A 72,089-nucleotide genomic window follows, 5' to 3' on the forward strand; every position below is an offset into this window, starting at 1 on the left:
CTTGCTACTGAAACAGCGTGTATTACTAGAAACAATGTTCGTATTATTGGACTCTGTTGCGGTTTACTCAGTTTATAATGACTATCCACATACTGCACTATACACCAACGCTAACAATTAATGCTACTTAAACACGGCATATACAATAGCAAATCACCATTATTGAGGGCGGGAATTGCGGCGAGATTGTTTGAAGTCGCGACAACAGGTGTGATTAACAGACCGGATAATTTACTGTACTTCCGAGATAAATAGGACTGTGACCTTGAAGACTCTTTGACCCCCGCGGGCATTCAAAGATTACCGTATCAGGAGCTTTTAAAATCATTCAAAAGGGGAATATGGCCGGTACTGATGACCGACCTCGACTTAAGCGGGGTATTCGAAATGAGTCATGTTCGGGATTCTGATATTCACCTGTAAATAATAATTACCTAGTAGAAGGAGCTGTGTTTGCGGTAATTGTGTCACATAAAATTGATATAACAATGCTTTGGACATAACTTTGTGGACGACTCCTTTTTTTCTCCCGAGAAGAACATTGGCATTTCAATGACATCTACAAGGTGTCCGTTCCGAGTCGCTTCCCCTGATGGGAGTTTATGATTACGCGGAATGGTAAATGTACAATAACATTTTTTTCTTTAAATACATGTATATGTCGGACAGTAAAACAGTTTTGGCCCTGATCTAGCTGTCCATCTTGAGGACCGTAAACATGACTTACTTTTAGGTGATGGATAACATGCAGGAAAAATAAATAGACCCATATATAATAGTATAATTTACAGCGCATTCTCACTTTTAAAACAACTAAAAGTTTCTTTTACCGGAGAACTAGAACGCGATATATGAATAAAATTTGTTGTTTTTGTCAATCTATTATACTTTTTGTCAAAGGCGATTAACTAAACTTCAGAAACATACGGTGACTGATTTAGGACAAGTGGATGAATTTTTTTTTTTGAGATTCGTTCCCACGAAATAAAATTCGTTCCCAAAAAATAAAATTTGTTCCCACGAAATAAAATTCGTTCCCAAGAAATAAAATTTGTTCCCACGAAATAAAATTCGTTCCCAAGAAATAAAATTTGTTCCCATGAAATAAAATTCGTTCCCACGAACTAAAATTCGTTCCCAAGAAATAAAAATTTTAATTTGTTCCCATGAAATAAAATTCGTTCCCAAGAAATAAAATCTGTTCCCATGAAATAAAATTCGTTCCCACGAACTAAAATTCGTTCCCAAGGAATAAAATTTGTTCCCATGAAATAAAATTCGTTCCCACGAACTAAAATTCGTTTCCACGAAATTCATTTCGAAACATGACCGTATTTAGTTTGAAATAAATAACAAGATTACTGTTAGAATACTTTTTTTGTATTCTGAGTGGTGAGTCCTATAGGGTAGAACTAACATATCATTTTAATTAATTCTAATCATGCAATACAACATCCGTAAAAAAAAAAAAAGGGGGGGTGCTGCTTTAGTCATACAGAATGTAGTTTTCTTATTCATAGTAACATAAGACACATGTCTGACTTGATAATGGGGTAATTTAGAAATTTTAAAGGAAGACCCCGTATTCCTATGATGAAAATACTACGGATGATATCTTTAAATATGAATTTAATAAATATATTATGCTGGTTGTCCAAACAGTTATTTTGGTTTATGTATAGAGGTCCTTGAGATTAACTTGATATTTCCCTAGATATCATTCATTTTGCTAAAAAAAAAAAAAAAAAAAAAAATATATATATATAATCAGGACTAGGATGCGCATTGCTATGCGTTAGAATATTACGATGTATTCCTTACGAACACATTTCATCAAGGAATAATACATGTACGAGTTAATCCTCATTGCAAAAGAGGACATCGATCCTTAGGTGGCAGGGGACAGTTTCATTGGTTTTGAAACATGTGGATAGGGGGTGTACACCAAAGTCAGATTATGACAGACTAATGAAAAATCATATTTCCCTTTTATGTCAATATTTGTATTTCATATTAGTGTAGTTAATAAATTATGACCCTAAATTACATGTAATCTATAAATACTGGTGCTGGTGCACAAAACATGCTCTGAGCAGGTTCCCCTTTTTTGCTTTGATTTTCCCTCATTTGGGCTAATCCGCACCACCCCCACACCATCACAGTACCAAACATGGGGATTTAGACACTGTGCACAATCAAGAACCCTATCTGCCCTTCTCAAAAATCTACCTCGCATATGGGGCCATCCACCTTCCCTCACAGCTACAGACCTATTGCTAGACCCTGCATGTTTTCACCGGAATTTCTTCAGCAACTGACCACGTGTCTGAGTTTCATATTTGCACCCATCTATATGCTAGGAATCATGGTGACACCTACATGTTGTATATCAACGTTTTTATGAAGCACTCAGCTACATTTGACATGCATCCTAAAATTATTGTATACATTTTTACACATGTAATATCACTTCAAATATGGGGTATTTCCATTTTTTGAAAAAGTTGACCGGGCCTATAGTGCGAAACTGTCCCCTGCTACCTTATCGAATACTAAATAGTCCTCGTTCTAGACGCTTTAAAATGAGTTAAAAGGACTGAGTGTGATTACACCCAATTCCGTCCCTTAAATAATTCACGATCGTTGATTTCTCTGAAATTAAGTATATTCTGGATTCATTTCTCAAATATTCGAAATTGTGCGTACAATACATGCAATGTTAGCGGGGTTCTCTAAATTCTAACATTATCAAATTAATATACAGCTGTACTATACAGGTCCAGCGTAATCATTCGGTGAAATACTAAACTCTCGGTATTGGACCCAAACTTACAGCAGAGAGAAAGGTTTTCCGAAAGATCCCCTCTGTCTTCTGGGAAAATAAAAGAACAAAATAATAGATCTATAGAAATCTTGTAATATTTATGTCGATTATATACTCTAAATATGATACTTAGAAAAATCATTTGAAAGTGTATTGGACATTATTTGTGGGAAATGGACATTATTTGTGGGAAATGTTTAATATATACAGCTGGTAAACTGAAATCAGAGACCACAACATAAAGAGGTTCATCCTCAACATATCAATAAACATGTCCTTTATATTTGAGACACATGCTCTATTTTGTGCTTTAAAATTGTTATTATAACTTATTGATGTCTTTTTCACTTATGAAAGGTGAAGATAACGAACAGTGATCCATCTCATAACTCCTATAAGCAATATGAAATAGAGAGTTGGGCAAACACGGACTCCTATGTTCAGTTATATATACAGAGATCTGGTCGTTTTTAGTTGATGGAATTTTCAAAGCAGTTACTTTGTTTCCCAAAATTACACATAACACTTGTGTTTGTATTTGAGTACATTTGTAATAATTTATACATTGACGGGTTTTCATAAAAATATGATATAATTATGTTCCCCAAACAAAGTTTGGGAACATATTGTTTTTACTCTGTTTCTTATTATTATGTTCCCCAAACAAAGTTTGGGAACATATTGTTTTTACTCTGTTTCTTATTATTATTATTATTATTATTATTATTATTATTCTTTTTCTCCGGTACTTTTTTGTCCGGTAGTGTTCTCAGAAACTACAAAAGGGATCGATATGAAACTTTCCAGGATGATAGTATAGCGTTTGTAGATGTGCATAGTGATAGTCATTTTGTTTGCACGTGCATGCACGCGCGCGCACGTGCATTGCAATTTTGGTACAAAAAATGGAAAATCAGAATATTGAAGGAAGCGATATAAAACCTAAATAGGATGATAGTATATCATTTGTACATATGAAAAATAATAGTTATTTTGTCCGCACGCGCACGCATGCGCGTGCACGCGCATTACAAAATTTGTACGCTAACTTTGGAATCAGTCTAACTTTTTTGTTGTTCATTGAAATGGCTTGAAATTCATATCATAAGTAGATATTGAGACCCTTAACTGATTTACATAGTCAAAATTACCAATTTGCACGCGCATGCACGTGCGCTTCATTTTGATTGGATAATGCTAAAACGTTTGTAACTATCTTATTTATGAAGCGAATGAGATGATATTCACAGCATATGTAGACAATATGTGTATCTATATGTTGGTGGAACAAAAAATGCCAACGCACACGCGCATGCGCGTGCAACGTTTTTTAAATGTTCAATTTTTAAAGGACGATAACGTTTTTGTTTTTCATCAAATTCTATTCATATTAGGGGTTTAGATGTATCTTGGTACTCCTTACAAATTGCTGTGGTTAGAATTACTGCTCATCACGTGCATGCACGTGTGCTGATTTCTGATTGGACGATTTTAAAATCGCTATAACTTCCTTATATTTGGTGGAAACGTTATGAAATTCATACTGTGGGTATATGATACAAATGCCTGTTGAACGACATCAACAAAAATTCGGAATCATACACGCGTGTGCGTGTATGCACGTGCAACGCTTTCTTTCATTTCTTGGTACTGAAATGACCATATTGAACGTACTACATGTAATTAAAGGCTAAAATAAAATGATTTTTTGCTATATATTCACAAGAACATCACTTTTTAATTGGGGGAGGTTTGGGGAACATCTGTAACGGTCCCCGTTACAATTAGAACTAGTTATTATTATTATTATTATTATTATTCTTTTTCTCCGGTACTTTTTTGTCCGGTAGTGTTCGCAGAAACTACAAAAGGGATCGATATGAAACTTTCCAGGATGATAGTATAGCGTTTGTAGATGTGCATAGTGATAGTCATTTTGTTTGCACATGCATGCACGCGCGCGCACGTGCATTGCAATTTTGGTACAAAAAATGGAAAATCAGAATATTGAAGGAAGCGATATAAAACCTAAATAGGATGATAGTATATCATTTGTACATATGAAAAATAATAGTTATTTTGCCAGCACGCGCACGCATGCGCGTGCACGAGCATTACAAAATTTGTACGCTAACTTTGGAATCAGTCTAACTTTTTTGTTGTTCATTGAAATGGCTTGAAATTCATATCATAGGTAGATATTGAGACCCTTAACTGATTTACATGGTCAAAATTACCAATTTGCACGCGCATGCACGTGCGCTTCATTTTGATTGGATAATGCTAAAACGTTTGTAACTATCTTATTTATGAAGCGAATGAGATGATATTCACAGCATATGTAGACAATATGTGTATCTATATGTTGGTGTAACAAAAAATGCCAACGCACACGCGCATGCGCGTGTAACGTTTTTTAAATGTTCAATTTTTAAAGGACGATAACGTTTTTGTTTTTCATCAAATTCTATTCATATTAGGGGTTTAGATGTATCTTGGTACTCCTTACAAATTGCTGTGGTTAGAATTACTGCTCAGCACGTGCATGCACGTGTGCTGATTTCTGATTGGACGATTTTAAAATCGCTATAACTTCCTTATATTTGGTGGAAACGTTATGAAATTCATACTGTGGGTATATGATACAAATGCCTGTTGAACGACATCAACAAAAAATCGGAATCATACACGCGTGCGCGTGTATGCACGTGCAACGCTTTCTTTCATTTCTTGGTACTGAAATGACCATGTTGAACGTACTACATGTAATTAAAGGCTAAAATAAAATGATTTTTTCCTATAGATTCACAAGGACATCACTTTTTAATTGGGGGAGGTTTGGGGAACATCTGTAACGGTCCCCGTTACAATTAGAACTAGTTTTCTTAGTTTTTCATATAAAGGACAAATAAATATAAAGTGATATTCGTCTTCAATATCTCTATTGGTACATAATTTACATGTTCTGTTATACTCTGGTATATCAAAATATCTCCCTCTTTCGATTTCCAGCTTATGAGAGGACAATCTAAATTTACTTATACAAGCATATATTGAACTGGAATCGGGGTGTTTTCTTTTAAGTAAGGTTGCAGATCCGACCAATGGTGAAAATACCTATACCTACGTCCCTTCGATGAATTATTGAAAAAACTAATCATATTTTGCATAAATATATCCTTCAACCTTTGCCTTAATTGTAATAATACCAGATTTTCATGAACAGTGTGTTCGTACCAAACAGAAAACAGTATATCCCTTACAGTAGATAAGCAACACTTGGTATTTGGTTCCAAAACATTTCAGAATATATATTACTTAAAATACAGTTATCACATTTTCTTAGTATGAAAAAAAAATTTACCATTCTAAATTTTCTCTCATTCTAATGGAAATCTACCTAATTCTGAATAAATCATCATCGATGCTGTGGTTTTTTAACATCTAGGACTACAAAAATTCAATGTACACTTTCTAATTCTTTTGCAGAGATATAACCCCACACTTCACAACTATAATTCATATTACTACTCACGTATGTGTCAAATAATTTTAACTTTTTAAAGACATTTAAGTGCAAGGACTTCGTTTCAAATAACAGAACATTTATACTATTTTTACATTGCATAGCTAAAATATTTTGTGCTTTATTGAATTTACCGTTGAAGTTAAACGTGACTCGGGGCCTCCGTGACCGAGTGGTTAGAGCATCGCGCTCAAAATCACACGGTATCTCACCTCTGGTCGGCGCGTAAGTGAGAAAGTTTCCCAGTTTACTTTCGGAAGGTCGGTGGTCTCTTCCCAGGTACATTGTATCTGGGTTCTCTCTTCCACAAATAAAAAACTGGGCGCCACCAGATCACTGAAAAATTGTTGAGTGTGGCGGAAAACATCAATCAATCAATCAGTCAATAAACGTGACTCCTAAGTAGTTAAAATTATCTACCACATATAGAGGTACGTACATATAGAGGGTTTTTTTCAGTTTACCATATTTTCTAAAAACAAAATACATGTATTCTGTAAACATTCTACTGTATCTGAAAAAAGTACAGTATCGTCAGCATACATTATAAGAAATAAAGCATTATACCTTACCTCTTTTGGGACACATAAGGTTTTAATAAACTCCATTTCAAAATCATTTACATATAGAGAAAATAAGATTGGTGACAATGATTCTCCTTGCATTAATCCATGATTAAAGGAGAAATATTCTGACAATTGAGATTTATATTTTACACATGGCTTCACAGTTGCATACAACGAACGAATGATATTCATCATTTTACAGTCTATACCACATTGAGACAGTTTATAAAACAACATGCTTAACGAATTATTTACTTTTGGCAGTCTACGAAGCAACAAAACAATTTCTTACCTTTCAATATATTTCTGTTTATTAGAGACTGTAATACAAATATTGCATCTGTGGTACTATAACCCTTTATAAAACCAAACTGAGCATCTGATATGATATCATAGTTTTCGGACCAATGTGAATCACATCACCAGATGATTAAATTCGTCGAACTCGGGTTACTTTAAACCTGATGAATTTTCAAATCGATCTTGAAACTACATGCGTCAACTATATAAACAAAGAACCATCACACTAATTCCGATACTGGTAATAATGTTACAAACCAATATACGAAAGAGATTGCTTGGTTCAAGAACGTTTCAAATATCCTTAACAATTGTGGACTTTCAAACATTTGGCAAAATAACGCATGTAATCCAAACTGGCTAAAGTCACAAGTAAAACTTATTTTACTCGATCAATTCAAGCAAAAGTGAAATTCTGACATTAAAACGCTATCAAAAACTATAAACTTTAGAATGTACAAAGATGAATTAAAATTAAAAAAAAATATTTGGATATCCTACCGAGAAAAGATGCTATAACCTTTTGTAAATTTCGAACCTGTAATCATCACTTACCTTTTGAAAGTGGACGCTGGCGAAACGATTGAAATAAGAAAAACAATGTTTATCACTGAAACAAATACGTCTCAAAAATATCATCACATTTAAAAATATAATGAATTCAAACAAGCAATCTTTTCTAAGAAAATCTAGTTCTTTTATAAGAAATATTAATAAATTATGTTCCCCGACCCAATGACTACTTGAATCTAAAACTGCATATGTTGCCAATCTCCATACTCACGCATGCCTTAAAACATTTAGTGGTATATTTCTATCACTTTTATATTATATACATGTACTAAATCTCCGCATACAATTGTGTAATTGTGATGAGAAATAAATTCAGTTCAGTTCAGGTAAACATGGTGACTTGGAACCAATTTATTAAGTCACAGTTCAAGGTCCAAAACATTAAATGTACATTATCTCGAATTTTATCCGTCAATTAATGAGGCGCCGGTGGGAGACTTGTATTGCTTGTGCAATACTCTCAGAATGCATGTTCTATAAGAAGTAGTTATTACAAATGTATTCATGAATATATTACTTACCAAATGAATACTTTCATTTGGTTCCTTATATAGATTATAATTACATTTTTTTTTATTTTTTTTTTTTTTTTGCGAACAATGCTAGCAAGAATCTTGAAAAATACAGTATGTCTATTTTAACGGCTGGGATTTCAGACAGAAATGAAAGTAAAATGTAAAAATAAAAAAAATAACAAATTCTGGCAGGAAATGTATCACGGTACAAAATGTCACAGCCAAAATGTCCCATACAAAATGTCACGGACAAAAAGACACGGAGAAAATGTCACCGACAAAAAGTCACAGACAAAATGTCACGGACAAAATGTCACAGACAAAACGTCACGGACAAAAAGTCACGGACAAAATGTCACAGGCAAAATGTCACGGACATAACGTCACGGACAAAAAATCACGGACAAAAAGTCACGGACAAAATGTCACAGGCAAAATGTCCCATACAAAATGTCACGGACAAAAAGCCACGGACAAAAAGTCACGGACAAAATGTCACAGACAAAATGTCCCATACAAAATGTCACGGACAAAACGCCACGGAGAAAATGTCACAAACAAAATGTCACGGACAAAAAATCACGGACAAAACGTCACGGACAAAAAGTCACGGAGAAAATGTCACGGATAAAAAGTCACGGACAAAAAGTCACAGACAAAACGACCATGGTCAAAAAGACAATTTTTTTTAATGAAAGTAGGACCAAATGTCACAGTACAAAGAGTCAAATGTAGTTTATGACAAAATAAGGAAATATTGATTTTTATATAGATTTGAAGAAAAAAATCTGTAAAGTTTAAGAAAATCTATATGGAAAATGTTATGTTTTCTATAAAAAAAATTATTTGATAAATTTCGATTTTTTAATTTTGATGATCATGATTTGATAATTCAATCTTTATTCCTTTTATCATATCAATTGTAAAATATGAATTAGATTTTTGAGATTTTTTATTGATATGGAATTAAGATAAACTTTGTGATCATTTGCTTTACAATACTACATTAATGATGATGACATGATGAAGGTTGGCTTCATTTCACTCCTGATTTTTGTCCAAACAAGTTGTAAGTGAATTAAGGGGTTTTTTCCATTATTTGATAATGAACTGAAAATGCTAAATGTGGCATCAACAAAGTGATTTTTGTGACTTTTTGTCCTGTGACTTTTTATCCTATCTGATCAAAAGTTAGATCATTGTGACTTTTTGTCTAGCTGACTTGGTGACTTTTTGTCCTGTGACTATGTATACGATTAAACTCTGGTTAACTCCAGCTCCTATATTAGAATTAAAAGCTGGATTACCGTTGCCCTGTGGTGCAAACCGTGTTGAAACAGTAGCAAACTTGTATCGTTTTCTCACCAGAGGGCGCGTTACGCAAGCTGCTCGTAGCGCATGGAACTCTGGGTAGAGAATGAACTTGCATGTCACCATAATTCTTACCTTACAGCCAGGAGAAAATAACAGTCGTTCACGTTCGAGTCATAGTTCATTACCGTATTATATTTTACTTAATCACCACGTCGTCTGCGTCTACTATTCTACTTGACAACAACGTCATAGATCTGCTATGGCCTCGTGTCGCCTGCTCTCAACAGATCCAACAGACGCTCATGCATGTAGCTAGCGTTTTCCCAATATATGGCACCCCCCCCCCAAGTATTTCTAGACTTTACTTTGATAGGTTGAGGCCCCTGTTCCATTAAACCCATCGAACATCAGCGTGACAGCGAATCATGCTGGACTTCTTGAAAGGTGATATGCAACATTTATGGTTTATGGAAATTGAAGCAGCACGGATCGCAAGAATAACATTACATGTATAGCAGACCACACCAGAGTGCGTGATCAGTTATCTACAATCAGCCATGTCGTCCTGACTGCCGCGACAGGTAACATGTGTCTACCATTGAAGACAAAAGCAGACGACACGCCTGATGTAATCATGCTGCAGCTCGCCTTTAAGGAAACTGGGGGACTTGCGTTAATAACACGAGCATTTACATGTACGGTCACTCACGAATACATTCATGGTGGCACAATGGGGAATAACTGTGGAACAATGAATGTGAAATCACCAGAAACTTTTATTTTACAAGTTTTTATAACGTTTAACAACATACATGTATGTTTACGAGTTGCCCGATTACGAGGAGCCGAGACCTTTAATTTGACATTATAGGAATCTTTCAGCGAATTTCTCATATCTTTCCTTCAGCAGATTCTTTCTCCGAGAATCTGTAAGCGCTATGGTGGTTGATATATAAAGCACCAGCAGGACCAACAACAGGAACAATATACACTGTAGATTGCGAAATGTTTGGGACAGCTTGCCCTTTTGCTCAGGATTCAATAATGAACAAAGCACAACTACCACTATAAAACTATCCTAAATAATGTTAATATCAACAAGAAATGTTTCAGAAACAAGTACCCCCTCCCCCCTCTTCCCGTGGTGCAAAAATTGAAAAGGGTTATAAACACATATCTTATTCAATTGATAGTAGAGTTAAAATAATTCAAGATATTGAGCGGACAATATCTTCCAATCTCCAGAGTGGATTGAAATTTGTTCACGTGACCTCAAAATCACTAAGGAATCATCTACTATTTAAAAATGTACCAGTTTTGTTTCAATCAAACGAATTCTCAAATTATAAAGGAGACAATATATTACTATGTCCCGTTTGATCCTTGACCTTTGACCATGAGAACCTAAAATAAATAGGGGTCGTGTACTCCTTAAGATGTGCAAGTGCTTGTTTAACGTCTCTCTCGAGAATTTTTCACTCTTATGATACCAAGTTTGATATATGTCAAGGAAAGGGTTCTCAAGATATTGAGAGGGTAATATCTCCCTATGTCCAGAGTGGATTGACCTATGATTATGTGACCTCAAAATCAGTAGAGGTCATATAATTCTTAAGATGTACCAGTATACCAATTTTGATGTCTGTCATGCAAAGGGTTCTTAAGATATTGAGTGGACAATACTTTCTTTTTTTTTATTTTAACAACATTTATCCAGGTATATAGTCAGGCTTTTACACAACCCTTACAACCCAACCTGACCAGGGGGTACAGAGTTTTAAGAATTCCAACTCTTTCGCTCACACATTCACACGGACAGACATTCATACTAAACAAAGGCTAGAAGTAAAGAAAGTAGAAAAAATTGACAATGTACTCTGGCTGAGTTCATAAATATCACAATATAGCATACTATAATAATTAACAATCAGATATATGATGTAATACCAAGGTTGTTATAAAACAAAATACTACTTTAAACACACTATTTATTGAATATACATTTACCTCACTTTTTACAATACTTAGTATTGTTTTGCACCCATAAATGCAAAAAAATATACATGTACCCCCTCTTTTTCAAAGGAGTGCATAATAAAAATATATTTTTGTCAATGTCCTATTGAAATGTTTGCTCTATTGCGTATCTTAACTCAAGAACATTTATAGAAGGCCGAGATTACAGAAATTAAAATCGCTGAATATGTAATACAAACATTATACATAGAAGCTTCTAGGAGCGGTGGCGTTCATTTTCTTAGTTGGATGTGCCCTGCGAAAAATGTAAGAAAGTAATGTTCATATCATTCTGGGTAGATAACGCTTGGAAACGACGCCCCGTTAGTCCACTCAATGTCCAACTGCGCGAAAGCTTGTCACGTTCAACTGAAAGTTAACTTACATTTTACATTCTACTGAAAGTTAACTTACATCTAAGTTTTAACAAAAGTTAATTTACATTTTACTGAAAGTTACTTTACATTTTACTGAAAGTTAACTTATATTTAACATTTTACTGAAAGTTAACTTATATTTAACATTTTACTTACGTTTAAAGCTATATATATATCGGTTTATGAGTCTTGATGGTAAGTTTTCTGACAGTTGAATTTAACTCGCTGTCTGGCGGTTTGTGCAAATGGGTCCAAATGTTTAAAAATTCATTCTAGTCCAAGAGAAAATTCACAATTAGCGAGGCGTAAAACTTTCCAACATTTCTGTTTGAGTCTAGTTTATATTACAGAATGACAGATGGAATGTTATTCATGAACAACAAATAAATGCAGAAGGCTTGGAAAAATGACACCAAGACGTTTGTGAATGGTCTTGTGTCAAAACATATTATATTTCAACAACTGTTAAGCATTCTCTGTCCACTTTTATATTCTTTAAGCATATAAAAACGACATTCACCAGGTTTTAAATTTAGATTCGCATGTGTTTTTATTTCTTTGTTTAGGACCCACTTGATGTCTTATTAATGCTCTGATGAATTTTATAGAATGTAACTCCCCTAGAATATGTACATGTAGTCTTAAATCATTTAAAATATTAAAAGTATTAAACTGTCTTACAAAATATTGATTGTATATTGTTAAACGTCCCTTTCGAGAATTTTTCTCTCATATGGAGACGTCACAATTGTCCATGAAGGCAGGGAAGGATCTTTGACGTGCCACAACTGTTGTGACACGAGGCCTCGATTTTTGTGGTCTCATCCGAAGGACGAAGAAATCCGAATAAATTCAGAAAGTACTGGGGTATATAGTGATAAGTCATCATGAGTTAATGGCAGGAAATCGCTATACATACATGATCTCTTTTTCGGGGCCACACAATTTTTTAAAAAAAAAGATAACAGCGGATTGAGAAGCGTTCTCTGATTGATAACTTGTACGGCTAATATTCCTATCATCGTTGTACATATCTGTACAAAGTATCATGTTACATTTTGATCCCTTATTGAAGCCCCATCCTACACTCGGGGGCCTTGGATTGATTTAAATCTATATCGAGAATCTTTCACTCATATAGAGGGTGACGGGCTGCAAAATTTAGGCCTTTGTCCGGCGCTTCTGTATTTGCAGTCTCATCCGAAGGACCGCCCCATTTAGTCGCCTTTGACGACAAGCAAGGGGTACCGAGGACCTATTATAACCCGGATGAATTGAGTGGTTTTAATGACATGGACACAGCAAAATATCAATGGCAGTAAGCATTATCTTGCCTCGCTTGTAGCGGTCTCATCCGAAGGACCGCCCCCATTTAGTCGCTTCTTACGACAGGCAAGGGGTACTCAGGACCTATTCTAACCCAGATCCTGATGGGTCGTCATGATTTGAACTGTATTTTAACTTGAATCCGTACTTGATATGCACGTCTGTTTGATCTATTGAGAGCAGACGACATGAGACCTCGTCAGACCTATGACGTTGTTGTCTAGTAGAATAGTAGTAGTATAGTGATCCGTCAGCAGTCGTAAAAAATCGGAACAAACATATTCTTCTACATGCATTATTGATACAAAAATGTTGTGCGTTGAAGGTCGACTGGAACTTGCTGTCAAATCCATTAGTACTATTCCTCTACCGATTACGTTCTCCTAACTGTAAGGAATACCCTATCAAATTTCAATCGGCATAGTGGGAACTACTGTGGGTTTAATCGCTATAATTTCTCGCCAAAATTTGCATGCCGTCCGTCAGGATTGTACACGAGTGATGGCAGTTGAATAGCTTAATTCATTCACACTCAAAATTTTCAACATTTCATGGTTTTCCATTTATAGAAAGAAAAGCGAAATACCACATGAAGATACATATGTGATCCGAACCGGGTCCATTTCTGAGTATGCATTTTGCGATACATGATGTTTAGGAATAATAAGCACTCGTTTTGAATGCATTTTACGATTAAATAATGACACGAACACAATATTGCTCGCTGCATAAATTAAGGAGGAATAACACATCCGTCATAATGGCTAACTTCCTTTTGAAACAGTAGCTGGGTAGCTCAGTTGATCGTAGGTTCGTGTCTTACAGCGGTTTTAAATTTCTAAAATTACTTAATCTTTTTAACTAAATTAGGTAAATTTGAAGTCTTTCAATTTCAAAATATTATTGTGCATATCCTCTTTTTCCTAACCATATCAGATTTCTCTGGTGTGTTATTCCACCTTAAAGCAATGACAACATCGAAACAAGCTGGCCTGTCCATGTCACTGTGCGGTCACGGAATCGACAACCATTCACCTCAGACCGCAATAGAAAAAACTGCATTTCGACCAATGTTTTCTTGAATGAAAACGGTGTTGATAACGAACAGTGATTTTTCTCATAAATGCTATAGCGAATACAAAATCGAGAACAGGGCAAACACGGACCCCTGGACACACTAGAGGTGTGATCAAGTGCCTAGGAGGATTAAGCATCCCCTGTTGACCGGTCACACCCGCCGTTAGCCCTCTATCTTATTGAGGTGCACAAGTAATCTGTAGTTAAAATCAGTATGTAAAGAACGGCTTAACAATCGGTATGAAACACGTCAGACAACATTCGAACCAATGACAGGAGTATTTGCAAATAATAATTATCATTATGCACTGTTATAACGACCATAGAATTTGCGAAATGCTGACTTTAAATGAGACTGTTGAAACCCTTGTAATATCAACTTAACCTGTCTCGGCTTAGAAATTGGTCATATGCAGAACATGCTCTCGCTTATCGAATTAGTTGGGAGACATTAACACTATATGCAGATGATAATGTAATATCGTTACATAAATATGTGCAGTACGTCACAAGATGGAGATTTTTAAAATGTTTTGTAAAATTATTTGTATCGATCAATTTGTTTACCCCGGTATGTATTTTCGTGACTGAGTGGGGAAAGCATCAGAGTGGTGAACCACAGATCCCGAGTTCAAATCCGCTAATCTTTTTGTGATGTAACCTTATCATTTCTTCTGTTCATTATTTCTCAATTTGAAAAAAGGCATGGCTCAGCCCCCGCCCCCACAAGTCAGGGTTAGATAGAAGGCGACGTTGACAAATGATAACCCGGGCTTAAGACCATAAACTGAGAATATACTTTAGTCTAAATTCTAATTACTTGTATCTTAATATTTTGTCTAGCACAGATGGGTTTTTTTTAAAACTGCAGGTTTATAAAAAGAATTGTTTAAAATGCAAACATATACTGAAAATTATATTTGTTGATGAAAATCATTTCAAAAGTTGATTGGATTTTTTTTTTAACTTGAGTCTATTCTCAGTTGATGGCGACATTGGGAAGAATATTTTTTTTAAAAATTCGTTTATTTAATGAATATCATAATATTAATGAGCGCATATCTATTTCATTAAACTATAACAACTTATTTGACAGCACATATTTGTTTCTTTTTTGTAACTTTTTTAATAGCATGTACCTCTTTATAGCAACAATAACAAATTTCATTGATTATTATCTACAATTCCACGGGTTTGCTTCATTCTATATTTATTCAAAAGCTTCTACATGAGAAGAAAAAATCTCTTGCTGTGGCCTTCAACTCGACATTTAGATGTATCGACGACGTTTTATCTATCAACAATGATCATTTCCACGCATATGTCGATTCAACAAGAGATTCGGGTCGATGAAATCCGGAAACAGGAGGGGGAAATTCTATACCAGGGCGGTTTTTCCGCCCAGGGGGAAACTCTATACTGACTTTGTACACAGGGGGGAATTATATGCTGAGTCGCTTTTCCCTCTAGCGGGGGGGGGGGGGGGGGGGAAGGGGGGTCTATCCCGGGCCCGTTTTTCCGGGGGGCGAAGTCTATGCTACAACACTGGGTCATTTTTCCACGTTAATGTTTGAACCAGATGATTTTTCATTGGTTTGATTATTGTTCAGAGACAAAATCTTAAAACAAGTAAAATTTTAATTAAAATGAGATGGTACAGACATATTTCCTAACTAAAGAAATCTAAAAAGCACTAATTCTCATTAACAAGATCCAACTAAAGTCTGAACATGGTCTTGAGTGCCTCCTCTTCGTAGATTAGTATGTTTTAAGATTGACTTTCATATAATATAAACAATTGGGGTGGGGGTATCATTTTCTTTTGTAATTGTACTTCCATGTTAAATTCATAGTAACACGTGCTTTGCTGCACTGCAGCGGTCCTATGTACTAGTCACCATTAAGTACTGTCTCGTTAGTACTTGTTTATACATATATCATAGTACACTTACTTTAATATCTACGTCCAACTTACCAAAATCTGGCCATAATTCATCGGTGTTGACCACAATGACACCTGCCAACACATTAATATTAACCTCCTACATATTCTAGTACTTGCTCAGGTTTCAAATATGGCCGACATACAGTATGCAACAAATCCTTGATTTTAGTATATTGCTTAATATTTACATTTTTTTAAAAGAAGAATTTACACGGTACACCTTTGTATTTTGATCTAGAATATAGATATAGGATTTATTGCCTCTGATGAATTTAATTAATATAATCGCTTCCGGTCGCGGTTGCTTAGGCGTTAGGACGTTCGTAACTAAGAGACCGGCGCCGCGTCCAATTAGTGACGTCAACGAAGATAGTGACTGCTTCTTCGCTAAGCGTCCGGCATTAAAAGTAAAAGTCACGTGTCTCTCGGATATGACCTTAAACACGGAAATAAGACCTTGAAAACGGAGGCCCCGTGTCACAACAGGGTTTGACACGATAAAGAACCCTCACTGCTACGGTCGTACGTGCCATGCTCAGGTTAAAATTTGCGGTACTTCACCTTTATTTTAGACAGCTGGTGACGTCTCTCTGGAAAAACATCTCGAATGGGATGCATAATAAATATGCAAGCAATAATTACATCACTGGAAGGATGCAGGTGAAACCTTGCAATGTTCGATAATTTCCATCAATTTGTTTGTGTTTGATTATCAGTGCCCATTATTTGAAAATCGCAAATCATCTGATCTAATAAAATGTTTATTGTGTGTTTGTACGTGTGTGTGTGTTCTCGTGGGTGCGACCATATTTGAGGTCAAATTATTTATTAATTGAAATTTCATTAAATCTAAGTTTGAGCAAACAATCAGCCTTGTAGGCATCATACAAGGAGATACCTTTTTAGGCCGACAATTTACTTTTGGTATCTACCTAATATCATTAGAGAAAAATGACATAATCCAATTTGCATTAAATCTAGGTTTGAAACAGAAAAGGGGGACATGATCATTTAAAAACAACATAATATTGTTTTATAAGCCATTGATGCCACCTGTAGTCATGAAATTGAGAAGATTTATCCGAGTGGAGATCACTATCTGACATTCATACTGTATCCACTGTGAAGTACTGAGCCGTCATTAAATTATTTTTATCCCCTTGATTTGTTCTGGCCCATATTTATGATCTGTTGGCGTGTTGTGGCCGTCAATAGGTGATTAAGACTGATGGTCGATTTATAGTCTGTGGTTTTCTGGCGGGACTTCTGTAAGTCTCAATGTATTATACTCACTGATTCAGCCTGGACACGGCCGCAGAAAAAGGTAAGAAACTAAAATGGGAACCGGCAGCTGGGAATTTACATTTCACGGTGCACGTAAAATCGAAACCGGCAGCTGGGAATTTACATTTCACGGTGCACGTAAAATCGAAACCGTCAGCTGGGAATTTACATTTCACGGTGCATGTAAAATCGAAACTGTCAGCTGGGAATTTACATTTCACGGTGCATGTAAAATCGAAACCGGCAGCTGGGAATTTACTTTTCACGGTGCATGTAAAATCGAAACCGGCAGCCGGAATTTACTCTTCACGGTGCATGTAGAATCGAAACCGGCATCTGGAAATTTACTTTTCACGGTGCATGTAATTTACAACTTCCGTGACGTTGTGAAGCAAAATGTTTGGTCGAACGTATTGGACTCCAAACTTTGCACAATCCTCCAAAATCTTTTTTTTTTTTTTACAGTTGTCAATACATGCTTATTTAATATTTATAAATTTTAATTCAAAGAAGCAACATATGAATATGTCTAGCTTTCGCCGTCAGAGTTGGCATTTAGTGTACTTGTTCGTCAGTATTGCAACAAGAAATCCAAAGCAATGATAACCTCTATTTTATAAAGAAATGTCAATTTCATCGCAGATACACAAATTAATGAAGAATTAAGCAGAAAACTATGGTGTCATAGTTCTATGTTTTCAATCACTGTACCAAAAGAATTAATCATGATTACGATCAATTTACCTATAGCTGCAGATCATTTTTAAAATTTTCCATTACAATAAATTTGCTCTCTTTTTTTCAGGTCCCCCGTCAACATGCTGACACGTGGGCTTGTTCTGCTGGTTTTAGTGTTAGCCGTAGCGGAGGCGGCTAAACAAGGTAATGTGGATTTTATCGGTGAGTGGAACTTCCGCGATTTACCGTCAATATCTAATCAAATACAAAACTTCATTTCCGGCAAAAGTACCACTCAGTTCTTGCAACCTGTGTCGGATAAATCGAAATCTCCGCTAATGACGAAACAACCTGGCGGTAAGCCATTTCCGGTAAATAGGCCTAAAATCCCAAGTCCTGCTCCGTCCTTCAGTATCCATGGATACAGCCAATATCTGAATTATCCCAAGGTACGAAAGCTACAGATTGTTCCGCGAATGAAGGCTAGAGAGAGAATATTCATACGCAGCAAATTAGAATCTGCACAGACTTCAAATGCACCCGGGCCACAAAATTTGGCAATGATTCAAGAACCGCTCAATCATCCCCAGCAACAATTCCTGCCACATCGACCACCCCCACACCCACAGTCCAGGTCGCAGACCGGGCCTCCTAATAAACAGGCACCTCCTACGTTCGCAAAACAAACATCACCGCCAACACAGCAAGCGTGGTCCCGTCTGACCCCTTCACCCCGCCATGTTGCATTCCCTGGAAATCAAGGTAAAATGTTCAATCAATTCAGTTGAAGCAACTAAATATATATAAACCAAAGGTTGCATGAAAAGGTGAAGATAACGAACAGTGGTCAATCTCATAACTCCTATAAAGGTGAAGATAACGAGCAGTGATTAATCTCATAACTTACTTACTGATATACCAGAGGTGGGATCAGGTGTCATGGAATAAACATTCTCTGTCTACTGGTAAATTTTGATCAAGTAAACGGAGTAATCCGTAGTCAAAATCAGTTTTTATAGAATGGCATAGCAATTGGTATAAAACAATACATACTAGATTCCAATCTCACTGACAAAAAAAAGAGAACTTAAAAATGGAAATGTGGAAGGTTAAAACTATGTGTAACTGATGTTGGAAAATGATAATGATAAACGAAAGAAAGAAAACGAATAAATATTCAATATAAAGATTTATCTTTTTCAAGTCAAGCTAGAAAGATATCACTCGCTGGTATAATTCATTGTAGATTCCTCAACCCGATTCTCTAACAAAATCTGGAAAAAATTATGTTATGTTCATGTTCCTAATTTAGGATTAAATTAGATTATTAGATTGGACAGTATCACAGGAACGCAATGCTAAGATCAGTAATCATTTTAATTCATATGTAGATTCGTTATATCCCAGTGAACTCGAAATAAAAGACATCATAGAGTCGTCCACTTCTGCTTCATACTTAGATATTTTATTGAAAATAGATAGTAACGGCAAACTAACAACTCCACTTTATGACAAACGGGATGATTTCAACTTCTCCATCGTCAACTTCCCATATTTATGTAGCAATATTTCATTATTACCTGCATATGGTGTTTATATCTCTCAACTTATTCGATACGCAAGAGCTTCTTCTGCGTATGATCAGTTTTTAAATTGAAACAGGCTACTGACAAACAGGTTGATGGTGCAGGGGTTCCAACAGTCTCGTTTAAAGTCAGCATTTTGCAAATTCTATGGTCGTTATAACGATCTAGTTTGCCAATACAACCTATCATTGAGTCAAATGCTGTCAGACGTGTTTCATACCGATTGTTAGGCCGTTCTTGGCACACTGATTTTGACTACGGGTAACCCCGTTTACCTAATCAAGATATATGGCTCACGGCGGGTGTGACCGGTCGACAGGGGATGCTTATTCCTTCTAGGCACCTGATCCCACCTCTGGTATATCCCGGGGTCCGTGTTTGCCAATCTCTCTATTTTGTATTGCTTATAGGAGTTATGAGATTTATCACTGTTATCTTCCCCTTTCATTGATCACTGTTCGTTATCTTCACCTTTCATCAATATATTTCGATTTCTTCGTCTCTTAGGATTTGGGATTAAACACGCCTTAAAGTTAATTGATTGTACGATTGTAGTGGCATTAAAGACAATGTTAAACACTACGATCAGACATGATTCTACAATATTTCATTATTCCTATCATAATCACAAAGAATGCATTTCAGTTTGAGCAATTTCTAGACTGAATTGAAACTATTGTTTTTATGATTAAAACTTTAGTGCAACACTGCAACGACGCTTGGTTGTTGACATTTTCAAATGTTGTACCATAAGAATGGGGTTTTTTTTTCAAATAAGCAGATATATACTAAAATGCTTTTGTTTTCAGGTCAAGTGCAACAATCTCATCCTCAGAAACCCTTTCATCCTCCTAAACAGCAGCTTTACAGTCCATCGACACTCCCACAGCAACAACACTTCTATCCTCAGCAATTTCATACAGCACCTCAGTCTCAGTTCCTCCAATCTACATCACAATTTCAGTCTCCTCAACCGTCATATCACAATATTCCCATGCTACAAAACCAACAATCTCCAACGCAAAAACCCAAACAACAGCAACGAAAAAATACACCACCCACGCAAGCTGTGCATGAGCAGAGATCTACCAAACCATCTCCTCGGGCTCCGCCAAGACAGCCCGCTCATCAACCTCAGTATGCTGTACCACAACAGCAGCTGCTACAGTCGCATCCACAGAATGCAATGTTGCAGCAATACGCCCCACCCATGTTTTACCCTCAACTCAACCATCCACCAATGTATCAACCTCCTCGTAAACCACACACGGCTAGACCAACAACTACCGCCACAACAACCACCACAACTGCACCGGAGAGGGAAGCAGAAACGGAAATCAAATCAAGAAGGAGGAAGCCAACCACGAAAGCGAAGCCCAAGTTTCAGCCAATGGCGCAAACTCCAGCACCACTGCAAACTCAGTATTTGCCTTTACCACAAGCTCTGGCACAGTTACAAACTCAGTATATGTCAATGTCTCAAGCTCAAGCACAACCACCAACTCAGTATATACCATTACCACAAACTTCAGCAAAACCACAAACTCAGCATATACCAGTACCACACGCACCAGCACAACCACAAACTCAGTATCGACCAATACCACAAGCACAAACTCAGTATCTGCAAATACCACACGCTCCAGCACAACCACAAACTCAATATCTGCCATTACCACAAACTTCAGCAAAACCACAAACCCAGCATATATCAGTACCACAAGCTCCATTACGACCACAAACTCAGTATCTGCCAATACCATCAGCCCCAGCACAACCACAAACTCAATATCTACCAATACCATCAGCCCCAGCACAACATCAACAACAATACATACCACTCCCTCCACCTCTTGTCCAACAACAAGGTAAGTTTCTACCGCAATCCCAGCCACAACAGTATTTACCAATCCCACAGGTTCATCAACCGCAAATGCCTGTACAGCCTGCAGCACACCCAGCACATCCCCAGTGCAACTACTGGTACATTGACAGAGCAGTGTATAAGTGGTTCCCCTGCCAGCTTCCGAGGACTGGCCCACCACCGACCACTCAACGACCGGTTACTACTCCTACAACAACGACCACTACTACTACCACCACCACCACCCCCGCCCCCACCACCGCCGCGCCCACCAAGCCAGCCCCTACTGCTCCTCTGGTTTTTAATGCCCCGACTCTTCCTGTGCAGTACACTTCACCTCAGTGTGACTACTGGTATATTGAGAACGGTGTTTACAAGTGGTGGGCGTGTACCACTACGTTACCTCCCACTACCACACAAGCACCAATGGGATTATTCGATTTTCTTTTCTTCGGGTCTCCGACACAACCACCTCAACCAGCGATTGCCCACAATCCACAATTCAATATGTCTCCTCTGTGGAAACGGTCCCCCGTGAAGTTCGACATTACTTACAAAGAAGTGGAGAAGGCAAAATAAGTCAAATTTTCATCACGTAATATTTTTACGTATTTTTCATTTCAAAACCCGTGATCAAAGATAGTGTTTCTGTGAATTCCTTTCGTGTCGCTGTGTATTGCAACGTTAGACATTGTGAATTGTTGTGATCAGACTAGGAAAACATATAAGGGGATCGTGAATATTTATGAGGGTATTTTTTTATCATTTCTACGGAATGCCCATTTAGGACCTATCAAAAAATATTTTTGAATTTGAAAAAACGAATTCCAGAATTCATTATTACAGATTTAATTTGTTATTTCAAACTTTTAAATTCGTTATAACGGATTAAATTTGTTATAACAAATTTGTTGAATTTGTTATAACAAATTTCAAAATTTATATTAACGAATTAAATTTGAAAACACGAATTTAAGAAATGGTTATTGTCATATTCGATATAACGATTTATAGAGTCGTTAACATCAAATTAGTAAATAATTCGTGATAAAGAATTGCAGAATTATTAAGAATATAATAAATAATTTGAAATTATAGATTTTTCAATTCATTAAATCAGATTTTGATTCATTAAAACAAATCAATACAATTTGTTAAAACGAGTAGTTGATAAAATGTAGTCGGATGAACATGTCGCAAGATCAGACCCCTGATCCCACCTCTGGTATATTTACGGGTCCGTGTTTGGCCAACTCTTAATTTTGTATTCTTTAAAGGAGTTATGAAATTGACGACTGTTCGTTATCTTCACCTTTTCACCAGTACAAGTTTTTAAAAATTTGTTGTAACGAATTATGCAGTTTGATATAACGAATTTCGGAATTCGTTATTTCAAATTGAATTCGTTATTTCAAATTTTGAAATCCGTTATTACGAAGTTTATAAATTCATTATAATGAATTTAATCTGTTAAAACTAATTTTAATGTTTGAAATAACGAATTAAAATCGAAATAACGAATTCTGAAATTCGTTATTTCAAATTAGAAATGTATTTTTGTTAGGTCCTAAATGGGCTTCCGTACATTTCTGATGTGTTCCAATATATGGCATTTGTAATAAAATGGTATACTATGTGTGTACTCCTCTCTCTCTCTCTCTCTCTCTCTCTCTCTCTCTCTCTCTCTCTCTCTCTGGATTTTGGTCACAATTTTTTAAATTCCAAATACTGCTAATCACTTTGACTTTCACATAAATGGTCATTAATCGATAGGTGTTGATTGGATTATGACAATATTAGAGGTGAATGGGAATCCATCCCGAGTTTTAACTAATGATATAAACAAATTTAAAAAATGATTGCTTCAAGAGGTTTATTGCAGATTTTATACATCGACGTCATGTGTTATATGATTTAATGTCTCTTAAAGAAGTATGTTTTTATGACTTACAAAAATAAGGTAGTAACATGAAAATATGTACTTTGTTGTCAGAATTATTGAAGAAGACCAGTTTGAAATCTAGGTATTTTCATGACCTCGGGAGTTATTTTCAAATTCAAAATATCCGGTCATTATTTCCTAACTTTGTGCTAAATACGGGAAACTACCCCCTTTGGTGTTTACCACAAAGCGTGGTAGAAATTCCTGATTGATAGATATGAATTTACATTTTTTTTTCTACTTCTCATCTTAGGGCTATTCGTTTGATAGACCCTATACGCACTCCGGGGGGTGGTTTACTGTCTCCATAGAGAGTCGACGGGCAATTATTTGAAGACCTTTGAAAGTGATTAACATCAAAGCAGTTGCTGCTGTGAAAATAATATCCAGACAAAAAAATAAACTTGTCAAACAGGTGTCACAAATAGCATTCTCTAGGGGGAGATCAATATTAATTGATCAATAGTCCTCGTAATTGTTTTAAACTATATCTGATTTCATGTAACACCAAATAAAATTAACATAGAATTTTGCCTTTTCCAAAGATTGTCTTAAACATTTTTACTGGGCGTACGATTCTTTATTTTACTTCAACAACCTCACAGATCTTAAGATTTACAGCTATATGTAACATCACCTAAAGGAATATCAAGTAGTTTCTCTTCCATCCTACTTTCTCGTGGGGATCCCGGTTAGAATAGGTCCCCCAGTACCCCTTGCTTGTCGTAAGAGGCGACTAAATGGGACAGTCCTTCGGACGAGGCCGCAAAAACAGAGGTCCCGTGTCACAGCTGCGACGATAAAGATCCCTCCCTGCTCAAAGGCCACAAGCGCCGAGCATAGGCATAACTTTTGCAGCCCTACACCGGCAATGGTGATGTCTCCATTTGAGTGAATTATTCTCGAGAGGGACGTAAAACAATCAATCTTCCATCCTTCAAATTACAAAATTTCGATCTTATCTGAGACGGGGAGAGGAGGGGGGGGGGGGTCTTCCGGAGGGATCTTATTAAGCGTACTACTACATCAGTGGAACGGTGAACGAACGCAGAACGGTTCTTAGCGAGAACGGAACGTTTTGAGATAGAGAACGAACGGTTCTTAGCGAGAATGGAACGCTTTGGGCCAAGATTGGAACGAACGACTTGGCCTCGATGTCAAATTCTGCGTTTCAGACACTATTGGTACTTTTTATCCATGCATGACATTGTGGGAAAGAGAGAGATTCCTTGTCTAAGTTAAAAGTTTGATTTAATTAAAATTATCAATATTTTAAAATGGGAGGAAGAGGCATGAAAGTAAATTAATATATACATTTATACGTGCCTTATATTCCATGTGGGAATATCTGCATGTATCTACTGTAATATTTGGAAAATATTTTTTTATTTAAAAATAAAATTCGCATTAGGTCATTTCAGGTTTCATTTAAATGATATTGTCACATTTAACTTCAAACCTGTTGTGATTTTTTTTTCATCGATTAAAGCAGATTGTTTTTTAACAAGGAATTCAGCTTGTACATACATTACATGTATTTCTCGTAAACTTTAAATCGATGGGTCATAACTACACAGATGTACATAACGGTGTATATAGCGCGTTAAACTGTTTAAAATTTTCATTATTTATAAGTAATATATATATATATAAACGCAAACCTTCTAAATACAGTTTGCATATATATATATATATATATATATATATATATATATATATGCAAACTGTATTTAGATCATTTCAAATATATCATTTCATGTACATGTAATTTAACAATGAATAATGATAAAGAATTTTAATTTGAAAATCGTTAATAATAATTATTTTCATGTAAAACTTATTTATTTTGCGATAAAATTCGATAAGGGAATGCTCGCATTTTTTCATTGATCATGGCGGCAATTCAACAAATAACAGAAATGGTCTGTTTTGCACCCAAACCTTAAAATTCTTGCTAAAATTTGGACAATTTTCAGCCATTTAGTAGTTTTCGTTTCTTGCTGTGTGAAAAATTAAACATGCTGAACATCTGCTTTTCACTTTTTTCTTGAGGTTGAGAAGAAACAATGCTTTCTATTTTAAGTACAAATATCATGTTTACTTCAAGGACATACTAGAAAAATTATTGTACAGTAGTTTCTAATTGGTGGTTTGTTGGTTGTTGTTGTTGTTGTTGTTGGGGTTTTTTTTTGGGGGGGGGGGTTGAAAACTTGATTTTATATAAGATTTACCATTTTAGAAAAGTTTGATTATGTGGTCATTTGATAAAAATATCAATACTTAAAGCATACCATACATTTATATCGGTTGTTCCTAAAGACGGCAAGCTTTTTTAAAAGCTATACTTTTTATTTACCTAGCCTAGGGATCAGGGTGTTGTGTAAACTTTTGATATATAAGTTGAAGTTCATTTATTCGCTCAAACCACATTATATATGGTATATGAGGTACATTAGATAAACATGTATTTGAGTACGAATATGGTTAGAGTATATACAAATACACAATATACATGTAGTGAAAAAGTATTTAAGACCGACTAACTCATAGATTTTTTAAAATAAACATACATATAAGTGTTTTAACCTTACAAAATAATCTTAATTGCATTATTGATGGATCATTACAATTAAATAAATAATGGTACTCATCGGCAAATTCATTTTTCAAACATAACTTACAAATTCTATTTTCTCTTGGTATATTATACCATCTTCCAATTTCAATAGGTAGTTTAACATTTACAAAAAAGTTTCAAATATTTACAAGGCAAGGATAATAAATACTTTTCTAGGCAAAAGGACGTCTTAAAGTAATTCCACCCTCCTGTGATGTCATCAGATTTTGCAAAATCAATGATTTATTTAGATTTATGCATGATAGGAACATACCTTTTGTTGGAGTCTTTTTCGATAGTTATTGTAAAAAAAATCTTGTTAAAAATAAAATATTTCAAAAGTCTAAGTTATAGATGAATAATAAATGATAAGTTTCAAAATATTGAATCCAAGGCAATTTCTCTATTATGCAATAGATTTCCTTTATTTTAACAAACATTTTGTATATTTTTGTGAGGAAACGGTTTTATGAAATTGTTATGAATGCTATTATATCGTCATAACCAGTTTTTATCAAATTTTGATAATTGTAATTTTCTGACGGTGATATATGATTCTGTTTAGGTATGTCTTGCATCTTAAAAAGTGTGATGACCTATAAATTTTATCTGATAATTTGTTAGTTTGAACTATAATGAACTATAATGAATGGAAATAAATACACTTTTTAAACTTGTATCAAATAAAACTGCGAGTATGGAGTTACCTTAAATCTTCTATAATTCAGGCATTTGGAAGAGTTAAACATATCACTATACCACGACTGCTTAAACTTATCATATAATGTGTTAACTATTTTCTTAATCCAGAATAAATTGACTGGATTCATATTTTGCCAAATATAAGGAAGACCACGTTCATTGAGATTGCACCATGATGGGTTATTCTAGTTGGTATAGGGACAGAAAGTCACAGGACAAAAAGTCACAATGATGACTTTGGATCAGACAGGATGAAAAGTCACAGGATAAAACGTCACTTGACAAAAAGTCCCAAAATCGGTAGGAAAAGTCATAAAAATAACTTTAAATGAGACCCCATACATGTAGCTAACAATAACAGGTGGTACCCAAATGCTCACTAAAACTGTTGTTCAGACACCAGACATTTCTTACAGTGGATGGGAGGTAGAAAGGAATACATGTCATCATTCTTATTGGTGTTTTATTTTGCCACATTTAGCACTTTCAGTTCTCTATTAGATACTAAGAAAGGAAAAATCATTAACTTGATTATATAGCAATTACTATATGACAGTTCACTTACTTCTTATTTTGACAATAACCTGGAGTGAAAGGAAGCCAACCATAATTCTGCCATCAGATTTTGTTTTGACAATCATTAATATATAGTATACTAAACCAAATGATCATAAAGTTTATCTTTATTTTCTTATAAACTGTGACCTTTTTGTCCTGTGACATTTTGTCCTACTTTCATAAAATTTCTTATTGTGACTTTCTGTCCATGGTCATTTTGTCCGTAACTTTTTGTCTGCGACTTTTTGTCCTGTGACTTTCTTGTCCTACATTCTCATAGTTTCTCAAAACACTAAACAGATCTGATGACAATTTATCACCTTATGTTGCAGCTAATTTGCACCAGAGGCTAATCATTCTTACCTTAATACTAATCGTAATAGGATGTCTACCTAGTTTACCAATAAACCATAGAATTGAGTGTAGATAACTTTAAATGTAAAATATGTTTACAAAATTGCAGGTGCAGTTTTTCAACTATTGAGGATTGATTGTAACCCCATATTCCACATCCATACAAAAGTACATTATTTAATCAAACATGTCTATTGCACAATCTACAGTAAGGTTGTACTTTCTGCATTTTCCAGTAACACAATACATGTACATAACTTTTGTTGCTTTTTGATATCATTGTTTGTTATTTGTGTTAAATGAGCCATTTTTACAGAATAATACACCTAGATATTTAAAATTATCAACAATTTCTAATGCTTCACCATTTAATGCAAATGCTGTTTCTATTCTACCATCACCTTTTCCCAAAATTAAAACCTTGGATTCATCAATGTTAACTTTAAGATGCCAGTGTGTACAATAATCATTAAAAACATTAAGTTGATTTTATAAATCTTCAGGTGTTTCTGACATAAGAATTGTATCATCAGCATAAAATAAAACAAACAATTCAAGCTTTAGAAATTAATGTTTGATTTCTGATTGTGTAATTATATTAAAATTGCATTGTTCAGGAGTTTCAATTACGAGAAAATAGCATTTGTGGACAGGTCAATGCTATCAAAACTCTGGTATACTGGGCTTCCTCGAGGTCTAAAGAATGCAAATAAGTACATGCTATTATTGTTATCAAAACACCTCTCTAGGGTAGCTCCAGGCCACGGTCTCTGCAGATGTCACTCCACTTGAGATCCATTGTTTAATGTTTCATTGACTGGCGGATTACCATTGATACCGGTCAAATGCGGGGGTGTGAATTTACGATTGGGTCTTTGAAGACGCCTGCCAAAATTTAGAAAGGGGTCTTAAGGAAGCCAATGTCACCTGAGAAGGGGACCAATAGTGTGGACTCCGTGTCCACTCATCCGTAAAGTAGTACATGCACAAGTACACCGTTACTCTGGCAACTCCTGTCGTCTTGGTCACTTCATACCTACCTTAGAGCTGACCACACCGGGTGAAGAACTAACAAGTAAGTAATTTAATTTAATTTTCCAACTTTTTCGCCAATGCATGTCAAATTCATATTAGTTACTTATTCATATTATTATATTATAAATTCATATTTTTACTTAAAATAGATTTTATTCTCTTTGTTTGAAAATCTTCTGTCGACAAAAAAAACCCTTCTTTTCATCAAGCGGTAACATTCTCGTTATTTTTTTATTTAGCTATCTTTATTTTAAAATGAAAAACCCATTTTCACATATTTACTTCTTTAATAAGCTGATTTCAGTATACCCATTCTTTGCTGAAAGTTAATTTTTCGTATATCAAAATATAATAATATGCTCTGTCGTGTAGCGGGGAATTGGTAATTTGTCTGTAAACTTTTACGGATTTGAACTATGGAAAATCCAACACCATGCAAAATATTGTGTCGATTATTGTATTCTTCCACCTCGACCAAACCCCCTGCTGACCAACAATGACCGCCTAGCGCGTGAGTTCCAAATGACCATGCGAGAGCGAACGTTATGAGGGAACGAACGTTTTAGGCTTTGGTTGATTGATTGTATCTTGTTTTAAATTAGCTCCTGGGCTTTTGAGTACAACTGCACAAGGAATGTCAGACATTTCGTCCTAATGACTCTTCGGCCCAACTTGTTGAGATACTGCGGTCCTATTATTTTTTTCTTCGAGACACTTCGCCCTCCCATCCTTTTTTTTTGGGGGGGGGGGGGGGGGCTTGATATGTTCATTTAGTTGTTACTAACGCAAGAATCTGCGTCCTACACGCAGAAAGTTCATTTGGGACGCAAGTTTGTCTGATATGGCGAGTCCTGCGGACGTATCACGGACTTAAAATCATAATGTTACTTAGAAGCCCTGCTATTGCGTATTAATTAAAACTCGTTGTACGAAAAACATCTAGGTAAAACGTTACGCTCTAGTGAACTGAGATAATAGCCACAATCACGTTTACAGTGTCCATATCCTACTTGTTTGTTTAGAGTCAGCAGTAGCGGATTTAGGGGGGGGGGGGGTATCACTAATCGGGATCTGTATTTAAATATAAATGATAGTCTTCCGCTAGCCATTCTTATCGGAATCGAAAGTGTAGTTTGTAAACTTTGATAGGTTTTACAGATCATCGGCAAACAAAACCAGTACGTACGGAAGTCCATTTAGGACCTATCAAAATTATTTTTGAATTTGAAATACCAGAATTCGTTATTATAGATATAATTTGTTATTTCAAACTTTCAAATTCGTTATAACGAATTAAATTTTGAAAGCATGAATTTTAGAAATTGTTATATCAAATTCGATAAAACGATTTATAAAATCGTTGATATCAAATTAGTAAATAATTCGTGTTAACGAATTGCAGAATTAGTAAGAATAAATTAAATAATTTGAAATTATAGATTTTTCAATTCATTAATACAATTTAATTTCAATTTGTTAAAACGAGTAGTTAATCAATGTATTTGGATGAAGATGTCGCAAGATCAGGCACCTGATCCCACCTCTGGTATGTTCAGGGGTTTCTGTTTGCCCAACTCTTTATTTTGTATTATTTATAGGACAGTGGCGTAGCTTCCATTGAGGCAACCGAGGCAGCTGCTTCGGTAAAAAAAAAAAAAACACCTTTTACGTTGTTAAAATGTCGATAGCTTCTGGGGGGCTGCGTCCCCCAGACCCTCTGCCTCGGTAGTATTCGAACCTAAGCTACGCCTATGTAGGAGTTATGAGGGTGCATAGAATCACCGAAATTACCAAAGAAATTACAAATAAAGGGACCGAAATTACCTCAGTATATGTTCATATGTTCATCTATATACCATCTAGTCACACATCAAATTTCATGAAGATTGGTAACGATTTGAAGGAATTGTTTCCATAAAACCGATTATTGTGACGTGTGAATCTGAGTTACTTCCCTTTACCGACAGGTACTCAGTAAGTGAACTATAAATAACCAGTAAATTCGAAATGGCAATATAAAATTCGAATCAGGACAAATATTTTATTTTATCTATTTATCTGAATATCACACTATAATGTATAAATCAATACCATGAATACGATATATAAAACATGGGAAATAACTCGTATAAATTTACGCTTCATATCAATCGGTTTAATGACCATAACTCCTTTAAATCGTTACCAATCTTCATGAAATTTGATGTGTGACTAGATGGTATATAAATGAACATACACTGAGGTAATGTCGACCCCTTTATTGGTGATTAGCGATAATTTCGGTGATTCTATGTACCGGAGTTATGAGATTGATCACTGTTCGTTATCTTCACCTTTCAGTATTTTTTTTTTTTTTTTAAATTACGAATTAAGCAATTTGATATAATGAATTTCGGAATTCGTTATTTCAAATTTCGAAATCCGTTATTACGAAGTTTACAAATTCGTTATAACAAATTTAAACCGTTATAAAGAATTTCAATGTTTGAAATAACGAATTAAAATCGAAATAACGAATTTTGAAATTCCTTATTTTAAAATTAGAAATATATTTTTGATAGGTCCTAAATGGGCTTTCGTAAGTACGCAGCTACTTTATAATTTGATTAAAATGCTATTTAATATTCAATAGGGTTATTGTGATACGGAAGCATATTAGGGCCGCAGCAGTATATTTTCGTTGAGGTTGTTATAACAAATTATCAATCTGTTATAACAAATTTAACAGACTATCAATATCAACAGATCATAATAGACAATCGTGAATTTTCTCTTCATAGTAAGGTCTATGTCAAAAGACACAAAATTTATGGCCCTGACAAACTTCGTATGAGAAGCGGAAGAAGAATTCACACTAAAACAATATGTCCCCTTTCTGGGAGGGAGAGATATAATTATGCATAAGTATTCTTAAAGAAAAAATGTGAAATACCATCAGTACAAAAACTTTTCAATCAAGAACATGCATACATTTTCAAAATGGGTTTCCTACAAACTAAACGTTATATGCTCTATATCAGATTTAGTATAGTGTACTAGAATTAATTAAATTAATATCGATGTCATAGCCTTTTGCGGTAATGATACTTTTAACTAATTCTCAGGTTACCAATAAACCATGTGGGTCTCTTGTTAAATTAGTTATTTTAAATAGCAATTTAGTAACTTGAAATAACAAATTGATAATTTGTTATAACAGATTGATAATTTGTTTAAACAAATTATCAATTTGTTATAACAGATTGGATGATTTGTTATATAACAAGTTAGAAATTTGTTATAACAAATTTAGTAATTTTAAATATCATTAGTAATTTGAAATATCAAATTATTAATCTGTTATAACAAATTAGTAATTTGTTATAACAAATTGAAAAAGATACTGCTGTGGCCCCAATATGCTTCCGTATTGTGATAAGAGATTCGGGGAAGTACAAGGGCTGTTCGATATGTAATGTGTATTGTACCACAGCGCGATTACGCTTTGCATGATTTCGTGGATGATGATACTCTTGAATAGTTCTATTAAAAACCTTTCAAGTGGTATAAAAACGAGTCTTCAGCTCCACATAGTTTTAAACTTATAGTCATTTCAATAGAGCCAGCCGTTGACCATTGTTGTGGGTGGGGTGGAGAAGGGCCCCCTTATTTTATCTTTTAGTCTTATAGTATCAGCTGTATTTTCGACTCTATCCAATGAGTGCATTGACATTTCGGCCCAGAGACACTTCGGCCCACCCACCCCCTTACCTGCATTTTCTCCACTGCAGTTATGTAAATCGGACCAGACTATAAAAAGAAATTTTAGAGTTAAAGGACACAACGCATGTTTCTAAACTTTTTCATTTTTTCAGGAAAATTAACTCTTTTTATGCCTAAAACTACTTTAAATGTGTTTTAAATTAAATATTTTGCGTAGTTTTCGAGTTTGAAAGCGATGAAATTCAAATCTTGCGATATGCATATTTTCTTTCGCTAGTTTACGCGCCAATATGTGTGACGTCATATGTGCCCTCGGGTTTGAAAACATCTCTTAGCCATTTCATAAACAGATTAGATTTAATCGACAAAAAACCAATTATCATGTTAAAGGCTTGTAAATAATAATGCATTAAGATGTTTTGTGCCGTGCTCGGGTGTACTAGTTGTCGGTAGAAAGGATTTAGACTGAGTATTTTTAAATTTTTCGAAGGAAGGTACGAGAAAAAAGACGTGGATAATTTTTTTATTGGAGCAAAAACTTTACCTTTTAAAAACACACCCAGTCACCTTTTCAAACACCGTTTGGACAGAGACCCTGATAAACTGCGAGAAAATGGATATATCGAAGCTATAAGCACTGGTAGGCCTATAGCATACATTCTGGTTTGCTCTTCAAATTCAATACACACGCGGATCTTAACTGACCTTCACCTTGTAATAACATATATCGACGATATAATGTAACTTCTATCAACTAGTAGATTTACAAAAACAAAAAAAAATTAATTAAATTGAATTATAGAATTATTTCCTGATTGAACTCGTAGCATCTTGAGTGCGTCAGTAGGCTATAACGCCGTGGTCCCACTTCGTACTTCCTAAAGACGTGCAGATCACAATTCAAAAATAGTAATAAGATTGCTTTATCAAAATAAAATAATGTGATTACGACTTTGTGTGTGTTGTCTTTTTCTTTCTTTCCGAAATGCACGCGCGACAATAGCTTAATCAGTTTTAATGGCATAGGACCTAGTTGTCAACAATTGAACGTATCATAATTTGTCTAATCCAAAAATAAACAATGATTGCACTGTTTATTTTAGAAAACAGCGCCAATTACAGATGTATAAAGGAATAACATCCCCAAACAGTTTGTAGACAGCGACCCATATAAACATTATTTACTCACAATATTGCCGATTTCATACACGCTTTACTCGCTATATTTGGGGCAAACACATATACGACTTGGACAATTTGTCAACATCGATTTAAATGTTGCCCATGGTAAATAAATTAGGCCCCTAAAAGTTTTTAATAATATCTCGCAGTACTTTCACAATCCGAAGGGCGCATGTGACGTCACTGTACCACGTGACTACCTACCTAATTAACTTTGAAATCGGGGCTTATATTTAAGTCTGTATTGTGGTTAATTATCGCAAAATTTCGGCGAACGAACTATTAGAATTAATTACTATAAGCATACAGAAGACAAAATGCATGTAATGTTGTATACTTTGAAAACATGAGATGCCAATTAAAGGCATAGGGTCTAAGATATTGGTAAAAGAGGGTGTTGCACAGAAGCGGGAATTTTCCCTAATCGGAGCTCCGTGCCAACATTCGTGACGTAGAACTGACCTTCATTCATATTTATACTCATTGCGCATTTGCCATTTAAATACCTGAAGAATTCCCCAGTACTAAGGACAAGCCTAATACATTTTATGTGTCAATACATTATACATGTAGTCTAAAGATAATTTCTGAAATCGTGAATATTAAATTGTCTTCTTTTTTTTCCCTGAGTATCAGATAAAATGTATACGGTTACATGTTACAAGTGTATCAAATATTTAATATTCTATACTACTACAGTCCAAAAGCTCTTATACCCGTATGTTTTATTTTCTACAACCAATAATTGGCAACTGTACATTACTCTGACCACAAAACAATATATGGGAAGTTTAATACGCATTAATAAAATTCAACATTATTCAAAGTACATGCACCTGTAAAAATTGATTCAACATAGCAATTTGCTACTGGAATACATATTATAAACTCAAATTGTTTAGAGGTTATTTACCTCGTTTGGCCTTAAGGTTTTTCTTCCAAAGCTTTGCAAAGTTCACAACGGTTTTTCGTAAAAGGCACCATGCCTTTATCAACAACTTTCATTCAGAAAAACATACACAGGTATTGCATGCTGTATTCGGCGTGTTTATTGAGTCTTATTCACAAACTAAACAGTGTCCAAGTTGGAAGCTTATTTCAAACTCGGAACATGGTAATAAACAGAGAGTTGACATGAAACATTTTTTAAAAACTAGAAGCGTGTTTCAATTAAGAAAAAAAAATCTATATGGAAAAGGAATATGAAAAAAAAATATGTTCGTGAGGGAGTCGAACCCGGTCGTTTTAAAAATAGGAAACATCTTTACATTTAAGAGTCGACAACCTTATCCACTGAATCACGCAGTAGACCATACATTACTGAGGAAAATTAACGTACAGGTGAAGTTGAAAATAATACTAGTGAAGTCGTTTCGATTTTTTTAATTTTACAAAAAATGCCCTCGTGAAACAAAATTTCAAAGCGACAGTTTTTTAGAGGAAAACTCGAAGCACACGCCCATGCTAAATTTATTTTGTTTCAAGGAGGCAGTTTTTCTGAAATTCGGGGATACCCCTCCATTTTAATGCTAAAAATCATATAAATCGCATATTGCTTGATTTAAACTCGAAATATTTTGGCTAATTTTGTCAATACACGTCTTTTAAACTTATTTTCAAAAATTATTGAATCAAGACATACGTTCGAATTGGTTTTGTCATATATTTGAATAACTTAAAATTTTCGATCTTTCATGCAACACCTCTAGGGAAATTAACATGAGACGTGCAACACCTTCTTTTGCATGTTCCAAAAAGGTGGCGAAATTAAAGATCATAACTTATTTATATATGTCTAGAAAATCACAACAAGTTCTTAAGAATGTTTACAAACACATTGGATACTATAGTAATATACAAAATATTTGCCTAAACTGGTACACTGTTGACTTTGCATCTCTTATGTTTGTGTGTAGCCACCAATCAGTGGGGTACCAATTTTAATATATTTTCCTCCAGACAAACATTTTATAAAGGGCTAAAACGTCAAAATGACTTCAATTTCAAAGCGCTTCAGCTATAGATAACTCATGATTAATACTACAAATTTGTTTTTGGAGTTCTTGCGAAATATTGTGATGTCATTTTTGAGATAGAAGATAGACCCTATGCCTTTAAGAGTTATTTAATTATGTTCTCCATAAACTGATTAAAGATATCATTGGGCCCCTTCTTAGACAAGTGCCTCCTCTTAAATTCAGAAGTAAGGTACGACCTGTAGATACACGTAGCGGAGTCAGTAATTGTTACCAGATTTTGAAATGGTTTTCCGTCTTTTTCCAGTGCCAAATAAGCGGCGAAAACCGGGTCAACGGCAACAAACGAGGCCACAACGACAGCAGCAATTTGGGCCTGTATCTCGCGAGCAGCTTCATCCACCAACGGGGTTTCAGCCATTCCGAGTTCCACAGATTCATCAAGCACAATTCCACCCAATACCGCATCCACAGTTTCTGCATCACCCACAACCAGTGAACCACACACCACAACCGTATCTTCTTATTCCACTTCAGCAACCACAACAACGACAACAAACAAACAAAAACAAAGCAACACAGCGAATGCTACAGGGACAACATGCTCCGCAGCAGAGACAACATGCTCCGCAACAGGGACAACATGCTCCGCAACAGGGACAACATGCTCCGCAACAGGGACAACCTGCTCCGCAACAGGTACAACATGCTCCGCAACAGGGACAACCTTCTCCGCAACAGGGACAACCTTCTCCGCAACAGGGACAACCTACTCCGCAACAGGGACAACCTGCTCCACAACAGGTACAACATGCTCCGCAACAGGGACAACATGCTCCGCAACAGGGACAACCTGCTCCGCAACAGGGACAACCTGCTCCGCAACAAGGACAATATGCTCCGCAACAGGGACAACATGCTCCGCAACAGGGACAACCTGCTCCGCAACAGGGACAACCTGCTCCGCAACAGGGACAACCTGCTCCGCAACAGGGACAACCTGCTCCGCTACAAGGACAACATGCTCCGCAACAGGTACAACATGCTCCGCAACAGGTACAACATGCTCCGCCACCAAGACAATCTGCTCCTCAGCCTCAGTTTGCCACGCTACAACCGTTTTCTATTGCACAAATGCAACCGAGGTACATTGTTCCACAACACCAGCAATTTCCTCCTCCTCATATGTTCCACCCACAAGAAAATTACTATTACCCACCACTTTATCAACCCCATCATCAACTACCACAGACACCTAGACCAATCACCACAACAACTACCACAACTACCACCACAACACCGGAAATGGAGGGAGAGATGGAAGTAAGATCAAGCACCCCTGCGCCGCAGATCAACACACAGTGTAACTACTGGGCCATGGACCACGGCGTGCACAACTGGTACCCGTGTCCAATGCCGCCACAAGTCAGCACTACAACCCCGAGAACGACCACACACCCCTGTCCCACGACCCTAGTCACTGTCCCACACATCCCACACATCACCAACGAATGGGACTACTGGTATAAATGGCACCAATGCCCAATGGTGCCAGTACCCACGGAAATGCAAGCAATCTTTGGACCTTTCGACTTCGACTTCATAATGGACTCCCTTACTACTGCGCTGCCCATGCCCATGCACATCATTCCGGTTATTAGGCCCGGCCATCATTAACCTAGGGATTATTTAATGTTGTATCGACCAATTTAAAGTGGATATCACGTATACGGAGGTAGAGCAAAGCAAGTAAAGGACAGTTTCGTTTGTAAAACCGCACTTTCGCATTTATCTTCTGCATTAATGAAACAAGTACTGAACAAGTAGAATATACAAGTACTATTAAAACAATATCCTCCATGTGCTTCAGATCACGTGACAAATGACAGTGTAATTTTATTTTTCATGTGGCTAATCGGGATGAAAATTTAAATCTATGTATATCGTTGTGCTTTATTTGAAATACAAATTATTAAATAAAATGTATACCCTTTTTATACTTGTCTTATATGTGTATCTCTCTCCTGTTTAAGTTATTATTTTCGTTTATTTCTTGTACTTTGAATTGAAGATATTAATACTTAAAGCAATACAAATATTAACATGTCGGTGTCGAAACTTTTGACAAAATTGTGATTTACTATTTCAATGACAGAAACAAAAAAAAGATTTATAAACTTTTGTTATCAACATTTGTGTCGGAAAACCTATGCAGAGGCTCTGAATGAAGTAAAATTACATTATTGTCTTCCCGTACAAAAATTAATTTCTATACAATGCTATATATTCAATAGAACCGAATTCTTTATTTTTGATAAAATATTTAACTTAATATTTCATCAATGACTATACCGGTAAAATAAATCTTCAGCTAATATCACTTTAATGCAACAAGCAATATAAAAACGGAGCAGCTAAATCGATAGTTCTCGCAATACATGTAGACAGATTGATAATAAACTACTTCCTTATTTGAACCTAGTGGGGATCAAAACGTACCAGAGTTATAAAAGTTAGGAGTAGAAAAAGACAGAAAAGCATACCCGCATTGTATGGAATATGTTGAACTGCTCGGAGACCCATAATACACACACCCATTACCCATAATACACACACCCATTACTCATAATACACACACACATTACCCATAATACACACCCATTACAACTTAATTATCGCAAAATTTCGTCAAACGAACTATTGGAATTAATTACTATAAGCATAAAGAAGACAAATTACATGTAATTTTGTATACTTTAAGAACATGAGATGTCCTTTAAGGATTTTTATAGTAAGAATATAAATGGTGAATGGCAGGGAATTGTCATTAGTTCTCTCTCTCTCTCTCTCTCTCTCTCTCTCTCTCTCTCTCTCTTGAGATCTCTTGAGGTGAATATATTTTAAACTATACAAGAATTAAACTGGTGGTTACCGGTTATTGTCTGTAGTGAACAGTACACATCATGTTTGGGTTATAGTCGTGTATAAAGATTTTGTAGATGTTAAAATATTTTTTTCATTTTTGATGTTAAATGTTAAAAACATAATTAATTTAATGTTGACCTTCTTAATTCAAGAATATGAGCAATATTAGAGCCTTGAATCTATGTTATGTAAACAAAGACTCGAGTATTTTTAGGTATTCAAACAAACTAATGAAATCTTTAATTTTGTACAGTTTAACTTTTAGATGGCAAAGAATACTTATAATGTGATAGATTTTATAAACTTGGATCGATATCAATTTCTTTAGAAATTAACTGAATAATAAGATATGTGAAACATGTAAGTAGTGGTTAAACGTGGACTTATTTTCAATATTCTGTTGTATGTTTCTTCTCAATAAAACCAACTGTTAAACTTCAATCGATCACTCAACTTGTTAGGGAAGAATTAATGACTTGAAGGGGGAAATAGGAAAAACAACAGAAAGCAGATGTAAAAGTTTGATGAAATCAACATCCTGTCATTGTTTAGATTAGCTTTTAGCTTTACTGTCAAACGACTGAAGATTACATACATAGGATTTCAAATTAACGGTAGATATAGCAGCGGAACCTAGCCTTTTGATTGATTGCAAAGCAGAGATTTAAGGTAGAAGCAAGAGAAAGGAAAGGACTATTATCTTCAAAACTATCAATCATATCACCCGTATAAATATGAAATTTACAAGATCCTCTATGCATTTAGTTTTTCTTTAAATATGGGGTTGTAGAGAAGAAGTTGTTTTTAAATTGGTCAATTTTTGCCCACCCTAAGGAGTCCTGAAATCTATTATTTAGGTCACCCTTGTCCCAAAGATGATTTATACCAAATGTCAAAAGAATTGGGAGGGCAGTTATCAAAAAGTTATAAATGTTCAATTGAAAATGCAAGACGGACGCTCTCCAATTGCAAACATTAACTACATGTTGTTGAAACAAAATAATGCTCAAATTGTTGACATCTCTAGAATTGTTTATCTCTTAATTGCATATCATAGATTGTGTCAACTTTTGCATTTGTTTATCTCTTGTAAATCGAAATTTTTTCAATTTCTTTATTTCTTTGAGCCAACTGGCTCATCAGAGTAACAATTGAACACAATGATAAATGTAGGTAATTCAGTGAGAGAAAGAGAGTGCACGCACAACGTAAACAAGTAAAACATTAAACACCAATGTGACAGTATAGTAGCACTCAAAAAGTTTCCCAATTTCAACAAATCGCTGACATTGCTAGTAGTCAATAATTGAATCAATTTAAAAACACTTGGTCTAGCGTAATAATACTTTTTAAAAACTTTTCCCCTCAAATCCTTATACAGTGGACATTTCAATATGAAATGAAATTCGTCCTCAATAGCATGTCAGCTCCTAAATTAATCAGATCCTGCAAATCATTTTGATTACATAAATATGTCATACCTTGAATTGTAACTCTTGCCAGTCATATGAATGTTTCACCTCTTGTAAATGACGTGGCGTTTCATCTCTTGAATTCACTCATATTTTTAATCATCTTTCCCCCCTGATAATCTTTGTGCACCTCTAAAATATCAATTCTTGTAAAACTTTATCCTGGGCATTCGTTAATGATTCTTATCTATTTATAAGAAATGCGATATTGCATTATAATTACTCTCTCACTTTCACATTTTGTCTCAAATTGAAACACTGTACAATTTCATAGTAGATATATATGTACAAGTACACACAAAATAAGGGAACATCCGCCGATTTCACCCTAATAGATGTCGCCACTGTTCTAAAGGTGGTTACACATTCGCTTGATATCGCTGCGACGCTTGAATTCCTATTGTTTACAAAAGACGTTACTAGTGACTTGCTCGCATTTTCGATTTCACGCGATTAAAATGCCACAATATTGCTATGTACCAGGATGCACCAACTCTTCAAAATTTGCTCTACTACCTAACTACATGTAGATGAATAGAAATAATTGATATTTTTTTTTATTCCACAGGAAGTTCAAATGCCAAACAAAACATTATTCAATTTTTTGAGAAAATCTTCCTAAAGGACCAATATTTTTTTTTCAATTGACCGTTTTTTTTATTATTATTCTTTTTTAAGTTGTGTTCCTGAAAATTTGAAAAGAAATAGCAAACTCGGCACAATATCGCAATCAATGTCATTACGTAATACATAATGCAACTGAAATAGCCTGAAAACTATACGGACGTGACCTACTTTAAATTGGTCGATACAACATTAAATAATCCCTAGGTTAATCCTGTCTATTTTCACCATAATTAATTTTCAATAATTGAATAATCGAATGGAAAGTTAGATATCTTCGGTAAATGAGGATAACTTTATCAAACATTTTCTTGAACTGTCGGCGACTTAGAGCGGGATCAGCGTTTCTTCTCAGAATCCTCTTCGAATACAACCCTCTATATCGAAAATAAACAAACACACGTGTAGTTACTAGTTATCGGATGAATTCCAACATTGCAAATATAATGTAACTGATTTTTATTTTTTTATGGAATATCTCATAAAACAGTACTCATAAACTGAGGTTTTCCCCTTCGTTAGAAAATATCTATTTAATCAGAAATTAGTATTTTTTTACTACTTCATTTTGAAAATCAACAGCGGCAAATCCTATATCAGATCTCAGTATAATTAAGTTGTATTTCATTATTCAGTGGCAGATGGCAAATCCTGTATCAGATCTCAGTATAATTAAGTTGTATTTCATTATTCAGTGGCAGATGATTTGTAAGAGTTGTAGTATTTAAGAAAATTGGTAAAATGAAAATCGTAGTAAATAGGTGGTCCGCCATTTTGAATTGGATCACAATCTATACAAGGCTGACTACGTCACCACGTAAAAATAAATTTCAATTTAAAAAAAAAATGCGTGAGGATATGAATGCAACGATTCACGCCGGCTAACTCTCTTCCTGAATACCCAATTTCCGAGTTGCCCAATAGTTATCTTTCTTTGTTGAGCTCTTGCGTACGGCGAGACGCAAAACATACTTTTGTCCACATGCAATGGGTACAAATGCTTATCGTTGCCTTCATATTCTAGTATTGCCTAAAGAATGATTACCTGACGTCATGTACCAACTCAAACTGCAGGGACACAAACTTATAGTAAGTTTATGGGTATTTGATAATGAAATAACTCAAACCAAATTCGATGATCGCCATCTTTCTTTGATAAAAAAAAAAAAAGCACTTATCCAGAACAGGAAATAAAAATTAATTTCAAATCTAATTTAATGGCTTAATTCAAACAAATTATTCTTGATATGATAAGAGAGAGAGAGAGAGAAAGAGAGAGAGAGAGAGAGAGAGAGAGAGAGAGAGAGAGAGAGAGAGAATTTGGCAATCTGATTAAAATACAGATCTCTTAAATAGTGCAGAGAGCTCCACTGGGCTCTAGTTAAGAGGTCTGCACATTAATCAGATTCATTGTTTGGTATATAAAATTATGAAATTTAATTGTTTGAATTTTGTAAAGGACAATCACAAAAAAACTATTAAATACATTGAAACCAATTCTGTTTGTGTTCTCATGAATATGTAAACTTGGTTCCACAAAGTTCCTACCTTGACTCAAAACACAAAGATTGGTTCAATGTTCTGAGACCTGTGTCCACAAAATGAGCATATATCATTATCCAAAACTTTGATTTTTTTTTCAGGTAACTCTTAACAGGTATCATTCTATGTAGAATTCTGTATTGTAACCATTGTGTTGCTAAAACTGACCTTAATTTAAAACATATTTCTAAAACTTCTTTGGTAATGATATCTTTATAGCCCCTCAAAAATGGACAGGAATTCCATTTAGCAATTGAAATCGTAATTTCCTCTTTAGAAGTAATATTTATATATATATAATTTGTGCATTTCTTATGCAGTAGTATATCTTCATAGTGAAAAGGTGTGGCTGGATCATTAACATATTTTCTCAACTCTTTTGAAACACACAGTTTATTTTGCCATTGTTGAAACAAAATTTATAATATTGTTGTATTGCATAAAACAAACATGATCATTTTCATTTTCTTCTTCTTCAAATCTATCCATTGATACAAAAATACCATTAGAGTCAGCAAAATCATTGTACTTGATATACAGCTGAAAATCACACGGAATATCTATAAACATGCCAATTAAAGGTATAGGGTCTAAGATATTGGTAAAATTTCGCATGTTCCAAAAAGGTGGCGAAATTAAAGATCATAATTTATTTATACATGTCTACAAAATCACAAAAAGTTCTTAAGAATGTTTACAAACACATTGGATACTATAGTAATTACTAAATATTTGCCTAAACTGGTACACTGTTGACTTTGCATCTCTTATGTTTGTGTGTAGCCACCAATCAGTGGGGTACCAATTTTGATGTATTTTCCTCCAGACAAACATTTTATAAAGGGCTAAAACGTCAAAATGACTTCAATTTCAAAGCGCTTCAGCTATAGATAACTCATGATTAATACTACAAATTTGTTTTTGGAGTTCTTCTTGCGAAATATTGTGATGTCATTTTTGAGATAGAAGATAGACCCTATGTCTTTAAGAGTTATTTAATCATGTTCTCCATAAACTGATTAAAGATATCATTGGGCCCCTTCTTAGACAAGTGCCTCCTCTTAAATTCAGAAGTAAGGTACGACCTGTAGATACACGTAGCAGAGTCACTAATTGTTACCAGACTTTGAAATGGTTTTCCGTCTTTTTCCAGTGACAAATAAGCGGCGAAAACCGGGTCAACGGCAACGAACGAGGCCACAGCGACAACAGCAATTTGGGCCTGTATCACGCCAGCAGTTTCATCCACCAACAGGGTTTCAGCAATTCCGAGTTCCAGTTTCATCCAGCACAATTCCACCCAATGCCACATCCACAGTTTCTGCATCACTCACAACAAGTGAACCACCCACCAAAACCGTATCTTTTTCTTCCGCTTCAGCACCGACAACAGCTTCAACAACGACAACAAACAAAAACAAAGGAAACAACACAGCGAATGCCACAGGTACAACCTGCTCCTCAACAGGTACAACCTCCTCCGCAACGGGGACAACCTCCTCTGCAACAGGGAAAACATGTTCCGCCGCCTCAGTTTGCCACGCTACAACCGTTTTCTGTTACACAAATGCAACCGAGGTACATTGTTCCACAACACCAACAATTTCCTCCTCCTCATATGTTCCACCCACAAGAAAATTACTATTACCCACCACTTTATCAACCTCATCATCAACTACCACATACACCTAGACCAACCACCACAACAACTACCACAACTACCACCACAGCACCGGAAATGGAGGGAGAGACGGAAGTAAAATCAGGCACCCCTGCGCCGCAGATCAACACCCAGTGTAACTACTGGGTCATGGACCGCGGCGTGCAGAAGTGGTACCCGTGTCCAATGCCGCCACAAGCCAGCACTACAACCCTGAGAACGACCACACGCCCCCGTCCCACGACCCCAGTTACTGTCCCACACATCACCAAGGAATGAGACTACTGGTACATCCAGAAGGGGGTGTATAAATGGTATCCATGCCCAACGCCGCCAGTACCCACGACAATGCAAACGACCTTTGGAATTTTCGACTTTATAATTGACCCCCCTACTACTCAGCTGCCCATGCACGTCGTTCCAGTTGTTAGGCCCGGTCCTGTCAAAGTGGACATCACGTATACGGAGGTAGAGCAAAGCAAGTAAAGGGCAGTTTCGCTTGTAAAACCGCACTTTCGCATTTATCTGCTGCATTAATGAAACAAATACTGTACAAGTAGAATATACAAGTACTGTTAAAAAACAATAACCTCCATGTGCTTCAGATCACGTGACAAATGAAGATGCGGTCATCAGGGACATAACGACCGGTTTATGATTTGACAGACAGTGGAATTTTATTCCTCATGTGGCTAATCGGAATGAAATTTTAAATCTATGTATATCGTTGTACTTTATTTGAAATACAAATTACTAAATAAAATGTATACCCTTTTTATACTTGCCTTATATGTGTATCTCTCTTCTGTTAAAGTTATTATTAACGTTTATTTGAATTGAAGATATTAATACTTAAAGCAATACTAATACATGTCGGTGTCGAAACTTTTGACAAAATTGTGATTTACTTTTTCAATGACAGAAAAAAAAGAAAGATTTATAAACTTTTGTTATCAACATTTGTGTCGGAAAACCTATGCAGAGGCTCTGAATGAAGTAAAATTACATTGTCTTCCTGTACAAAAATTCATTTCTATATAATGCTATATATTCAATAGAACCGAATTCTTTATTTTTGATAAAATCTTTAACTTAATATTTCATCAATGACTATACCGGTAGTTAAAGTTACAACGTAGATACAAAACTATCATAATAGCACATTTTTATAACAAAATAAATCTTCAGCTAATATTACTTTAATGCAACAAGCAAAATAAAAACGGAACAGATAAATCGATAGTTCTCGCAATACATGTAGACAGATTGATAATAAACTACTTCCTTATTTGAACCTAGTGGGGATCAAAACGTACCAGAGTTATAAAAGTTAGGAGTAGAAAAAGACAGAAAAGCATACCCGCATTGTATGGAATATGTTGAACTCCTCGGAGACCCATAATACACACACCCATTACCCATAATACACACACACATTACCCATAATACACACACACACACTTATTACCCATAATACACACCCATTACCCATAATACACACACCCATTACAACTTAATTACCGCAAAATTTCGTCAAACGAACTATTGGAATTAATTACTATAAGCATAAAGAAGACAAAATGCATGTAATTTTGTGTATTTTGAGAACATGAGATATGTTTGACAGCCAAACTTTTGACCTTCTTAATTCAAGAATATGAGCAATATTAGAGCCTTGAATCTGTGTTATGTAAACAAAGACTCGAGTATTTTTAGGTATTCAAACAAACTAATGAAATGTTAATTTTGTAATTCAAAGTATCTTTAACTTTGTACAGTTTAACTTTTAGATGGCAAAGAATACTTATAATGTGATAGATTTTATATACTTGAATCGATATCAATTTCTTTTGAAATTAACTGAATAATAAGATATGTGAAACATGTAAGTAGTGGTTAAACGTAGACTTATTTTCAATATTCTGTTGTATGTTTCTTCTCAATAAAACCAACTGTTAAACTTCAATCGATCACTCAACTTGTTAGGGAAGAATTAATGACTTGAAGGGGAAAAAAGGAAAAAACAACAGGAAGCAGATGTAAAAGTTTGATGAAATCAACATCCTGTCATTGTTTAGATTAGCTTTTAGCTTTACTCTCAAACGACTGAAGATTACATACATAGAATTTCAAATTAACGGTAGATATAGCAGCGGAACCTAGCCTTTTGATTGATTGCAAAGCAGAGATTTAAGGTAGAAGCAAGAGAAAGTAAAGGACCATTATCTTCAAAACTATCAATCATATCACCCTATAAATATGAAATTTACAATTTTCGTAAAGGCCTTCCTCCTCAACATCCACTGTGCATTTAGTTTTTCTTTAAAATATGGTGTTGTAGAGAAGAAGTTGTTTTTAAATTGGTCAATTTTTGCCCACCTTAAGGAGTCCTGAAATCTATTATTTAGGTCACCCTTGTCCCAAAGATGTTTTATACCAAACGTGAAAAGAATTGGGAGGGCAGTTATTAAAATATTAAAAATGTTCAATTGAAAATGCAAGACGGACGCTCTCCAATTGCAAAAATTAACTATATGTTGTTGAAACAAAATAATGCTCAAATTGTTGACATCTCTAGAATTGTTTACCTCTTAATTGCATATCATAGATTGTGTCAACTTTTGCATTTGTTTATCTCTTGTAAATCGAATTTTTTTTTCAATTTCTTTATTTCTTTGAGCCAACTGGCTCATCAGAGTAACAATTGAACACAATGATAATTGTAGGTTATTCAGTGAGAGAAAGAGAGTGAACGTACCAAGTAAACAAGTAAAACATTAAACATAAATGTGACAGTATAGCAGCACTCAAAAAGTTTCCCAATTTCAACAAATCGCTGACATTACTAGTACATGTAGTCAATAATTGAATTAATTTCAAAACAGTTGGTCTAGAAAGGTGAGGATAACGAACAGTGATCAATCTCATAACTCCTACAATCAATACAAAATAGATAGTTGGGCAAACACAGACCCCTGGAAACACCAGAGGTGGGATCAGTTGCCTAGGAGGAGCAAGCATCCCCTGTAATAATACTTTTTAAAAACTTTTTTCCCCAAATCCTTATACAGTGGACATTTCAATATGAAATGAAATTCGTCCTCAATAGCATGTCAGCTCCTAAATTAATCAGATCCTGCAAATCATTTTGATTACATAAATATGTCATACCTTGAATTGTAACTCTTGCCAGTCGTATGAATGTTTCACCTCTTGTAAATGACGTGGCGTTTCATCTCTTGAATTCACTCATATTTTTAATCATCTTTCCCCCCTGATAATCTTTGTGCACCTCTAAAATATCAATTCTTGTAAAACTTTATCCTGGGCGTTCGTTAATGATTCTTATCTATTTATAAGAAATGCGATATTGCATTATAATTACTCTCTCACTTTCACATTTTGTCTCAAATTGAAACACTGTACAATTTCATAGTAGATATATATGTACAAGTACACACAAAATAAGGGAACATCCGCCGATTTCACCCTAATAGATGTCGCCACTGTTCTAAAGGTGGTTACGCGTGCGCTTGATATCGCTGCGACGCTTGAATTCCTATTGTTTACAGAAGACGTTACTAGTGACTTGCTCGCATTTTCGATTTCACGCGATTAAAATGCCACAATATCGCTGTGTACCAGGATGCACCAACTCTACAAAATTTGCTCTACTACCTAACTACATGTAGATGAATAGAAATTGAGTTTTTTTTTAATCCACAGGAAGTTCAAATGTCAAGCAAAACATTATTATTCAATTTTTTGAGAAAATCTTCCCAAAGGACCAATATTGTTTTCTAATTGACCGGTTTTTTATTATTCTTTTTTAAGCTGTGTTCCTGAAAATTTAAATGAAATACCAAACTCAGCACAATATCGCAATCAATGTCATTACGTAATACATAATGCAACTGAAATAACCTGAAAACTATACGGACGTGACCTACTTTAAATTGGTCGATACAACATTAAATAATCCCTAGGTTAATCCTGTCTATTTTTACTATAATTAATTTTCAATAATTGAATAATCGAATGGAAAGTTAGATATCTTCGGTGTATGAAGATAACTTTATCAAACATTTTCTTGAACTGTCGGCGACTTAGAGCGGGATCAGCATTTCTTCCCAGAATCCTCTTCGAATACAACCCTCTATATCGAAAATAAACAAACACACGTGTAGTCACTAGTTATGGGATGAATTCCTACATTGCAAATATAATGTAACTGATTTTTATCTTTGTAAAGAATATCTCATAAAACAAGACTGATAAACTGAGGTTTTCCCCTTCGTTAGAAAACATCTAATTAATCAGAAATTAGTAAAAAATAAAAAAAATAAAAAAAATACTACTTCATTTTGAAAATCAACAGGGGCAAATCCTATATCAGATCTCAGTATAATTAAGTTGTATTTCATTATTCAGTGGCAGATGATTTGTAAGAGTTGTAGTATTCAAGAAAATTGGTAAAATGAAAATCGTAGTAAATAGGTGGTCCGCCATCTTGAATTGGATCACAGTCTATACGAGGCTGAAGTAAAAATAAATTTCAATATTCAAAAAAAAAAAAAAAAAAAAAAAAAAATACGTGAAGAGATGAATGCAACGATTCACGCCGGCTAACTCTCTTTCTGAATACGCAATTTCCGAGTTGCCCAATAGTTATCTTTCTTTGTTGAGCTCTTGCGTACGGTGAGACGCAAAACATACTTTCGTCCACACGCGGTGGGTAAAAATGCTTATCGTTGCCTTCATATACTAGTATTGCCTAAAGAATGATTACCTGACGTCATGCAACAACTCAAACTGCAGGGACACAAACTTTTAGTAAGTTTATGGGTATTTTATAATAAAATAGCTCCAAAAAAAATTTATGATCGCCATCTTTCTTTGATAAAAGTAGCACTTGTGCAGAACAGGAAATGAATATTAATTTCAAATCTAATTTGATGGCCTAATTCAAACAAATTATCCTTGATATGATGAGAGAGAGAGAGAGAGAGAGAGAGAGAGAGAGAGAGAGAGAGAGAGAGAGAGTCTTAAGGAACCCAACATATTTTCATCAGTTATAAAAAAAAAAAAAAAAAAAAAGTCCATGTGTCTCTAAACCGCTCATCTAGATTTCCTTATACCCCTTACACAGAGGGATGCAATGCTTAAAATTTTACAGCTTTGGATTCTAAGGATTGGATAATTTTCTCCATACACGTCATTATCCGGAAGAGCTCCCAAAGCACAAAATCTGTCATTTCTATTAGGATTTTCAAATTTTATTTGCCTCTTGAGTTTGTAGGGGGGGGGGATGCTTTTATCATATCTAATCTGCATGAATCGTAGTACTGGGCATTGAGTTATCCGTCCTTGTATACATTATGTAATTCCAACGGGACTGTTTGGATATAATTAAAAACCAATGAAAAATAGTCTTTTGTTTTATGTTTATTTGTTTGAATGCGTTAACTCTCCGAGATTAAACTGAGAAATATATTTCATTGACGTCTCCCTCCCAGTCCGTGTTGTTTACAGGTACCAGGACGCGCTCCGAGCGGCCATGTTCTCCGTCCGTAAACAAGTGTTTTTACTTAGTTCCTTCGTGTAGGTGACACGAAGCCTTACTATTATTAATTTTGATAATTATTTCTGTCTCTTTTCCCGTAAATAAGACGAGTGAGCATAACACATAATGCGTAAACGACCAACGGAGCAATAATGTGTAAAATGTCGACTACAGGAGCTACATACTCACTTTGAGGGAGAAAACGCTGAATGTTTATTTCACAAGTACTGGTATTTTTGGACTTTTCTGGCTACTAAAAGATGATACTCTATGACTGCTTGTTACTAGGTAAGGTAATGTATTCTAGTTATTGGAGTTGTTTTGAATTACGTACTTTTGTAAGCGGGGATTCATACTGAATGAAAAATTACACCGTTCTTCTATTCTAATAATAATGTATTGAAGAGTATCAGGTCTTAGCGAAAGGATTGATTGATACAAACTTCCATTGTTTTAAAAAAAATTGTACCGTTTTTAGATTATCAAACGATACCATTAATTTGAATTAGCCGGCTTTAAGTGACCGGAATACAATCACAGGCATAAAAGAAAATTAGGAAGCACTCGGACATAACGGCATCGTTTTGGAAGATCATTTTCAATTAAAAAAATGTCCCGTTTGATTGCATTCGGTTAGATTTTATTAACTATGTATCATGGAGACGGATTGTTTTATCAAGATGACTACATACGTGAAGGTATCAACTGCAACGCTTCACGCCGGCGTATTTCATGAAGCGCGTAAGCGAAAAGTAGTCCGGCGTGAAGCGTCCCAGTTCATACCCTCGTGTATTTTAAAACTTATCTATATTTTGATATCCACATTTTACTTTCATTTCTGTCGGAATTCTCAGTCTTTGAAATAGATGAGCTATATTCAATATTGAACGCGCATTGTTCACAATTGAAGCTCATTCATGAGGAAATTGTTATTTACAATTTGTAAAGATATCAAAGGCAAAAACATTGAAACATAAATAATGTCATATAAATAGTTAAGATTCTAACTTTTGAATATTAGAATTAGGAACGGACATAAATATTTTCAAAATGCTTAAAAATATCGTGTTGGACACCAATGATTGTAATACATGTACATCATTTAAATTGTATCACGTGTAAATAATTTGTAATGAACGTATCTATGCGCTTAAATCAGAATTCTGAAATTAAGAAATTCACAACATTTATTTTAATCTTCTTTTCATAAAACAGCTTCGCATACTCCTTGTTTATGAAAGTTTAAAAAAAAAATCAATTGCAGTAAAACGGCTATAGATATATTATACTTGTACCTATTATAGGGTTAAAATGCTACTGGCTTAATTTTCGTGTCGTTTTATCGGTGTTCAGTGGCTGTGTTTAAACAGAAAGGAATTCAAGCTAATTTGACTTACAAAATATAATATACAAACTATTGCTTGTCTTTCCTGATAGTTTTTATGAAATATCCAAAATAGAACTAATGACCGTTACATGTGTTAATTCCTATGTAACACAAGTCACGATGGAATTTTTGTCGCCTTGTATATTTCTGTTAGCTCCGCCCATATATGCATCATGGCGACGTGAAGTAACCTCGAACAGTATCCGATAATATATATATTGGTATAATTTAAATAATTATTATGACATGCTTCTTACGTATCAAACAATTATTCTGGTTCATCTGTAGATAGGTTACCTCTAACATTGCTATAAATCACATGCTTAATCTACTAGACTACCCATATAGCAAACGAAACGAAACATATCAAATATCATTGAACAGTTTTTAAAAAATAATAATTGTGCTTTGCTTAGGTCCATACATTTCCTGACACGCAAACGTAAGATGAACATACTTAATATTATCCACTGAATTCATTACATTTCAGAGCCATCATAGCCATGGAAACAAAGATATCTGAATTATTTCGAAAAGTCGTTTTAACGGGATTGTTTATTTGTGTATCATCTGCACCACAAAAGTATGACGTATTTGTGGCGTCACATCGGGGCATCTCTCAACCCAAACTTTCCTACCTTGTCAGACAGACTGAGAGACCCCGCCTTGTCCACGATACGGAGGGAAAACGCGGGTCTAAATTAACATATACTGATGTAAATGATGAAACTGTCGAGGATCTCAACAGATTTTGGTATCACAACGGAGACAGTCTCTCATCAAAGAGACAGACCTATGTGACTAAACCAGTTGATCAACACCCGCCGCCTGGTTTTCACTACAGTTTACATAGAAACATTGAAACCGGTGATTACTCCCATCAACAAATGTCAAAGAAATCCCGAATACAACAAGTGGACAAATTCAAAAACGTTTCTGGAAGTACTCTGCGCGATGTGTCGTTTTTATCTTCTTCCACTCGGAAGACACGCAGCAATAAATCGCCACGTATTCTATCAAGTATATTCAGCAAAATCAATGGGTTCCCGGATATCGTTCCACCATCTAATCAACTACAAAGACCTCGAGACATTTCCTCCTACTGGCCGGACATTGCCAATGATAGACTTCAGCCTGGACTAAGCGACCAGCTGTACCAAGAGGAGGACGCTCGCGTATTCCGTGGCCATCGACATGTCTTTCTTCCTCCAACGTCTACAACTGACCCTTCAATAGTCAACACACGCAATAATGAGAATCACAGATCCGTACCTACCACAACAAGCCCAACATTTTATGCTATTGTAACACGCAGCACTGTGAATTTACAGCCAAGTGGTAATCCTAAAGATTTTATTTCGAAGCACAAAATTGCGACCCATCCCAAGTCTGGCAATGATCTTCATCAACTTCCAATTCATTACAATGTTTTAAACCCTTCTACAGAGAGCCTGCCAGACAGACAATCACAAGACATCCACCCTGTAGATCAGTCAGACATCCACCCTGTACATCAGCAAGGCATCCACCCTGTAGATCAGCAAGGCATCCACCCTTTACATCAGTCAGGCATCCACCCTGTACATCAGTCAGGCATCCACCCTGTCAATCAGCCAGCATTTTTGGACACAAGAGATCTGTTTGTTTCTTATGTCAAGTCAAGCACGCCTAAGCCACCCGACTACATTTTGAAAAATAAAGCACTACCCAATGATATAAAAAATACAGATATCAAAAGCACAATAGACGAGACGTTTAAAGGAATTCGTAGCAGGGCAAAGGAACTAGTATATCTCCTTCTTCATCAGTTTCCATACAATACGCCCAAAACTGCATTCAAAAAGACAAATTTCAGGACTAGACGTAAGAGTTTTATTAACAATGGGAAATCATATGAAAAATTGCTTCGACTTTCTAAAGCTATTCCACTCAATCAATTATCAAATGATACTAATGTTTCAAACGGAACGTCAGCATTAGATAGAAGAGAAGATGAAAACACTTCACCGGCACAACATAATACAACGGCTGACATTACGATGGAGTCTATGAACGATCGCGACACCCTTAAAAGTACAACGACATGGGGAGTGACTGTTATTTCTCAGTCTAATTTTGTAAGTTCTTCTCAACCTGCCACTGATTTATTTGCGACAAATAATTACAATACAAGGCAAACAGGCGCACAACAAGGAAGCACGCCTACAAATGACAGAGCTACTTCACAACAAAGCAAATCAATGTCAACAGAGAGGTCCAATGTCACAAAGGAAATGAAGAGGAAACCCAGTATATCTATAGCCAGAGACGTTAGTTCCACAACATCCGGTATTTCTTCAACACAAATAGAAACGACAAACAGAAGGCCACTAAAATATGTATCTGACACTGGAAAAAATGATGTAACAGCTTTTTTAAGTACTACAACAACTTTCCCCAAATTAACTACCCTTATGAATTCCTTTAGAAAGTTTACAGAAAGCCCAATACATTCTGCCAACAACCAGAACATTATGTTACGTAACACTACAAGTAGATTGAATGAATACAGAACAAAGAGTGGAATATATCACACCACCACAGCTAATGAACAGCCGAACCCCACTCTGTATATGCAGGACGTCACTACAAATAGTGCAAAAGACCATTCATTCACAATTCCGGCGAAAGACTATTCATTCACAATTCCGGCGAAAGACCATTCATTCACAATTCCTGCACCTCGAAATATCACCCATACTTCTATTTCGTTTCCTATTATTTCGGACACGTCTAACAAAAGCGTGTCGCTAAAATCTACACTATTTCCAACAAATTTTGTCCCACTTTTCAAAAACATGCCTCAAAAATCAACGTCACCTTCACCAATTTTGACGACGCATTTCAAAAATACGTCACTTAATTCAACGTCATTTTCATCCTCACCCAAGAGAAATATGTTGTACAATAACACATCTGCGTTTTTTCCTAGTATTTTTACCACTCCCAACACAAACATACCACACATATCAACGTTATTGTCCAGTATTTTGACTACATCTTTCAGCAACATGCTACAACAGTCAACGCCATATCCTACTAAATCGACAACATTTATCAGTAAAGAACCACAGCAGCCAACACTGAGATCAACAAGCTCTGCAAAACAACTACAAATCTCCGACATTTTTGAGAACAGAAAAACGAAATTGCCAACACATAACACATCATTAGATAAAGGTCAGACAGACATGAAAACTAGCAGACTTCCGGTCTCGTTCGCTAGAGATGTTGATCATGATCTTAATACATTCGATACGTACACTAAGGCGTCTATAAATCTGAAATATAAATCAGAAGAGCTCGGCAAGAGCCAGACGGACAACAGCATCAGTGTCATCAGCGAAGGAAACAAGAAGATAGATCCACGGATAGAAGATTTACCGTTCGGAAATAGTTCCACCGCTAAAGACCTTAAAGATGTTAAGAAAACTGACGATGATACGGAGTTTGTCCATGTGGAAGCTTCGAAAAGTGATATTCAGAAAAATGAATATATCAAATCTATGAATGAGTTGAATTACACCGATAGTGATAGTGATAAATATGGAAAGGAAAAAATTGAACATGACATCTCAAAATTGAAAGCAGAATTCCAAAACAAGAAAACTACACGTGAAGTTGGCGATAAGCCAACAGACCATACGGAAAGTGAACTACGCCTAGCTAGTAGAAACAGAACACGCCTTACCTTAACACCAGGTGGTACAGACATTGGCGTAAATAAAACCTTAAGCATTAACAGGACAAATCAATACATTGACAATGAAGTAGGAACTGCTTCTGGGGAAAAGATAGAATTGAGTGGTAAAACAACGATCAGCACAGCCTATCAAAAGGAGGAAACAGACAGGAGTTCAAACACAGACGCCAAAAAGACATTAACGAGTCACAACCACTCCAACGAATCCAGGAAAAGAACAGCGAGTCTTATTTTAACAGTTTCCACCAAACGCAAACGATCAAAAGTCGATAATAAACCAACTGAAACACACTCGGGAATTTCAAATATTACCAAACTCACACGTTCAAAAGTCAGCGTTAAACTTACAAAAGAACGGGAAGGACTTTCAGATACTACCAAATCTACCAGTTCAAATTTCAAGGATAAACTAACTAAACAATGGGCAAAAATTTCAAATACTACCAAACCTACGCGTTCAAAACCAAATGAAATACAGAAAAGGATTTCAAATACTATTAAACCTAAACGATCAAAGGCCAACGTTAAAGCAACTATAGAAACGGCAGTGATTTCAAATTCTACCAAACGAAGGCACAACAAAATCAATCCTAAGCAAACTATAGATACGGCAGGCATTTCAAGTACCACTAAACCTAAACGGTCAAAAGTCAACGTTAAACCAACTCAGGAACAGTCAGTGATTCCAAATTCTACAAAACTCAAACGTTCAAATGTCAATGTGAAACAGACTAAACAACAGGCAATGATTTCAAATTCTACTCAAAGAAGACACAGTAAAGTCAATCGTAAGCCAAATAAAGAAAATACAGACATTTCAAATTTTACCAAACCCACACGTTCAAAAGTCAATGTTGAACAAACTAAAGAAGGGAAAGCGATTTCAAATTCTACCAAAAGAAGACGCACAAAAGGCAATCGTAAGCCAAATAAAAAATGGGCAAAGATTTCAAATTCTACCAAACCCAAACGTTCAAAAATCAATGTTAAACCAAATAAAGAACGGACAGAGATTTCAAATTCTGTCAAACCCATACGTTCAAATATCAGTGTTGAACCATCTAAAGAAGATCCAGTGATTTCAAATTCTACCAAATCCGCACGTTCAAAAAACAATGTTGAACCAACTAAAAAGGGGACAGTATTTCCAAATTCCACCAAAAAAGGACGCACTAAAGGCAATGGTAAGCCAAATAAAGAACGGACAGAAATTTCAAATTCTGTCAATCCCACGCGTTCAAAAATCAATGATGAACCAATTAAAGGAGGGACAGTGATTTCAAATTCTACCAAATCCACACGTTCAAATATCAGCGTTGAACCATCTAAAGAAGAGCCAGTGATTTCAAATTCTACCAAATCCGCACGTTCAAAAATCAATGTTGAACCAATTAAAAATGGGACAGTAAATTCAAATTCCATTAAAAGAAGACGCACTAAAGGCAATGGTAAGCCAAATAAAGAACGGACAGAGATTTCAAATTCTGTCAAACCCACACGTTCAAAAATCAATGATGAACCAACTAAAGAAAGGAAAGAGATTTCAAATTCTTCCAAAACAAGACGAACTAAAAGTAATCCCAAGCCAAATAAAGAACGGACAGAGATTTCAAATTCTGCGAAACCCACACGTTCAAAAATCAATGTTGAACCATCTAAAGAAGAGACAATAATTTCAAATTCTTCCAAAAGAAGACGCACTAAAAGTAATCCCAAGCCAAATAAAGAACGGACAGAGATTTCAAATTCTACGAAACCCACACGTTCAAATATCAATGTTGAACCATCTAAAGAAGAGACAATAATTTCAAATTCTTCCAAAAGAAGACGAACTAAAGGCAATCGTGAGCCAAATAAAGAACGGACAGAGATTTCAAATTCTGTCAAACCCACACGTTCAAAAATCAATGATAAACCAACTAAAGAAAGGAAAGAGATTTCAAATTCTTCCAAAACAAGACGCACTAAAAGTAATCCCAAGCCAAATAAAGAACGGACAGAGATTTCAAATTCTACGAAACCCACACGTTCAAAAATCAATGTTGAACCACCTAGAGAAGAGACAATAATTTCACATTCTTCCAAAAGAAGACGCACTAAAAGTAATCCCAAGCCAAATAAAGAAAGGACAGAGATTTCAAATTCTGTCAAACCCACACGTTCAAAAATCAATGTTGAACCATCTAAAGAAGAAACAGAGATTTCAAATTCTACCAAACCCACACTTTCAGAAGGCAATGATGAACCAACTAAAGAAAAGACAGTAATTTCAAATTCTTCCGAATCCGCACGTTCAAAAATCAATGTTAAACCAACTAAAAAAGGGACAGTAAATTCAAATTCCTCTACAAGAAGACGAACTAAAGGCAATCGTGAGCCAAATAAAGAACGGACAGAGAATTCAAATTCTGTCAAACCCACACGTTCAAAAATCAATGTTGAACCATCTAAAGAACGGGAAAATATTTCAAATTCCTCCAAAACAAGACGCACTAAAAGCAATCCCAAGCCAAATAAAGAACGGACAGAACTTTCAAATTCTGTCAAACCCACACGTTCAAAAGTCAATGTTGAACCAACTAAAGAAGGAAAAGCAATTTTAAATTCTACTAAAAGAAGACGCATAAAAGGCAATCGTAAGCCAAATAAAAAATTGGCAAAGATTTCAAATTCTACCAAACCCACACGTTCAAAAATCAATGTTGAACCAACTAAAGAAGAGACAGTAATTTCAAATTCTACCAAACCCACACTTTCAGAAGTCAATGATGAACCAATTAAAGGAGGAACAGTGATTTCAAATTCTGTCAAACCCACACGTTCAAAATTCAATGTTGAACCAACTAAAAAGGGGACAGTAATTTCAAATTCCTTCAAACAAAGACGCACTAACAGCAATCCCAAGCCAAATAAAGAACGGTCAGAGATTTCAAATTCTACCAAACCCACACGTTCAAAAGTCAATGATAAGCCAACTAAAGAAGGGACAGTGATTTCAAATTCTACCAAGAGAAAACGTAGCAGAGTCAATCGTAAAACAACCACCAAACCAACAGGGATTTCAAATCCAATCAAAGTTGTATATTCAAAAGTCAACGCTACACCAACTAAAGGATGGCCAATGCTTTCAAATACCACAAAGTCAAAAGTCAACATTACACCAACTCAAGAACGGGCAGAGGATTTAAAGTCATTCAAACCCACAAGTTCAAAAGTAAATCATAAATCAACCAAAGAACGGGCAATGATTTTAAACACCATCAAACATACACGTTCAAAACTCAACTCTACATCGAATACGAAGCGGGATGAGATTTCAAATATCACTAAATCTGCACATTCAAAAACCAATGTTAAATCAACAAAAGCATGGGCAAGGAATTCAAACACTACCCAGAGAAATCTAAGTAAAGCCATTGGTAAACCAACTAAAGAACAGACAATGATTTTACATACTATCAAAACTATATATTCGAAAGGCAATGGTAAATCAATAATGGATTGGACTGATCCAGGTCCAGGTTTAACAGACAAAAGCAAACACCCACCTCTAGAAAAACAGAACATAAATTTTCCGAGCACATCAAAGAAGAAAGATCGAATGGAAAACAAACGCGGTATTGTACATGATGTATCAATAAAATCATCTCGTACTACAATACCAATGCTGGACAGTAGAGATACAGAAACAAGAACATCTAATACAAGTCTTTCTCAAAGCAATAAACAGAAAGAACTAACAGGTACCCAAAGATTTGTACTTTCAGACAGGATTCTAAAAGATGAAGCAATGTATTTAGAAAACAACGATCCTCTAGTTGCACCAAGAAGCCAAGAAGAAATAGATATCACTAACAAATCTGCTGCAAGAGAGAAAGTAAAAACAATCGAACTATTCTCTACAGCATTTCCGATAACTTTACCCTCGCCAATACCGTTACAAACTTCGCCCAGTGATTTTATTTCTAAGCTTACAAATTCTTTGTCTAATCAGTCTGAACATATGTTGTCAAATGTGATAAGCACTTCCAAGCCCCCACTTAGTCTTATGTCTGTTGCTGAAAGTTTTCTAGATACAATACCGTCAGCACAAGGACCATTCAGCCAATCAATAACATCTGTAGTAGACGGTGGAATTATCGATTCTGTTAGCAATAAAAATGCTATCCAAAGTACAACCAATACTTTAACTCGACCAGCTGCTTCAATGAGAGAAGAAGCAATACCTGTACGGAGGGATGGCCTCCACCACTTGTCCCTAAATAAATCGATCTATGACTTGACAACTCACAAAGAAGCAGAATCTATGAAGAAAAACATGAAGGACTTGAGTTCACAAAAATATTCAACCATCAATAACACGAATTTGGGATCACCGATGCCCCCTCCTCCTGTAATTCCCACATCAACTGTTACCACCTCAACGGAAAAAATAATCCGATTTATAGGAAAAGCGTCAGATCTTGTGAAGAAACTGAATAGTAAGAAAAAGCACAAATTTCTGGATTTGCTGTCGCATACAAGCATGGATCATTTGAATGGAAATACGTTAGAACCTTACATCCTACCAAACGATCCAGGCACACAACATAAATTATCTACTAATAAAGCGAAGAGTGCTGCAGACATTTTCCTGCGTAGTAAAAAGAAATCAGACTCGACGAACAAAGTTGAAAAGGAATTCGGGAAACTGAACATAGATCTTGGCAAAGGACAGGGTATATCAGAGGGCTATAGAAGTCTAGTGGATGGCGAAGAAAACAGAAGTATCAAAACATCTGCTTTTGACTCCGACACAAGCAATTTACACAAGGAAGATGCACTCTCTGCATTCAATTCCAGACCGTACCTACCTGGTTTGAAATCGAAAAGTGATCGACCGTTTGTGGAGTGGTTAGCCCGTCGGAATAATTTTCTCCAGTCTACAGCCTTGCCTCCAAAAATTCCCATGATACCTCATAATTCTCAAAATATGAAAACAGAAATTTCCTCAAAGAATTCCATTCCAAATATACTCAGATCAAATCTAAATACTGAGAGATACGTCAGTCCACTGCCTCCGCTTGTTAAACCATCGTACTCTGGATCATGCAACTCATCCTTGGGAAAGGAGGAAGTCATGTCTTTAGCAGTGAACGTCCTCCGTCTCCTCGTGTCAAATTTGAAATTACAACAAGCTTTGAAACGTACGCATGAAAATACTGCATCGACTCGTCTCCAGAATCAGAAGTATCTTCTGATACCATTGCCTGTCGCAAATCGTCAAACCAATCGAACAGACGTCCACGCAAATAAGAGCAGATTTTTATCAACAAGCTCTATACAGAACCAGATCGAAGCTTTCCTAAGGAATAATCCTATACAGGTCAACATGGCTCGGGCGCCTTTGGTTAAACGTAGGCCTGCTAGGAAGGTACCATTTAGTAACAAAGGTCAAAAGGTACCATTAGGCGATGGCAGAAAATTGAAAACAAACATCATCACTTCGGACAATGGCAACAAGCCCGTCCATAAAAAAATATTGAAGACATTATCAACAAATGATGTGCAAAGTAATGAGAAAACAGTCTTACGATTACTAAACAGGGAAAACAAAATTGGAAGAGTTTCATCAAAACAGAACACTCGTATAAAATTCCATCCCTGAAAAGAGACGATAAGTATTTTTATTATCTGCCAGTCAGTTATGATTTCAGGTCAATCATAATTCTGAAACGGTCGCATTGTTGCTTTTCTACATTTGAGAATTCTCCAGCTAATCAATGGTAAACGCACCATACATGATGAGGCGAAATATGTGATCTTTTTGGAAATATTTTATATTTATTTTAATGTATGGAAGAACTGTCAACTGATATTGTAGACTCTCTGTGTATATGTAGGTATATGTAGGTTATCATTATCATATGTTGTTCTTATACTGTTGTCAATCTTCAAATGTTTAAAAACAAAATACTGTGGATATCGCATTGATGTGTAATTTATAATTGTCACAGTGAAGATTTTTCGTGAAAATATCTCTTTGTCTTTTTTTCACCTATCATTAGATCAAAAGATGTCCGACGTATTTCAAAATGTTTGATTGTTAGGTCGTTTTTTACATACTGATTTTGACTACGTATTACTACGTTTATCTAAAAAGGATATAGGGCTCATGGAGGGTGTGACTGGTCAACAGGGGATGCTTACTCCTCCTAGGCACCTTATTCCTCCCCTCATGTTCCCAGGGGACCATGTAAACCCTGTTCGCGTTTTTGTATTCTTTATAGAATTCATGAGACTCAAAATATAGGACACCACAGTCTTCCATATCTGCTTCAAATTTTAATATTTTATTGAACATACATATATATGCAAACGTCAGTTTAACACCTCAACTTTATGACAAACAGGATAACTTCAGATTCTCCATCGCCAACTTCCCATATTTATGTAGCGATATTCCATTATCACCTGCATGTGATGTTTATGTCTCTCAACTGAAGCTGAAGTTGTCGTAAAAATGAATTATTAGAATTATGTTCAATAAAATATTTAAGCATAAAGCAAATGTTGAAGTCTTTGTGGTGGCTTTCATATCAAGTTCACTGGGATATATGTAGGACTCCAAAGTGCGATGGCACTCCAAAGTGCGATGGTCACGCCAAAATACGATGGTCTGCGCCAAACCCCGATGGTGTGACACGCCAAAGTGCGATGGTCCACACTCATGCGCCAAAGTGCGATGGTCTGACACGTCAAAGTGCGATGGTGTGAAATGATTGCGCCATAATGCGATGGTGTCGACACGACAAAGTACGATGGTACATACTAATGCGTCAAAGTGCGATGAAGTTACACACCGAAGTCGGTTGGTTTGTAAACGACACAGTGTTTTGGTACAGACTGTACCAACCGTGTGTTGTTTCACCAAAATATCAGTGCAAAATCCTGGCACAAAACATACGGATAAGAACTTATTTCGTTGTCGTGTTTTTAAACACAAAATTTTCCGACGCGAAGTCGTATAGAATGTTTTGCATCATAGCATACCCCCAGGAATTTATTACGTGTACATCACAAGTAATAAATTATCATGAATTAAAGAATGAATGGGCGAAGTAGATAGTTCGACAACAAATGCACTTTGCCGTTCTCACAATCCTCAATAGTGTAAACCTTGCCGTTGCTGTTGTCCATGTCAATCTTAATCACCTGTGCCTTCCTCCAATACATCCCGAAGAAGTTGGTGTCAGCACTGCAACAGAAAGAACCTTCATTGGGGCAAACTGAAGTTGCACTTTTATTTTGAAAGACGTTAAGAATGACGTCACAATGACGTGACATCATAAACGTTACTGAATCCCGCACCATGGCACTTTGGCGTCCGTAATGTTAACAAACCATCGCACTTTTGCGCAGACCATCGCAATTTGGCGTGACCATCGCACTTTAGAGCGACCATCGCAATTTAGAGTCTTGCATATATATCGAATTGACATAAATGAAAATGATTATTGTTATTAGATAAAACGTCGTCGATATATCTGAATGTCTAGATGAAGGCCTCAGCAAGAGATTTTTCTTCTCATGTAGAAGTTTTTGAATGAATGAATTCTCACTACATGAAAACTATGTGCGTAAACTATGCGGAAAACTTGAAAACAAATGGTTTTAGCAAGGTTTCAGTTTGAAAACTTCAAGTTTACAAGTGTTTGTGGAGTGCATTAACCTAAGGTGTCCCCGATTCCATGTAGTTACGCAGCGGAAACTAGTCGCAACCTCTATTTACGCAAGATTTCCACACATATTACGCTAAAGGCTGAAATTACTTTGAAACCTAGGTTTACGCAGTGCGAAAATTTGCAGAAACTTATTAATGTGAACAACCTATATCTGCTTCATAAGAAGATAATAACAAGTCAGCTGATAAAGGAGCATAATCATGTCCATGGGAATTCCAACAAACTATTGGAAACCTAGTACTCTAGATATCACCAAATAGTACGAAGATATTGTCAATGAAGAACTCTAGCATCTTCTCAATATCAACTTCAGAGTACTTGTGCGAGTGCTGTTTAAAATTGCATTTTATAATGACTGATCAGAAGATATAAATATTTCCTTTTTCCATTTTTTTTTTTTTTTTTTTTTTGACGAATCAACTTTCTGTGACGTCAAAAAATCAATTTTTATTTATCTTGGGGAATGGTTGTGTAAAGAGTTGAAATATCATTTCAGTTTTGATTTTGTTGATTTGAGAAAAGTTTTGTGATTTAAAATTTACTAGAAGTTCTTTAGAATGTTTTAAAATCCACATTTGATTTACACTACTTCCGGCATACATGTATGTCATGGCACAATACGTTTGATTGATTGAATATTGTTTAACGTCCCTCCCGAAAATTTTTCACTCATATGGAGACGTCACCATTATCGGTGAAGGGCTGCAAAATTTAGGCATATCCTCGGCGCTTACGGCCATTTAGCAGGGAGGAGGTATCTTTATCGTGCTATACCTGCTGTGACACGGAGACTAGGTTTTTGCGGTCTCATCTGAAGGATCACCTGATTTAGTCGCCTCTTACGGCAAGCAAGGGGAACTGAGGACCTATTCTAACCCGAATCCCCACGGGACCAATACTCTTGAAGTTTCTTCTTCACAGCTCTGGAGAAAAAATGGCGACATACAAATAATGGATTTGGTTTTCGGACGTGAGATACTCTGACCTTCTCGTGATTTTGCGGTCATTCAACATGAGATTGTTTTGTAATTATAGAGAGAGAATTGATTCTGTGGTATACTATTTACATCATTTGCTATATTGAAACGTTAACACCGAATGGCTTTTTAGATATTTAATTTTATCATAAACAAGCATTTATTCAATATGCAAACAGTTATATCATGTACAGTAAAAGGAAATAGCCAGAAGGACTACCTAAATAAATCATGAGTTCTATCAGCTCTTATACAATTCGCAACCTTTATACATAAATATATAGTACACAATTATTATGCTTATCTTAATTAAAGCTATTGAATGTAGTGCACGTTAGTTTTTCCACAACACAAGTACAAGAAAGTTTTAGGCATCCAATGCAGAATCAGATTTCTGTACACAATTGAGAATTGTACCTTCACAACAAAAAGAATCTAAATGCTACAGAAAACTAGTTACATGAAAAAGTTTGTGGCAATACCCTTAAACACTACAAAACTAAAAGCGTGTTAGATACTGAAAAGCAAGGGAAGACAGTCTTTTGCGAGAAAATTGGGAACTAATTACGGCAAGGCACAAAATGATCCTCACCGAAAATGTATGATTTCATGAACAGTTACCGATAGAAAACAATGAGGCACGTCACCAGGGTAGCTAGGACATCCGTCCTTATTTCCGCTCCAACGTTCGCATGTGACTTTAGTCCGGGAGGCGCGTTTGTTCCAATGGAATTAGGAGATGAATTCAAATCCTCATTTCCAGAATGAACGGTGTTTATGGCATTTGTAACAAAATTTGAAATCGTTGTCGATTGACGATCCGTGATTCTTTGGGTGCTGATTTGTGTAAATAAGTTTTGTGACGTACGCTTCGAGTGCGATGACGTAGAAGAAACCGTTGTCGTTATCTTTGATGCGTTGGACAATGCTGGATTCGGTGTTGATAGATGGTGCGGAGTAGTTTTAGATGACGTAGTTCTGGAGGACGTCACTGATTTTGATGTGAAATCCGGAGAAATGCCATTTGTCGTTGTGGACTTGCATAGTGGTTGATACTTTGAATACCATTCGGACAAGGCAACTTCCTGTGCATCGTCGCAGTAATTGTAGTCTATAAAACGCGCGAACGAAGGTGTTTTAAAAATCCAAGATATCTCACAATCACAATCAATAGCGTTTTGGAATATTATGAATATCTTGGTTGTCTCTGGATTATATGATTGGGGCTCGACGTATAGAAAGTGATTGTTTGAAAAATCGAATGTTTCAATGGATGAAAAGTTTGTAAAACAATGATCTCGAACGGATTCTACAGTATTTGCTTGAAACTGGAATAATTTGGCTTCCTGAACGCGGCTGAATGATGCAGGACCGAGTTCTCTGATGAAATTATTAGAACACACAATCTGGTCGTTTGCTGATATGACTGAAAACGCATGCGTTTCTATTACATCAATGTTGTTGTATGAAATTGAAATAGAAGAAACGTTGATATCCGAAAAAGAAAACGATCGAAATCGTGTGATATTGTTCCTCTGAAATTCTATGTCCTCAACTTTCCGAAAATTTGTAAATGCCAGGCTAGAAATGATTTCCACGTTACAGAAGCGGACGTACACACTCCGGATATCCGGCGAGTCGGAGAAAGCCTTTTCTGGAATGGAGTGCAAGTTAGAGTGCAGAATTTGGAGTTGGGCTGTACGCTTCGGCAATGATACTGGAAAGTCCGTAAGTCCTTCGCAGATCACGTTAATTTGACCCATGTCGTCGTCCGTACACCCACAGCCACTGGGGCACAAAGTTGTAGTGTATACGAGTACTAATGCTGTACTCATTAACAGAACCACACGGTGAGTATAGAACACTAAAAAGTAAAATACTGATTTACGTACATGTACTCTCGTAATCATTGATCTAAGGTTCATATCTTGATTCTTGTATGTCAGAGTGTGTGCGCACTCTGTTTCGGACCAAAAATCTTAATTAAATATTTTGATAAATTTCAATACCGTCATTTTACTTACTATTTTGTTTAAAATCATTGAAAGTAAAACTAATACGGGATATCGGAACTAGAAAATTTTGGAACACTTCAGAAAAAGAAGTTACGAAAATTATGCGTCACTTGGGCAACTCTTGTATACAAATTAGTGATGGCTAAAGACGACTCATTTCTGATAAAAAAAAAAAATATATATGCCTGGTTTAAAGATTATTTTTCAGAATGTTGCAAGTGAATGTACTTGTACTAAAACATGAGTTATTGGATTAAATTTCTGATGTTTGGTAGTAGATAAAACAAAAGAAAAAGTCTATTTCCTATTTACTTTAGCCTATGAGATTTTCTTGAGTCATTAAAACAACCGACCGCTATGAAATGATATAATTAATCACAATAAATTATTTATAAATAGATCTCCAGAAACGTACATATACATGCAGCAACATGTAGCCCCCCCCCCCCACACTTCTGCCCCCCCCCCCACACACACACACACAGTTCTGCCCCCCCCCCCCCCCCCTGGTTTCCCGAGATTGCGTCGAATTATCACATACATTAAAGTTTGTTATTAGTACATACAAAGATCGACTCATTAGCTGGTCACTTGATTTAGTAAACGGTGATTGGTAGTGGAAATGCAAGGTTAGATCAATGAGTTCAACTCATGACCTGAAGAATATCCCCCCCCCCTCCCCCTTTTACGATTTCGGAGTTTGAGCAGAACTGTTTTTCTTGCTAACTAAGATTTTTCATATTAATATAACGGCACTTTTTTTCTTCGTTTGTTTCCAACCCCTCAACTTGAAAAACGGTGCTAAAATGTGCCTGGATTCACTATATGTTTACTGAAAATAACGCAGAAAACGTGATCGCGTTGAACATACTAAATATTAAAACCAGGACGGAATCGGAGACGAAATAATGGTTCCGATATTCCGTATTCATCATTAACAATCAATATTTAATTTAAATTTAAACACAGAATTTGTTTAAAACTTACTCTTTATGGATCTTTGAACGGTCCTCCTCGCGCGGTGTTTGCCAGTGACCAGTGATTTTTACTCAAAGTTCCCATGCGATGATAACCTTCGTGTCTCCAAAGATAATTATTTAGAAATACATTTGTTATCGTGAAAGTTTGTCCGTTTGTTTTCAACCTCCGTTAAATCTCGCTGTCAGTTGGCATCTTTTGGGGGGAGCGGAGAGATTTATGCTAAAGTTTGAAGTTTTCCGCGAAATCAAAAACAAGCACAAACAGATAGACAAACAAAGATAGGGATGGTTCGTAAGTGCACGGTTGTTCTTAAATCGCTGAAATAATTCACGTGACCAACTGATAACGTATCATTGATTTTATTCTCCACTTTCTGGATATCATAGGAAACGATGCGGCCTTAAACTTATTGCCATTCTACGTGTCTGTAAAAACATTCAAATTAATGCGCATTTATGGTACATGTTCGGTTTCTTGTCTCATGGCTTTTAAGTCCTAAACTCACACGTGTCCGCAGAATAAATATTTTTTTAAAATGACAGAAAACAGTAAAAATGACTACATAGGAGACATATTTCAAGCCCTATAAAATCTGTAAAATCCAGGAGCTTCCAGGGGCTTCGCCCCTGGGCCCCCCACCAGGGTTTCGCCTTGGATCTACTTGGGGCCTCAGGCCAAGCCCCCTGCCTCGTACAGTTGCCCCCCGTCCCTTAACCACAGTTCCTGGATCCGCCCCTGAATCCAACCATTATACGCATTTAATTTTATTGTTAAACAAATTCTTTATCTCCAAGCTGTAATATCATAAATAAAGCACATACTTGATTTATCGTTTAAAATTTCTAAAATAAATCTTTGTACGCGTATAGTGTACATTCATAAAAATTAGGAATTCTGAATTCCAATGCAAAAAACATTTTTGACGTAATACTCTAAAGTGCGTACTGTATTTATTTGACCGGGCCTGCCGTATGGAATAAGAGTACCTGTCTCGGTAGGTTTCGTTTCGTTTCGGTAGACTTCGTTTTGATTCGATTCGTTTCGCATTTTACATATACCTGGCGGTCATCCCATGAAATAAGGCTTGCAGTTCTGAAATGACCTCTGAGAAATTTGAACATATAAAGTCAACAAAAAAACTTCAATTTGGTTTTTTTTTCTCTAGGATATGTACTGCGTGGCTAATTATATGTTTTAATGAATTTCTATATTTTCTGTGTGTTTCTTTCTCTCACATTTCAGCCCGCTTTGCTCTGCACACTATATACTCTTTTTTCTTTCTTTTTTTTTACCTCTTCTGGTGTTTGTTTATATTCAGTCCGTTTGATTGTTTTTATTATGCGATGCTAGCTTTAGTTCTCCGCGTTTTTAGACATTTTACAAACGTCCTTCAATATCTGTTGTTGATATTTAATATTTACAACCCATTCATCATTATGTAACAACGTATCTTCATTATACATGACTTAATAATACAATTATCAATTCTTCTGATTTTCAACCAATATTAAAAAAATCCTTAATAAACCTATGAATTCTCAGCAGGAATCTTTCCAATTCATGATATACATGTATACTAAAAGGCATCGTCGGAAACCCACGGTTGATTACGCTTCGTTCCTCTCTCCATCTTTATTTAGCCTTATAACTTTATAAAGCTGTTTTAAGCATCTTTGACCGTGGAGAACTGATCCCACTGTGTACTGTTTGATCACAGGGATCAAACTCTGGTCCCACCGGTGAGAAACGAGTGTGTTAAGTACAGTACTTGGACACCCATAGCTTAATAAAGCTATAGCTAAATAAAGACAGTCATTGTGCTGGATCTGGTTAAATTATGATACACTAAAGCTCATGAAACAACAGTACATTTTTAAAACAATTACATATAAATGCTAATATTGAATTGGACTCCTTTGATATTGAGTACAGGTTATTATTATAAGTGCACATGCTTAGAGGATGCTTGTTCTCTCTCTCTCTCTCTCTCTCTCTCTCTCTCTCTCTCTCTCTCTCTCTGAAAACATACCATCGTAAAACAGTATGGGCCTCGTCTACAACAATCAATTTGAAGTGCTGGCTCCTGGTCACCATTTCACGCCATTTCGTAACGGATAAAATCGCTTCCGGAGAGGTAAATAAAAACTGAAACTTCTCATCTGTTATTTGATCATCTTCTTCTGAGTTTCTTCCGATGTAGGTCGCAGTAAATCCAAGTGACATCAAAGACTCGCACTGCTCTTTCATTATTGAAATCAGAGGGGTTATCACTAAAACATTGCAGGGATTTCGATGTTTTTCAGTCCACAACAATGGGAAAGCTTGATAACATAAGCTTTTCCCGCCCCCTGTCTTCATTGACAAATATACATCTCTTCCTTCTAACAACTTGTTTATGGTGTCTTCTTGGAAATCCTTTAATTTGCTTATTCCGAACCGTTCAGCAATCGCCATTTTGAATTGTATACCGAAATTGGACTGAAAGCGTCTTTTTGATTGGACGAATTCGCTCAGGGTATACGTAAAGCGCCCAATCAAATTGCCTCATGAATTATTCATGAGAACGAGCGAATAGGTATGAATGGACCCACGGGTGATGGAGAGAGGAACGAAGCGTAATCAACCGTGGGTTTCCGACGATGACTAAAAGGTTATAAGTGGATTTCTTAACACCGAACTTTTTTTTTTACATAATACTAAATGTAGTTTTTCAATGTCGGGGGCTTTAAAGGACACATCTCGTGTTTTCAAAGTATACAGAATTATATGCATTTTGTCTTCCGTATGCTTATAGAAATTAATTGTAATAGTTCGTTCATTGAAGTATTGCGATAATTTGCCACAATACGGACTTAAATCTAAGCCCCGATTTCAAAAAGCCTAGTTAATTAGATAGGTAGTCACGTGGTACAGTGACGTCATATGCGACCTTCGTCGATCAACTTGTTGTAATAGTAGTGTTAGATATTTTTAAAAACTCGGGTTTTAGGGGCCTAATTTATTTACCATGGATAACATTTATTTCGATGTTGACAAATTTCCCGAGTCTTATATCTTTTAGCCACCAGTGCATACAAATAGCGACCCAAATGTAGCGAGGAAAGCGAATATGAAATTTGCGAGTAAATAATGTTTACATGGGATCACTGTCTAAACACTATTTGGTAATGCCATTTCTGTAAACAACTGTAATTAGTGTTGTTGCTTTTCCAAAATAAACAGTGCAATTATTATAAAATTTATTTTTGGAGAAGTTAGATAGGCCTAAATTATAATACGATTATGTAGTATTGACAACTAGGCCTACTGTGACAGGGTGCATTTCGGGGGTAAAAAATAAAATAAAAATGATCAAACTTATTGTGAAAATCACAATACTTTTAAATTATTTTATTCAAGCAATTTTATTAATCATTATATTTTGTTATCTACACGTTGTTACTTAGGAAGTGGGAGCGCTGCGTGCTGTTGTTGTAAACACGTACGCGTTCCTTAAAAAAAAAAAAATGAACGCATTATAATTCAATTCAAAGTTGGGAAATATCATATTTTATTATTTATAATTGAAAGTTCTATTATCTTTTATCTTTAAATTTCGTTTTTAAAACTACCAATTGGTAGACACTGCTAGCAAAGTTCTGTCTATATGTTGTTACAAGGTGAAGGTCAGTTGGTGCGAGTGTGTATTGAATTTGAGAGCAGAACGGAATGCATATGCGGTAGGCCTATATGTAACAGTGCGAAGCTTCGATAGAACCATTTTCTCGCAGTTTATATACGTCTTTGTCCAAGAGCTTGTTTGAAAAAGTACAGGGACAAATTCTACTGGGGTTTTTTTTATGGTAAAGTCGTTATGCCGACAAAAAATATTCACGTCTTCTCCCTCATACCTTCCTTCGAAAATTGAAAAAAACACAGTCCAAATCATCTCTACTGACAGCAAGTACACCCTTAAACGGCACAAAACAACCCAGTGCAGTGTTATTTACAAACCGTTAATGTGATAATTGTTTGTTTGTCAATTAAATCTAATCTGTTTATGAAATGGCTAACAACTGTTTTCAAATCTTCTCGCTCGAGGTCGCATATGACGTCACAGATAATGGCGCGTAAAATATCGAAGAAAATATGCATATCGCAAGATTTGAATTTCATCGCTATCAAACTCGAAAACTACGCAAACTGTTTCTTTTAAAACACATGTAAAGTAGTTTTAGGCATGAAATGAATTAATTTTGCTGAAAAAATTAAAAAGTTTAAAAACATGCGATGTGTCCTTTAAGAAAACCCCAAACTTCTGATCCATACGACAAAATACTTTTAACTTATGTATCAAAAACAGACAATTGTGTAGTTACATTGAAGTTATGGTTCTTTAATTTTAATGTTACCGCAAGCAATGCCTTTCTGCGATCGCAACGTGTTTTTGAGTTTGACTAAATTTGCCATTGTAAGATATATACATTCCAAGGTAAGTGAACTTATCTACAATTTCAAGTTCATGTCCATCATATAACCATTTATTTTCAATAATAAGTTGTTTTACCATTACGAGAAATCTTTTGTTTTCTCTACACTTAGTTTCAAATTCCATTCATTAATGTAAAAATACAGTGAATTTAACATTTTTCTGAAGACTTTTGACAGCAGTTTCTGAGATGATAACCGCATACATTAAAAGAAAAATATTAATAAGTTGAAATTGGACAGGTTTTTTTTAAAAAAATCATTTCACAATCCTGACAAAGTGAGAATAGTAGAGGTGATAAAACTTCTCCTTGCATAAGTCCACATTTATTATCAGAAAATTCTGTTAAATGTCGGTTAATTTTGACACGATTTCACATTATCATACATAGATGTTATAATACAAAATATTTGGCCCTGCAACCCTTGTCTTATTAGTTTACAACATAGCTTGTTTAAATCTATAAGGTCAAACGCTTTTTTTTAATAACCTACAAAACAGCAATACAAGTTTTGTTTGTTTTTTAATGTACGATTGACAAGCGACTGTAAGACAAAAATAGCATCAATAGTAGACATATTAGATTTACAACCAAACCGTGAATCGCTTATAATGTTATTATTGCGGGTATTATCTTTTTGATGCGGAGATATTGAAACCCTTGTGTCGACAGGCCTCTTCATTCAAGGGTGTTGGTGTAACCATTGACTGTCACATGACCATGGAGGCACATTTATCATCAGTGTACAGTGGTGCCTTCATCCATCTTAAGAACCTGAGCCAGCTGAGGAGATATCCCTCCTGTGATTCGCTGGAATGTGTTGTCCATGCCTTCATAACAAAGCTAGCTGGACTACTGTAACTCTCTCTACTACGGCTTACCATCAAAGCAGATCCAGCGGCTCCAATCCATCCAAAACGCTGCAGCCAGAATCATCTCAGGCACCCGCAAATATGACAGCATTACACCAGTACTACGTTTCCTCCATTGGTTGCCAGTTCAACAAAGAATCATCTTCAAGACATTGGTGTTAGTGTACAAAACAGTCAACAACATATGGCTCCATCCTATCAGCAGGAACTCATAACACCCTATGTCCCTCCAGAACTCTGCGTTCCAATGATCAGAGCCTACTACAAGTGTCATTTACCACTTCATCTGTGATTCAA

At 35.7% G+C, this 72,089-nt stretch overlaps 4 protein-coding genes across 4 annotated transcripts; 3 read left to right on the forward strand and 1 right to left on the reverse strand.

Moving 5' to 3' along the window:
• Positions 1-15,119: 15,119 nt before the first annotated feature.
• Positions 15,120-22,350, forward strand: LOC125665270 (adhesive plaque matrix protein-like). Its single transcript, XM_048897922.2, has 4 exons — positions 15,120-15,149; positions 17,661-17,683; positions 18,449-19,083; positions 20,717-22,350. The coding sequence occupies exons 1-4, from the start codon at positions 15,120-15,122 to the stop codon at positions 22,348-22,350; spliced, it is 2,322 nt and encodes a 773-aa protein (XP_048753879.2).
• A 13,774-nt stretch (positions 22,351-36,124) lies between these two features.
• LOC125665269 (proline-rich protein 2-like) lies at positions 36,125-37,516 on the forward strand. The gene has a single exon (XM_048897921.2). It carries the CDS (start codon positions 36,125-36,127, stop codon positions 37,514-37,516), a length of 1,392 nt encoding a protein of 463 aa, XP_048753878.2.
• Positions 37,517-43,705: 6,189 nt separating this feature from the next.
• On the forward strand, positions 43,706-44,548 carry LOC130051125 (ataxin-2 homolog). The gene is made up of 2 exons (XM_056152491.1): positions 43,706-44,297; positions 44,343-44,548. Exons 1-2 carry the CDS (start codon positions 43,706-43,708, stop codon positions 44,546-44,548), a joined length of 798 nt encoding a protein of 265 aa, XP_056008466.1.
• A 19,029-nt stretch (positions 44,549-63,577) lies between these two features.
• On the reverse strand, positions 63,578-66,727 carry LOC125666370 (uncharacterized). The gene is made up of 2 exons (XM_048899541.2): positions 66,458-66,727; positions 63,578-65,319 (listed from the first exon to the last, which is right to left on the reverse strand). Coding segments are annotated over exons 1-2 (1,248 nt in total). The 5' UTR covers positions 66,459-66,727; the 3' UTR covers positions 63,578-64,072.
• Between the last annotated feature and the right edge of the window lie 5,362 nt (positions 66,728-72,089).

Source organism: Ostrea edulis, chromosome 10 (genome assembly GCF_947568905.1).
Source record: "Ostrea edulis chromosome 10, xbOstEdul1.1, whole genome shotgun sequence".
Lineage (NCBI taxonomy): Eukaryota > Metazoa > Mollusca > Bivalvia > Ostreida > Ostreidae > Ostrea > Ostrea edulis.

What these genes read in the sequence shown, in the direction of transcription:
- LOC130051125 (XM_056152491.1), top strand. Translation starts at nt 43,706, where the DNA reads ATGCCACATCCACAGTTTCTGCATCACTCACAACAAGTGAACCACCCA. An exon ending in GAGAACGACCACACGCCCCC is followed by an intron (nt 44,298 to 44,342) that starts GTCCCACGACCC and finishes CCAAGGAATGAG; the next exon opens with ACTACTGGTACATCCAGAAG.
- LOC125665269 (XM_048897921.2), top strand. Translation starts at nt 36,125, where the DNA reads ATGGTTTTCCGTCTTTTTCCAGTGCCAAATAAGCGGCGAAAACCGGGT.
- LOC125665270 (XM_048897922.2), top strand. Translation starts at nt 15,120, where the DNA reads ATGGCTCAGCCCCCGCCCCCACAAGTCAGG. An exon ending in CCCCGCCCCCACAAGTCAGG is followed by an intron (nt 15,150 to 17,660) that starts GTTAGATAGAAG and finishes TCACTGATTCAG; the next exon opens with CCTGGACACGGCCGCAGAAA. An exon ending in GGACACGGCCGCAGAAAAAG is followed by an intron (nt 17,684 to 18,448) that starts GTAAGAAACTAA and finishes TCTTTTTTTCAG; the next exon opens with GTCCCCCGTCAACATGCTGA.